General features: G+C 34.0%; 1 protein-coding gene and 1 long non-coding RNA gene across 4 annotated transcripts in view; both read right to left on the bottom strand.

The window, feature by feature from the left end:
- The window catches only part of LOC136272655 (uncharacterized), a 9,746-nt gene extending 4,388 nt beyond the window's left edge, over positions 1-5,358 (bottom strand). For 2 of the 3 annotated variants that reach the window (XR_010710641.1, XR_010710642.1), the window contains exons 1-4: positions 4,926-5,358; positions 720-1,925; positions 455-635; positions 64-152 (exon numbers count right to left, since the gene is read on the bottom strand). This is a non-coding gene — a long non-coding RNA (uncharacterized lncRNA). The remainder of the gene's footprint in view (positions 1-63; positions 153-454; positions 636-719; positions 1,926-4,925) is intronic. The other variant, XR_010710643.1, reaches the window with a different exon arrangement.
- A 13,441-nt stretch (positions 5,359-18,799) lies between these two features.
- On the bottom strand, positions 18,800-71,657 carry LOC105334630 (uncharacterized). Its single transcript, XM_066074363.1, has 19 exons — positions 71,642-71,657; positions 69,974-70,136; positions 64,290-64,488; positions 58,542-58,598; positions 58,224-58,290; positions 47,440-48,108; positions 47,245-47,351; positions 37,892-37,982; positions 33,656-35,308; positions 33,438-33,494; positions 31,000-31,218; positions 30,757-30,795; positions 27,093-27,136; positions 26,803-26,926; positions 26,361-26,489; positions 24,551-24,766; positions 24,069-24,181; positions 23,389-23,527; positions 18,800-19,849 (listed from the first exon to the last, which is right to left on the bottom strand). The coding sequence occupies exons 1-16, from the start codon at positions 71,655-71,657 to the stop codon at positions 24,609-24,611; spliced, it is 3,792 nt and encodes a 1,263-aa protein (XP_065930435.1). The 3' UTR covers positions 18,800-19,849; positions 23,389-23,527; positions 24,069-24,181; positions 24,551-24,608.
- Between the last annotated feature and the right edge of the window lie 432 nt (positions 71,658-72,089).

Raw genomic sequence — 72,089 nt, 5'->3', positions numbered from 1 at the left:
ATGTAGTTCCAGATATTCAAAGTTTTATCATGATAAGAATACTACAAGTACTTCAACACTTACCACTCAAACTATTATAAGCTTTTTCACTTTCTCTTCTTTGTCAGCCAGCATCAACAGAAGCAGAAATTTCCCTCTCTTCATTCACCGTCCTTAAAAAAGATTTACATATATATACATGTATGCATACTGATTTTTTAATAGATTCATGAGGAAAAACATCCTTTTTTCCTTACTGAATCAAAAATTTAATTAGCAAAACCTACATGAAGATGAAAGATTTTTACGAATAAATAAAAAGTAAAATATATAGGCATCAGGGTACACAATGCATGATCTGTAGTGTAAATGTGTAGGCAATTTCTATCGGTGAAAATGAATTTTATATTTTAAAGCAAAATATCAGAAAAATCTCTTCTTTTTTTTGGGGGGGGGGGGGGTTAAAAATGCATACCCTCCAGTGAGTAGGTTCTCTTCTTCTAAACTCTGTTCTGTTGAGTCCTTGGCAACTGTCTCTATATGTGGACCAATCTCTGCCTGTCTATTGACAACCATTTTGTGGTGAATAGGTGGGATATTTAGGGCACCCAAGATGCTATTAAACTGGGTAACCCCTCTACCCGCTTGTATAATTGCTGTAAATAATCAGTATATTTTCAATACTAGAATATACATTTTAGCCATATATAATCAAGGATGAGGAATGTGTATGGATTCACCTTCATTTGTATACACACTGTCACAATCAGAAGGGTGTGTAAAATGACCAAGATTAAATCCTCTTTCACATTTAATTTGTCCTAGACAAAAAAATATATTTCCATTTTGATGACATGTTAATCAATATTTAGTGATTGAGCTAGGAGTTGATGTATGGGTTCATCTCAATAAGCTAATGTTAAATCAGTACATGTATACAGGAAATGAATATAGGATCTCTTAGGATCCTGATTTGTGTTGGATTTTTATCCAATTCGGTGTGAAAACACACAACGAGTTGGATAAAAATCATATACCATCGCAAATTATAAGAGATTCTTTTTATCACATGTTTTACCACAAGTTAAACCTCAATCTTTTGTTAAACCTCAATCTTTCTGTAAAAATTAAAATTGTGAGCCGCACAACACATGAACTACAAGACGTCAACAACTTTACGCATGAAAAAGAAGTTCCTTGAAATTTAACAAACAAACATTTCATTTTCTAACAAATGTTTATGAATTCAAGACAAATAAATGAAACAACATCAAATGTTTCACATTTACATGTACATCTCAACACCCCTCTACTGAAATAATCACCCCTCTACTGAAATAATTATTTACTTTTTCATTCTAGTACATCAATCAACTGCCTAAACCTACGTAATGTTTAATTATGATGTCACGTGGCGTAAGAACACACAGTGGAATATCAAAAATTTATCCCATGAGTGATATCCACCGTATATTGAGATAAACATGTGATAAATTATGGTATTACATGTATAATTGCATTTAAGATACTTACATATCACCAGTACCAGAAAATATAATTTCAATTACAAATAATATGGTGCTTATATTATGTATTTTTCATCATTTACATCAATCAGTTGGCATTTACATATCAATGATTTAATGTCACTTTACTTTTGAACCAAATTTATGATTTGAATTTCATAAATTTTGTGAGAAAAACATATTTACAATCTTGTCATGTTATCATGTAATGAGATCTAGAGAGACCTTTTAATTACATCATTACATTTGAATATCCTTGCAACGGATTAAAATATAGCATCTATTGCGTAAGTTTATTGTAAACTTATAAATATTATTTCACTGGTTCCCAGCTTTGAATTTATATCCCAGGTTCTCGAGGGATGGACTCCCTGTTGGAATATTATTGACGTGGTTGCAATTTGAATTACTACAAGGAATCTACAAAGTAATTTTGAAAACAATAACATAATTATTTATATATGCATTTATGAATTTAAGCAATTTAACTGTAAATTGGACCGCCTCCTCCTGAATCAGTCCAATGAAAAATTAGAATAGATTCAAGATTTATAGATTTAATATAGATTCATAATATATATAGGATACACCATACTGAAAACATTAATTACCGGTACTTGTAATTCTGCAGCAAAAAAAGCATAAAAGTGAAGAAAAAAATTAACATAAAATGTTTGAGAGTTGGCCACCCTTCACTTTATTGGAAATATATATGCAATTGCTTAAGCTAGCTCTTATCAGGGGTGTTGTACGAAAGATCTCGAATATGTCTATCATAGTTTGCATGGATCACCTCCACATTTCACCTTACAAAAAAGTTCCACCACTAAAATTCGCTCATGAGTCAGACACATTTGATACATACAATAACAGTAGGGTTCAAGTTATATAATGCACACACACGCATGTTCCATCTAAATAATAAAAAAGGTGGTTGATTTATAATTTGATTATATGTGTTCCATCCTTTTCTTTTTCAATCAAGGCAATCAAAGAGTTATTAAACAAATCAGAAAAAGAGGGAAGGGGGATAACAACTTGTAAACATCATCAGCTGATCATTGCTTGACTGATGAAATGGGGGAAAAGACATACAGTCATTGGACAAAAGTACTCATCACTGGCGTCAAAATGCCTCCGATGTTGTTAATTAGTCGTGGCTATTTTTGTATCGTGCTATTTATAGAAAGCACGTTGGGTTTGAAATTTCTTCCCATAAATACGATATAGTTTTTAGATTACGTCAGAGTTTACAATTTTTGTCAGCTGTCAAAATATTCTATAAACAAAACTCTGGAAAATGCCCCCTCGTAAGTTAGAGGAAATTCCGGTGGCAGTAAGAATGAAAGTTATAGAAGCTTACAAGACAGAGAAGAATAAGGCAAAAATTGGGAGGTTGTTGAGAATACCTAGGACTACTATTGTTAGCATTATTAAAAAATTTGAAGTTCATGGAAGTGTGGAAAACAGGCATCGATCTGGGCGGAAGCCGAAGTTCTCTGTGTGCGATGAAGTCCAACTTTCAAGAATCATGAAAAGTAACAGGGAGGGACACTGGATGACATAACGAGTGAAATAAATAATGCAAAGGATTCTACTTTTTGTTCAAAGACTGTCAGGAGAAAATTAGTCCAAAACTAGCGCAATTTTTTGTGCGCCGTATATTGCAGTTTTTTACTATGGGGGGCACTGTAGCTCCCAGGTCGTCCATCTGAATTTTTTCAGACCGGGAGATACAGACCAAGGTGGACGAGGTGGCCAAGTCACTGGCCCATGGAGAGCAAGTAGACATAGTGTTGTTGGACTTCTCCAAGGCCTTTGACAAAGTGCCACACCAGCGCCTCCTACACAAATTGCACTTCTATGGTATCAGAGGTAACACATGGAACTGGATCAAGGATTTCCTTGCCAAAAGGACACAGCAAGTCAACTTAGAGGGTCAATCCTCTACCAGAGCTGATGTCATCTCAGGGGTTCCCCAGGGTACTGTGATGGGACCATTACTATTTCTCACCTATATCAATGACTTGCCGGAGCATACATCATCAGACGCAAGATTATTTGCTGACGATTGTCTGCTTTATCGGAAAATAAACTCCAGAGCCGATGCTGAGCAGCTCCAAAAAGATCTGAAGTCACTAGAGAAATGGGAACGAGAATGGCAAATGGAATTCCACCCCCAGAAATGCACAGTCATCCATGTATCCAGGAAACAACGTCCCATAACCAACAACTACCTCCTCCATGGCCACACCCTCGAATCAGTCAACAGTGGAAAGTACCTAGGTGTAACCATAAACAACAGGCTGAACTGGACGGAACACATCAACAATGTCCGAGCCAAATCAAGCAAGACCCTAGGTTTTCTCCGTCGCAACATACAGGGATGTAGAGCCGACATTAAATCAGCTGCTTACAGTACAATCGTCAGGCCCACCCTGGAGTATGCAGCGACTGTCTGGGACCCATATCAGCAAGCCCAAATACATCTGTTGGAGGGTGTCCAGAGGAGAGCTGCAAGGTTTGTCAAGGGCAACTATTATGTAAGAACACCAGGCTGTGTAACATCTATGATGGAGGACCTACAATGGGAGCCCCTCGAAACACGCCGACTAAGATCACGGCTCATCATGATGTATAAGATCAGGAACGACCTCATCGACATCCCAGCAACATCATATCTAACACCAGGGGATACTCGCACAAGGGGCAGCAAATACCGTCAGCCACCAACATACAAAGACGTGTATAAGTTCTCCTTCTTCCCAAGAACCATCAGGGACTGGAACAGCCTGTCAGATGACGTTAAAGAAGCCAGTACCATCGATGGCTTCAAGAAGCAGCTAAACAACACCTTAGCTGTGTCCTATGACCCTTAAGTGACATGCAGACCATTGTTTTTACCCGATTTTAACTGTAAATAGAAGGCTTTTAGCTGTGTTCGATGCGTGCTATAACACTCGGAAACCGAGGCCAGCACATCATAGGAAGAAGAAGAAGAAGAAGAAGAGACCTGCAGCTAAAAGATCAGCTGATCGCGGAAGTGACACGATTCTGGCAAAACCTATCGGTAGATTATGTTCGTCAGCTCTATGCCACAATTCCAACCTGTCTTCTAGAAGTTATTAAAATGAAGGGCAATCTCACAAATTATTTAGGTAAGACAACGAATATTAAAATCGGGCGAGTAGTTTTTATTGAGTAGTTAATGTAAACAAATCGCCGCCATTTTGACGTCATCGACGAATACCTTTGTCCAATGACTGTATCATTTCGACAGATTATCCTATAAGTACTGGGGTTTTAGTAAAATGATGTTATAAAATACAACTTGCTGTGCATTTTGAAGCCTCTGTACTGTTGTATTCTTTTCAAGCATGACTGATTAGTTAAAACCAAAACAAAAAATCACAAAATTACCTCTAGGATTGCAGCCAGCCCGTAAGTGTTTATATATACCATTGATGTGATGGAGTTGCAGTGGGATGCCACACTTGTTACACGATTTGAGGGCCTCAGCCAGTACCCCAAGTTCCACAATTCGGCGACCAGTGGACTAAGTGCTATCCAGCCCGGCTCAGATGATATATCTCCATCAATAATTATGTCGTCGTTGACATGTCCATAGATATCAGGTACATGAGGAGCAGGCGTTGTACTCTTCGGTTGATTATCACTATATAGCTATACCTCCCGGCTTTGAGTATGAATGGTCTTTACTGATCGCCAAACGAATCCGGAGACGCCTAGACACTGTCTGTCTTCTTTCTCTTTCTTTTTCGGTAAACCACGTTCTCTTGTTAACCCTACCCATTCCATTTCCACACGTTCCCGTCGTCGTTGTTTAGGCTTACAAACAGACGACATGTCGTAAAATTGCGCCAAAGATATTCGAAAAAACAAATGCGACTAAAAAGATATCGAAGACCATTTGTAACCTATTTTAAACAATGTATTTTATTTCAGACATAAAAATATAAATCTGAGAATTGTATTCATCGAAAAATGTTAGCTCTGAAATTTTACGACGTCCATCAGAATTATGGCACTTCGAGTTGCGCGGTGGATTCAAAATTGTCCGGAGCGAACACCTTTAATTATAAGTTTAATAAATATCTGTATTTTGTCTATAGATACATTTGCTTGAAAATTGATCTCCGGGTCTGTTTACTTTTCCCTCATAAATAACATGCATTGAAAATACAAAAAGTCCTCGTACTTTTTTAAAAGTGGGATGATCATGCAGACACATTATACTGTTAGTTGCTGCTATATATATAATAGCTTCAGCCAAATGTAGAACTATCAAAATTATTCTTAAAAAATTATTATTTTTTTTTGCTTACAGATGACAGCTAAAAAAACTTACAGACGCAAAATCCATAAAGTGTGAGTATCAATGAATAGTCAATGCCAAAATATCTTATTTAAAATATACCGAGTTTTTATCATTGTAAGCTGAGGTTTATGTGTTTATTCTACTTCTACAATATCAATAATCATTGATACTCAATGAATTCTATACAAAATCAAAGACCACAAAACGCTAAGTAGGTTAATATAATATTCGGTTAATCTGATAATTTTTCTCTGACAAATTGACTATCAGATTAAGAGGAACCAGTAGGCTAATAAAACATTGAATCTTTCCTTGAGGCTTCGTCATTGGTCCAGTGGTCTCATTTTAAACAATTCAAGGCTATATTATTTATGGAATAAGGATTCTTTGATTTTTATGTGGTGAAAAAATTTGGGTCGGGGCATGGTCAAATCCAATAAAGCACGAAGGGCTTTTTGATAGATTTCAATTGATTATGCTCCGACCAAAATTATCACCTAATTCAAAGAATGATTCCTTATTACTTATATTAAGGTGGCTCTATACACCCACAGTTTATTCCAATTTTCAATAGAAGACCACAAAACATATAATTATCAAATATTAAAATGATGATAGGAATACTATAGGTATTTTTAGAGAATTTTTAAATGTTTTTTCGCGTTTTTGTAAAATAATTTTTAAAAAGTAAACTATTAACAAATTAAGAGAAATTTTTTTGTCATATGATGGATATTTCCTTCGGACACCTAAAAAAATTATAACACTTCTTAACATTCAAAAATGTTATTATTACAATTTTTTTAGTATTTCCCCAAAACATAATTTTTCATATTTTCTTACTCTGTTGACAAATCATCTGATAAGGCTGCTTGATGTTATAAGAAAATGTAAATTAATAAATGTGACATAAAAAATTGAATGAAAATCAATGCAATTAAACACAAAAAATATTTTAAATTTATTTGGTATGAAATTTCCTCAGGTAAGAGTTATCGTTCCTAAGTCCCAAGGCCCAAACACCTTGGAGACTTTTCATTTCTAAGATGAAGAAAATTTCCTAAACATCATGTTGGAATGATAAATACATACATATTTCATTATAGGCCTATATAAGTAGGTATATTTGTTGTAAATGCAAAACTAAGTCAAATAAATAAAGGGGAAAATTAACTAATAGGATTTATGTATCCCAACCTGAGAGAAATTCAAAGCCACCCTCCTGGCTGGCCACCCCCCTTAAGGTGGTAAGGAACACCTGTCGATAATAATGCGGATATTATAGTATATAATGATTGGAATACTTTCACCGGTTTAGAATTTTGTTTCACAAAATTCAACCAAAAAATAGAAAATTTTGAAAAGTTAAAATTTTTATTGTCCTCAACAGGATTCGAACTCATGACCTACAGGTTAGTAGTGAACCCACTAAACCCACTGCGCCATGCTGTAAGATGAAGATGGGAAAGAAAGTATTCATGACAAAAAATTATACTTGTATATTATTGTTTATTTCGATAAATAATACGACACAGCGTGAAGGTGTCACATACCGCATTATTGTAAGTAATGAATTTTCCAATTATCAAGTTTAATCTATTCATATAACAAATTTTTCAAAAAAGCGGTCCCCACACAATTCGCCTCAGTTTAAATCAGCCAGTACCGGAAATGCATGCTTTCAGATTTACATTTTTGCGTACTGTGTCATCAAAAAGTGGTGTATAGAGCCACCTTAAGTACATAATTTTCAGCATATATATTGATGATTGTCTAATGAGTATTAGAATATATTAATTGACATAAGATTTTCATTTCTTTTAACTATGCAAACCCCGCTTGCAACCCAACAATCCATCATTTGAATTTATTGGACTGTACTATACAAAATTGGTTCAAAATCAAAGACAATTCAGACACTAAACTAGAAGCCCATGGATCACATTGCTTACCTGAGCAACAATAGCCATAAGATTATCACCTTTGTTGATTCATATACAAAATATCTTGACAATGTAGTGAAATAGATCCTGTAAACAAGAGGCCCATGGGCCACATTGCTCACCTGAGCAACAATAAACATTATAAAATCAGCTTAAAGGAATAATATACCCAAAAAAATATGGACAATGTAGTCTAACAGATCCTGTATATCAAAAATTCAATTTTTCCCCAGGATATTCTGTTTATCATTGATCCCTTTTTGTCACAGTATAGTCATTTCACATATTGAGCATTACAGTTTTCAAGAAGATCAAAATCACCTGGGATATAAACCTGCATCAAACTTGTGTCAGCCCAAGAATTGTCCAGAGGCCAGTCTAAACAATTTTAAAGAATCAAAAATATGTCAAAATGCTTGCATATAGGTTAAACCATATATTATAACATTTGAACTTTGGTGAATTTAAACTGTTTTCTTTTGTAAAATTGGACCCTCCACCCCATGTGGCTCCATCCTACTCCTAAATAAAATATGATTTTGCTACCTGATGATACTTCACACAAGTACAGCTTTTCTGGCCAGTCTTGATCTGTGTAGAAGATTTAAAAATAAAATTTCTCTTTATATTCCTATGTAAAAATTTGACCCCCATTAAGGCCCCACCTTACCCCCAGGGACCATGATTTGAACAAACTTAAATCCACCTGAGGATGCTTCCACACACAAGTTTCAGCTTTCCTGGCCTAATGGTTTATGAGAAGAAGATTTTTAAAAATTAACTATAATTATACACTACTATGTAAAGTTTAACTCTAAATACTCCAATGTAAAACTTTGACCCCCTATTGTGCCCTCACCTTACCCCAAGGGACCATGATTTGAACAAACTTGAATCTACACTATCTGAGGATGCTTCCACACAAGTTTCAATTTTCTGGTCAAATGGTTTTTGAGAAGAAGATTTTTTAAAGATTTACTCTATATCCTCCTATGTAAAAAACCGACCCTCCCATAAAGGCCCCACCTTACCCCCAGGGACCATGATTTGAACAAACTTGAATCTACACTATCTGAGGATGCTTCCACACAAGTATCAGCTTTTCTGGCCAAATGGTTTTTGAGATATATGTTTTGAAAGTATAACTCTATACACTCCTATGTAAATTTTAACCTCCCTATTGTGGCCCCACCTTACCCCCAGGACCATGATTTGAACAAACTTGAATCTACACTATCTGTGGATGCTTCCAGCTTTCATGCTTTCAGCTCAGGTGAGCTAAAAAATTGTGCAAAGTTTTGTTGATATAAAATGGCCCAGTGGTTCTGGAGAAGAAGTTGAAAATGTAAAAAGTCTACAGACAGATGGACAGACATGAACAGACGGACGCTGGACAAAAAGTGATCAAAATAGCTCACTTGAACTTTCAGCTCAGGTGAGATGAAAATGTAAATACATCAGGATGCTTACAAAGTTAATTATCACAAATTGCAGCATTGCATATAGTTCTCGAGAAGATTTTAAACAATTGTTCATGTTCCTATATCAAACTTTGAAACTCTATTTGTCAAGGGTCTCAATTTGAACAATTAAGAATCAACAAATTAACCTTACATAAAAGATCCCTCATTTTAATCTTGCCTAAACTGAGTACCAGTATATATAGAGATAAAATGAAGCAACTTGCAGTTTTAGATTGATAAGCCAGGGTTGTTTCATTTAAATCACTGATGTCAGTGAGGGCAAATAGGACAAAATCAGAACAGAACAAAAATTTAGATATTTGACAAAAACCGAAACCAGTTCATCTTTATTAAAAATAGTTATCACAAATAATTGGTTTGTCAAACCTGTAAATCAGGACTAAGGAATTATTTTTTAAGTTAGTTTAAATTTGAATTATCTTATTTCTGAAAGTGCCTATTCTTATGCAAATAGGAATGTACGTCTGCAATGTTTTTGATTTTGCAGAGGCAGTTATTTGCGAAATACACTAAAAAGAATACAGAGCCAAAATGTAATATGTTTACAGTATTTAATATTATGTTATTACAGACGCTTTTTAATCTTGTTTTCAGCACCTTCAAGAACTTGAAGATTTTTGTCAGAGTACGTCCCACATGGAACAACGATCTTGTGATAACTATAACTCCAAGTGGAAGGACAGTCAAAATAAATAAGAAAAAATAAATATCTTTTTCTTCTATATATTGATTCAGTGCTTTGTTTTATTATGATAATCAATAAACATATTAGAAACAAAGCACCTTGCAACCAACAAGAGAATCAGGGTCATTTTAAGGACCTCTTTTTTTTAAACAGCGAAATTTATCACATTAAGGTGAATGGTTTTGGTGTTCAGAGCTAGGTCCTTATTGATAGCTGGGTATATTTATGTCATACTTGCACATCGAGCAATCCTTGAGATAGAAGCGCCAAAGGTTGCGATCTGGCTGTAAACAATGCAGCAAGTTTCCTATGATGATTGAGACTATAGACTCCTTCGCCTCTGTAAACAAGAGGGCCAGAGGCCACACTGCTCATATGACAAAATATCAAATAAAGCAAATTTATCTCTATGCAACAAACCGGAGATTGGAGCTGTGTAAAATTTACTTCCACAAGTTTATAGACAATTTGTCTCATTGACAAACAGAACAAGCTGCTTTGACCAGTCTTCAAATTGAAATAGGTGGACATATCTACCACTGTTGGGGATCAGAACTGCGCCAATCATGTAGCCTGGGAGGCGAAGGACTCAGCCAATTATCCACAAGGACAATACACAAGATATACATAGCTAAATGGTCAACAAAGTTGTAAGTGAAATTCATATAAATTCTAACATTAATAGAATCACTCACAAATACCTCCCACAGCCACTTAAATTCTGCCCAGGCAGTTTGTATCTACTGCCTAAAATACATAAAACTGACATCCTGGACATTGAAAAATTCAAAGGACTAGAGGCATGGTAGTGTGAAATGCTTGTACCTGGGCGGCCAATCATATCTCAATGGGCCTCTCCTCTGCTGATCGGCCACTTTGTAGATCATTTTTTTTGTATCACAAGTACAAACACAGCACACTTTTTTTAGAGACACTGTAGACTTTATCAACAAAGTAGAATCAATGCATCAAATGGAACCTAACACATGGCTTATTATTTATAAAAGTAACTTCCATGTTGACCAATATGACAAACATGGAACTGGTCTAATCTGCCACAAAAGCACTTAAAAAATTGAAATAAATGAGGTTACAACAAGTGAAAAGCTGTCAATGTGACAGCAAACCGGGTTTTCTTTTATGTGAACTGTATCCATAATCCATGTCAACCCATATCCAGTGAAATGGAGTACCCTATATGCAACATTTTGCCAAAAAATGACTAAGTTCAAAAGCTAGTATTTTTTTCATAAATAATCAGAAATCAAAATCCTAGCAATATGCACACCTCTGATATATGTACAATTGATCTGCAAAAGAACAACTTCCTATCTTGAAAACTGTAGGAGGAGTTATCCGTACAATGAGGGTACCCTATATTCAATATTTTGCCAAAAAATGACTAAGTTCAAAAGCTGGTATTTTTCGATAAATCATCAGAATTCAAAATCCTAGCAATATGCACACTTCTAATATAAGTACAATTGATCTGCAAAAGAACAACTTCCTATCTTGAAAACTGTAGGAGGAGTTATCCGTACAATGAGGGTACCCTATAGGCAATATTTTGCCAAAAAATGACTAAGTTCAAAAGCTGGCATTTTTTCGATAAATTATCAGAATTCAAAATCCTAGCAATTTGCACACCTCTGATATATGTACAATTGATCTGCAAAAGAACAACTTCCTATCTTGAAAACTGTAGGAGGAGTTATCCGTACAATGAGGGTACCCTTTTGGCAGCAGCCCGCCCACCCGCCCGCCATTTTCACCATTTTAATAACTGGATTTTTCCGTTGGAAAACCCGGTTAATAAAAATTCCAAATGTCAAATTCTTAGTTGAATTATAAAAAATTCTGCTCCAGAATGATATATTTAATGGCCACTCTATGAACAAATAGTCAGGTGCCAGCATAGGGGCTGTTTCCTCCCCTGCGGTACAGTCCTTGAAACATTCTACTTTCTCATTTTTCCATGCGTTCACCCTGCACTCACAGTGCTCTCAGAGTGAATTCACTTGCGCTCCACTTTGTTCACACTCACCATTTACTAAGCATTCACCTACTGCTTAATGTATGTTCAGAGTCACTTATCGTCTGATGACTGACGAAGCACAAAGCTCTCGTAATAAATTGATTTTCTTGCGTTCACATAACATTTAGATATCTTTTACAATGCATTCACTATTTGCTCTCGCATTTGCTCAGAATGCACTTGCGTTTGCTCTCTACTTTTGCTCACCATTCACAAGTGCTCACCAAACTTCATTCAGCGTACACTCACTGTTCGCTCAGAATGCGCTCACTGTTAGCTCAGCATGCGCACACTGTTCACTCACTGTTCAAGTGGGAAAATAAAGCATTTCAGGGACTGTGTGTGACTTAAGCCTCTAAAATTCTTGAAAATATTATAAAACAAGTGAAAAGCTGTCAAAGTGACAGCAAACGGGGTTTTCTTTTATGTTACCTGTATCCATAATCCATTTGTCAACCCTGAATTGATAAACAATACCTATCCAGAGAAATGGGTTCCCTGTAAGGCTATATGCAATATTCTGCAAGAAAATGACCAAGTGGTAATATGCACATCTCTGATATATGTCCATTGATCTGCTAAACATCAACTTCCTACCTTGAAAAACTGTAGGAGGATTTATCCATACAATTGGGGTACCCTATATGCAACATTCTGCGACAAAATGACGAAGTTGAACAAAAATTCAAAAATTATCAAAAATCAAAATTCAAGTACTTTGCATTGTATGTGTCCAATTTACATTGTCTTGTCTTTAAGAGATTTCAATGTTGTGACAATTTTGATAAGGAATTGAAGATAATAAAGAAAAATACCCAAATTTCAAAGTAAAAATCAGTGGGTTTTTTCTTTAGTTAAAAATAGTTTATAGGTAAACAAATCCTATCTTAAAATTTTAGATAGATCTGATGGTTAAATTGTTGACCATCCAGCCTCCTTTAAAACACTTAAAATATATAAGAAAACAGCCAAAAAAACCGACCTCACCAAATTTACTGGCAGGTATTAATTTGCAAACAAAACAAGAGGCCCACAGCTACGGTCTTGGCGGCCACCTGAGTACTATACCCCTTAGATTGACATATCAGAGAGTTTCATGTTTGCATTTTGAAGTCTAAACCCTAATCTGACTGTCATTCATGAAAATGGAGGGGGGGGGGGGGGGTCAAGAGTCGGAGGATAGAGGTATGTCAACAGATTATCTTTACCTTAGCACCTCCCCTGGTGAGGGCCAAATATTGAAAATATTTGGTCATAAGAGACCTGCAGCCTTTATTAATCACTCTTGTATAATATTCTTTGTTTCATTTATAATGCACACACAATGCATACATCTTGTTTCTACTATATATGACTCAAAAACCAATACCTTTGACAAAACATGTCTCTTTGTGAAACTATTTGGTATAGCAGAAGCTTTAACTTTGACTCTGTTTGGTTTTTTGTTTACTTTTGAAGTTGTGCTATTTATAGTAACATTGGTGGTTTGCCTGCTTACAGCCAGGACTTTACTTTCACCAGAGCCCAGATAAATCAAAGTACTGAAAGTACTGAGAGACGGAGGCATCATTGCGGAGGAGATTACTTTAATAATTCCAAGTATTGAAGTACCAACGGGAGTTGATTTCATCGATTGATATTTATCTTAAAATCAATGATATGTAATTTCGCATGCCAAGTAGTTTCTTATCCATATAACGCATATTTTCATAATATGAATTTTCTGGCTTTTCCGAAAATTTTAAGAATTCTAGGAAAACATCATATGAATCATGTTGTGTCATATTTTAAGATAGAATAAATTCCATCAAACTATGTATTAGTAATGTAAAAATTTCTGGAAAATTACATGGATCCAAGCATTATTTAACTATAATAATATCTAATGCTTCAAAATGTATTACATCGAATTTATCGATTATTTTCGAGAACAAGGTCTTGTCAGCGGCGATGATCTGAGGTTAGGTCCAAACACAGTTTCACTTCCAGTTTGCCAGAGTAACTGCATAGGAGAGTTGATAAAAATCAACTCCCCAAAATAATAATGGTTTTTTCTTCTTCAAATTTTAAGGTTTAGAGGGTTTAGAGTATCAATAGAGTTTGCAAAACTAAATACTACAGGACAGAAACTACTTTGCTAACATATTCATGCTCTTTTATGAAATTTTGCTCAAAATTACCGTTGATTTAATCATTTCATGCGGTCCAAAAAGTAAATATTGCTAGCTCAACCTTTTGATCAACAGCTTAGCGCATCAACTGTAAACATTTCATTGTGACTTTCTGTAAGGGATGAAAATATTACGAATTTATACAGATTTTACTTGTGCTGTAAACAAAATTTTAGAGATATAAATTTAGAATTTCGGGGAAATATTTAACACGCAATTGCAAGCTTTTTTTGGCTGTAAAAAGATTCAATCTTTCAGTATATGCATGACTTCTATTCTTTTATCTAACTATGTTTAAAAAGGGAAATATCCAAGATGAAGAGAATTCGCTGTAATATCTCTTTAAAGCTAAATTTAAAATAACATACCGCGGTAGATCTTGTAATACCCCTTACTTCACTTTAAAAAGAAAATATGTACATTCTGTCAAATGCTTTTACACTTTTTTCACACGAAATTCTCTTATCAGCTTGCAAAAACACACTGACTTCCCAACTAACTTTAAAATCGATAGCGCTGGCCAGATAATGCAGGATTAATCAAGCTTCACACAGCACATGGCCTGTGCTCACACTGAATGTGTGTGTGTGTGTGTGTGTGTGTGTGTGTGGGGGGGGGGGGGGTTGCGTTAAAGGGTGTAATCTGGATGTTTAATTTATATGTTTCACTATCCTTATAGTAGGTTTAGTATGCATGCCAAGTAAAACTAAACTAAAATGCGCCATGCTACGATCACGGTCGTCTGTACTTAATTGGGGGAATACTCAAGTTCACATAGCAGTGGTTCAACTTGTTGAATAATCATTTTATTCGATCGATGCTGGGGGCGGGAGTGTAGCTATTCTTAGAAAGATATATCTCCGCACGAGGTTAATTGATAATGCCCAAGTAATATACGATACAGACTAAGAACAACACCGTAATTATCCATTGAATCACATAATTATTCATTATTTCGGTCAACACAAGATGGTTTTTGAGGAATCCTCATTATTTGATGTCACGGACAGGAAGCTGCATAAAAAGTATAAATAGCCACTAAACGATCACACACCATATCTATTCTTAAACTGATGCATTATATTCATACTTACTTGGAATTTGACATATGAACTAAAATTTTCGAGAGAAATTATGTTTGTTGATCGCAATATGTATAGTTCTATTTATTGTAATTGCAAATAAGATATTTATTTCAATAATAATATTGAAATATGAATCCCAAACAAATATTGCAATTTTTGCCGCTAGGTGGTGTCCGTCGAATCCACTATCGACGTCGCATGTGAGCTGACTGGTAGCAATAGAGGAGGCTCATAGAGCCTCTGTCTAAAAAGAAAAGTATTGCTCCTAATATTCCTTACACCCCCTATTATTGGATAGAAGCAACACAGAAATATAAACAGGCTCTTAAACATGACTTAGAGCCAAATAAATAAGCACAATAGAAATTTTAAATGAGGAAGCTTCATTCCCTGCAGATATAACAAAAAATATTCTCTTACGCAAAGAGCACTTACTCCTCTACGAGCGCGCTGATGTGACGTATCGCCCCGCCTGCATATTGCAGTTCTATAAAAAGCCGACTTAAATCAACACATGATGTAAAACAAGCAAGCAAATACTCTATTAGCTCACACATTAAAGAATACTATTTCTCTAAGACAAAATAGTTGTCTTACTCATTGTTTTGAATATGTAAAAAAATGTTGAACATGAACATGTTGTATTACGTAACCATAAATAAACAGAGCTGTCATTTAACATGAAGTTGGCGTCATATTGGTACTAAAATAAATCCCATCATAAGGCATTACCCAAAGAAAGAGTGTGTTAAAATTTCAAGTATCTGTAATTAACAGTTGTTGAGAAAATTGTGTCACACATTTATTACGGATACACACACATACCAGAAGATGGATACTGAAAGGTGAAAAGTATAGAGTTCCTTCAGAGCTGGGGTATAAAAACATGATAAAATTGCAACATGCATGTATTTAATTTCTAATTAAGTATGGTAATTATAACTCTTGGCCATGAGTCCCCCAGTGGAGGAGAACATGAATATAACACCATTTGGGCTTTTAATCTGTGGATGTCAGGGAACAAATAAATTGCTTGTATACTTCATTTAAGCTATTCAAATTGCTCATACATGTACTGGATCTTGACCTCCCAAACTGATTACAGCAGAAAAATGACCTAACTATAATGAGTGAAATATTTCCAACATTGGCAAATTAAGATATAAAAAAAAATCTTTTAAATTCAGTGTCATTTTAACAAAAACATAATACATCCTAACATGATGTGAGCTTATTTTATTGTTTAAAACTTGATAGTTGATTCTTGTTTAATTTGAAATACTCTGTATGTGTAAAGTATTGTAAAACTTTACAGTTTAAAATCATAATATAGCTCATGGCACAGCAAAACACGCCTCTAGCTTAAATGTAATTATCTACAATGCCTTAAGAATGCATTTCTAATGACCAAATTAAATTTGAGAGTCAGTCGTAGAGTTACAAAGCTCACCGAGACGAGGCATCACCTTTATGATGATCAAGCACGTTTGAGCGAGGTAGAAGATTTTTAAAGCATCCTTGATAATAGAGATTAGGCTCCGCATCTAAAGATCCCTCTGCGTTTCATTTATAATACAGTTAAATCAACTATGCAAGCTATTATCAATAAAACATGTTGCCTGATCCAAACAAGAGGCCCATGGGCCACATTGCTCACCTGAGCAATAATAGACATTATCAAATCAGCTTTAATGGAGTAACATACCAAAAAAAATATGGACAATGTAGTCTAATAGATCCTGTATATATTATCAAAAATTCATTTTTTCCCAGGATATTCTGTTTATCATTGATCCCTTATTGTCGCAATATAGTCATTTCACATATTGAGCATTACAGTTCTCAAGAACATCTAAATCAAATGGAATATAAACCTACATCAGACTTGTGTCAGCCCAAGAATTGTCCAGAAGCCAAAGTCTAAACAATTTTAAAGAATGAAAAATATGTCAAAATGCTTGCATATAAGTCAAACCATTGTTATAACATTTGAATTTTGGTGAATTTAAACTGTTTTCTTTTGTAAAATTGGACCCCCACCCCATGTGGCTCCATTCTACTCCTGAAAAATATGATTTTGACAAATTTGAATCTACACTATCTAAGGTTGCTTTCACTAATGTTGCACCTTTTCTAAGAAAATGTTTGGGTTTTTTTCAGAAAAAGATTTTTCTCAATATATTCCTTTGTAAAGATTTAACCGGTCCCCATTGAGCACCTACCCTACCCCCAGGGATCATAATTTGACCAAACTTGAATCTACCCTACCTGATGATACTTCACACAAGTACAGCTTTTCTGGCCAGTCGTGTTCTGAGTAGAAGATTTCAAAATAAAATTCCTCTTTATATTCCCATGTAAAAGTTTGACCCCCCCATTGTGGCCCCACCTTACCCCCAGGGACCATGATTTACACAAACTTAAATCTACACTATCTGAGGATGCTTCCACACAGGTATCAGCTTTTCTGGCCAAATGGTTTTTGAGATATATGTTTTGAAAGTATAACTCTATACACTCCTATGTTAAACTTTGACCCCCCCCCTATTGTGGCCCCACCTTACCCCCGGGGACCATGATTTGAACAAACTTGAATCTACACTATCTGAGGATGCTTCCACACACAAGTTTCAGCTTTCCTGGCCTAATGGTTTATGAGAAGAAGATTTTTAAAGATTAACTATAATTATACACTACTATGTAAACTTCGACCCCCCATTTAGGCTCCACCTTACCCCCGGGGACCATGATTTGAACAAACTTGAATCTACACTATCTGAGGATGCACAAGTTTAAGCTTTTCTGGCCAAATGGTTTTTGAGAAGAAGATTTTTGAAAAATATCACCAAATTTTCAATAATCTTAAAATAGGGCATGTCCCTTTATTTTAACAAACTTGAATCCCCTTTACCTAATGATGCTTTGTGCCAAGTTTGGTTGAAATTGACCAAGTGGTTCAGGAGAAGAAGTTGAAAATGTAAAAAGTTTACAGACAGACAGATGGACAGACGGACGCCGGACAAAAAGTGATCAGAAAAGGTCACTTGTCAATGAGCTTTCAGCTCAGGTGAGCTAAAAACTCTACCTCATCCAGCATCCCAAACCTATGGCTCAGATTCAGCATTCAAGCCTGTCAGGTGCATCAGTATCATAAGACGCATCATCCATACATGTTTGGTGAATTTGGACCAGTAAAAACTAAGATATCATCATCAGAGGGCGCTTGTTTCGAAAACTTTAACAAGCTCTATAAAACTCTAACCTCCTCCAGCATCCAAAACCTATAGCTCAGATTCAGCATTCAAGCCTGTCTGGTGCATCAGTATCATAAGACACACTATCCATGCAAGTTTGGTGAAGTTAGGACCAGTTATAACTAAGATATATTTTTTAGCATCCTTGAAAATGGAGATCAAGGTCTGCATCTGAAGATACCTCTGCAATTCAATCATATTATAGTTTAATCAACTATGCAAGATTGACAATATCTATTAAACATGTGACCTGTTCTAAAATACTTAACCTTATCCAGCATCCAAACCTATAGCTCAGATTCAGCATTCAAGCCTGTCAGGTGCATCAGTATCACAAGACACACCATACATGCAAGTTTGGTGAAGTTAGGACCAGCAGTTACATAGATATTGCTATCAAAGGGCACCTGCAACTAAAAATTTAACCTGCTCCAAAAACCTTAACTCCCTCCAGCATCTGAAATTTAGGACCAAGATTCAGCATCCAAGTCTTTCAAGTCCATAAGTAGGTTCAGATGCATAATCCATGCAAGTTTGGTGAAGATAGGACAAGTAATAACTTAGATACAGGACCTGCAACAAAAACTTTAACCAGGTCTGGACGCCGACACCAATGCCGACACCGACGCCGGGGGTATAGCATAAGCTTCCCTTGACTTCCGTCTCCGTGAGCTAAAAAGGTAGTAGACCGGCATTACAGTATGTAATGGCTGGCATACTCATACTTTACAGTAAAAAACTGGACATATTTTATGGAGTTTTGTTTATATGTAAATCAAATTATACTATGGTGCATTAAGTTTTTACCTATACTACATGTAGCTATCACTCAAAATAAAAAAAAAAACATAACTTGACACATCAATTTAAGGCAATAGTTCATGTTCCCATCAACTGTATTATCTGCTCAAAGGCAGGGGTATCATCCAGCGCCACTGGACTCATTGTAGCTCATTTCAGAGTGCCCATGTAGACCCAAGATATACCAACTACATGAAACAACAATAAACTTGAGCATGTATTCATGTACTGTACATCAGTGTCAAGTGTAAATTTATCAATTAAGACTTATTCCATTTTACAATTGAATCAAGAAAAGTTTTCTTGTTTTGTAAACTTCAACAATAAAATGAGCTTGAAATGCAATTATGGACATAGTATTCTCACTAATTAACTCTGTGTACAGTACAAATATACAAATACATGTACAATAATCTGAAAGCAGTATCATGCAAAATTTATTAAAACAATACTTATGCAGTACTTCTCCAAACCATCACATATCAGTTGGAATTTCCATAGACAAAGGCCTGCATGGGTTCATCGAGACATCTGTCCTCAAGGTGTGCTGGAAATAACAACAATACATTAGATTGAAAATTGAAATTAAGACCTGAATGCAGAAACAATTCTGTACTTGAAGTTTATTAAGTAAAGTGTAAATAAAGTATAAGTTGTATAAGTCAACTAAAAAATAAGGTGTAGGTCATGTTTAAATTATATATTAGAATGCCTTGCTCATTATAACCATGCAATTAGCTGGAATACCTATATTTGATAACCATTAGTACATACTACATACATTTAAAACTAATCCACACTTGCTATTTCTGGTTTTAACATTTTAAACAAGCATTCTGAGAGTATTGCATAAGCAATACACGTCCCCTACCGGTTTGTAGAAATTTGTGAAAACAATGCCATGTTATGCAGAATATCATTTCTTACCGTCTCAACAGACCAACCTGATAATGAACCCGATTGTAATAATACAATCAAAGGCCTGAAGGGCCATAATGGCTTACGGGTTTGATATGACTATATTTACATGGATCGAGTATGATTCCCTCTATTTCTAACGGAAACTTTAGTTTATTTATAGCTCCATAGAAAGTAACTAGCTACATGTAATTCATAGATCTATAAAAACTAACAGGACCAATATCAACATGCCCCATTTGTTGATTGGTCGAACCTTAGTGACCGAAACAGACAGGATTGAAATCTAGACGCCTCTTTTATCAATTGATTGAAACCACCATTGCTTTTAGGAAAATCATAGACTGCATAAAATAATAATGATGATGTCAGACTCAAAGTCCAATATGAGACAATTTGTTTCTTTCTTTTATCCAACGACTGAAGTATATTAACTGTAAGTTCATTCAACTATATAGGACACAAAAACACTTAAAACCAACATGCTGTCAAATATCAGTATACCTACGCACTATGAACTTGCGCGAGAGTTGATGCACGGTGCGACATAACAGCGCCACAGCCAGCGCGAAGTCACTGCGCGTAAAAATAATATAACCAAATGATGAAATGTACTGCATGTTATGTACTATAATTAATGAATTCTCATGAAATCTACACCAACAAGTATTATTCCATTTTATTTGTATTTCATAAATGTATATTTATTCATATTTTTCTGGGTTTTTTTTCTACTTTTTTAAGACGCTGACCTTCACAAGCTTTTATAAGAAATATAGATTCACAAGGCAGTTCTAACACCTTCTGTTTTATTTTTTTCCCTTTGTACAGAGATAAACTGTTTGGAGGGGGGGAGGGCAAGAAACAGGCAGAACTATGCAATTACAGCAAACTTGTTTTGACACCAAATTTAATTGAAATTAATTACTGCACTATAACTTTGCAGTCAGTCTCTCTTCACATGACATGTGTACACAGTCATTTTCAGAGGCATACTACTAGTGCTGAAATGAATGTTCGAATATTCGCGAATGAAGAGTAAATTTCTAATATTCGAATGTATATTAAGCATTCGAATATTCGATCACATGTTAAACACCCATATCAAGCACTGTAAACTATGCAGCATCGTGTTATTTCATTTTACTCGGAACGAAAGTAAATATAAAGCCATCTGCCATGCTTGGTAGAGTCTATTACTTAACCCAGTAATAGACTCTTCCGCCATGCGTGTTTACCTTGAAAGTAAAAGCAGGGTTTACATCGTACGGAAACAAACATTCTGGATTTTTCAATTCGTGTCAGACGCTGAAGAAAAAAATTGCTTAACTGTTTGAACAAGTGTGAGCTACGGAGAGTTAATATCGAAAGGTACATAAAAAGCTTTTTTTAAAAGATACCTCGATATAATTTTTTTTTTAATAAACAGAACATTTCCGGAGTTATGAGAGTTATCAGTTTTCTGTTTAATACTATATCAAATATGGCGGAAATATTTGGACTGACTTACGAAGTTACGTATCGGTCTCATCCAGGAGTCAGGACTGCAGTATATTATTAAAGAAGTAATAAATCTTTTGATTGTAGTTGATGGAAATTTTTTAAAAATCAGTATATTATTATTTGCTTAAAAATTAAATGCGCACCCAATTCAATGGATACTCATGCATTAAGTGTCAACTTCGAACTGACATGTTTAAGCAGTCTACACATACACCAACTTAGTAATACAAACTATCATATATGCTTAATACATTGTCTATGACGTCTACGAATATTCGAATACGAATCGAATAGCACTCACAAATATTCGAATACTGATTTATGGTATTCGTTTCAGCACTACATACTACCGGGTATATACGATGTAAGACTCTATGTTATAGTAATGTGACATCGCTTTCGTATATGACTTGCAATCAAGCTTAACTGCATATTGTTTTCTTATTTGAGTCTCAAGTTTCCAATATTTTTACGACAAATAAACAGTTCAATCATAGCACAACCAACGTAAGTCCATCGAGGGAACATTGCGCTATTTTTAGATCTTGGAAAATCCCCAACATTCGATAATGGCGGAGGTGTCAAAAAAGGCACATTATATTAAAACAAGTAGTAATTGCCCCTCCATTTATGCATTTATTACCGATTTATAATCCCAGTTTCAATATATCTGAATCATAAGTTCAGTTCTTTAACCGTTAAACACTTTCCCCCTTGCTGAGATTGAAGATTGAACGAAATAACGACAACTTTATACATTTACTTATCACTGTTAGGATCTGAAATAATTGGGGAAAGATTTTTTGCTTATAATACATGTAAGTATGCATAGCGGAAAGCATGGCGGCACTGTGTGATGGCTGGGGCCTATACCTCTATGCAAAAACGGCCTAGGGAAAACACTGCAGTTAATATTCATTCGCGTTAGATTTCGAGTTTGTTTAAATAAAGTCAATTCATATTGGTTACAATAGCATAAGTGATAATAACATATGGAAAATATAATCTTGCTTAAAGATATTTATTATAAACAAAAAGTAGTTAACTTTGCAACAATCGAATAGAACTATTTTTTGTCGCGCATGTTCAGATAACTGAACTCTTTGCCGTAAAGATTATCCGGCAACTAGATGGCCGTAAGCCACAAAAACCCCTGTCGATTAAATTTACAACACAATGATTGACACTATTTTACAGAACTTATTTGTTTAATATGTTTGTTAGAAACAATAAAAGGAATGGTCCAAGTAATGCACGATATATTTTCTGACAACTACTTCCCTCGTTTATTTGATACACACCGAGTCCGATAACGAACCCGAACATTAAAAAATTGGAATATAAAAAAATAATTTTCTTGAAAATATGTCAACCAGACACTACAAAAGTGTAAACTTGATCTGTACTTTGACATTTTGAAGCTGTTCAGCAAATTTCATATTATTTCTCAAACGCATAAAGAAAAAAAGTGTGGAAAACTGAAGTGGGACAGACAGACAGACAGACAGACGGACAGACAGGGTGACAGAAGCAGAGGAAAGCTATATTCCCCTCCGGTGAAAACCGGTAGGGGACTAATAAGAAAAGTTGCTAAAAATACAACTATAATTAATGTAATTTTAATTAATCCTCATGTTTACTACAAGCACACTGAGTAAAACTTACTTTATAAAATCATCCACTTTCAAAATCAAGTCAATGTCAGAAGGAGTACAAAGTACCAGTCTTCTGAATGAGACAGATATATGATCTTCTAGGTAACCATGCTACGCCAAAGCCAAGAGCAATGTTTCACTTTAAGTGTCTGAAATTAAAAACAATTTCAATTTTAACAATTAAAATTGTTATCACTTTATCACTTTATTTCAGCTAGCAATTCTAAAACACAAAAAAAAATTATAATTGTTTATCATCTCATTGGATTAAAGAACCCATGAATACATTTAATACTTATTAATTAAGGTGGTATGGGATTCCTCCATGTTGTGACATACTATTTATTGAAGTAAACAATAAAATCAATTTAAATTTAATAACTTATTTCGTTCCCACAATTGTCACCTAACAGCGTAGTGCAGTGGGTTAAAGGGTTTACTACAAATCTGTAAGTCATTATTTCGAATCCTGCTGGTGTTTTTGCAATTTTTACCTTTCCAAAAACTTTTAAAACATGTTTTTTGGTTAAAAATATTAAAATTTACAAATTCTAAACTTGTAGAAGTATTTTAATTATAATGTACTTTTATCCACATTAATATTGACAGATGTCCCATAGCTTCGGAAGTGATTTTACTGCATTATCAGTTATTTACAAAGTCAAGTTTATACAATCATTTCACACTCACAGAGAAAAATCGTGTGACCTTCAGTGACCTCAAAGCCTCCAGATTGTGGGTCCGCAAAAGATTCACACTATGCTGCAAAGGAGTTTCCATTCAAATGCAGTCAAACAAAGTTCCTTAAATTTACAAAAAAATGATATCAATAATGATATATTGTATTACTGTGTAACTTAAGTGTAAATCCCTCCCCCTTAGGCATTAATAACCACTTTTTTAGTGGTGACGGTCAGACAAGCATGGTTTTACAGATACTCAATAACAAATATAACAGCATAATTCTTTTTTCATGCATTCACATTCTTCACATTCATTTCTATACTATCATTAAGGTATATTCATCAAATTGGTCTCGATGCATTGATTTTTTGGTACTTGAACATTTATTCAATACAGCAAATCTTCATATTAAACTTAAATTTTCAGATAATAAATATGTCAAGATCCTGTAATCAAGTGGAAATCTATAAGGTAAATTAAATTCCTACCACTCAAAAATAATTTCATTGCTGGAACTATGTGCTCAGCTTACTGACACTGCTAGAATTATGTCCTGTATTTCTCTATTCTTTCATAGGCATTTTCTCTCTTTTTTCTTCTTAGATTCAATATTTTTGTTCGGATCAAATGGATTTTTTTCTGCTTTGGAAAATCTTTCAGTATTTCTGGATATCTCAGTATGAAGTTACGAATATCACTGGCAACTGTAAATAATCATAAAACCAAAGATTAACATTTTATAACGGCATAACATGAAGATTACATATAACAAGACCGAGTTTGTTTAAAGGAGGAAAACTTTCTACAGCCGTCATTTCCATTAATTCTGTTTTAGGAGGAGGGTTATAACTTAGTAAAGTAGCACGTGTTATTAATATACCAGTAACAATATATCATTAAATTTGTTATAATTGCATTTTTTATAACTATAAAAGTTTGAAAGGATTTGCAGAATTGACCATATAAAAGGGAAGGGGGGTGGTATTGTACATGTACATGTATCTTCGAATTTAATCAGAATTTATTTATAATTACTGTATTTATTACACCTAAAATTGGAAGTGAACAAATAAACACGGTATTCCATCTAACCGTGAAATAGTTTCCGTGTTATCTTTACATAGTATTAAGTCATCGAAACTATTCACCGGCGGCATACGATTTCCCTCCTTTTTAAACTCAGAATGTTTCTGGCGTAATCCGATCGCTACATTAAATTCAAAATCTGATAACTCTAATTTGCTTATCATCCAAGAAATTCTGCATTGCCAGCAAATAAAGTTTTCTTCAGTATAATAAAATACCTATTTGCTTACTATTTGGTTGATAGAGAGTTTAGTGTCTTCCTTGACAGCAACTTTTTCCCTTGTTTGCCCTATGAAATAGTTGCAGCTGTCTTGGGGGACACTAAACTTGCTATCAACCAAATAGTAAGCTAATAGGTATTTTATTATACTGAAGAAAACTTGCTATCGTTCTCATTGCCAGTTAATACGGATATAATATCTTTCCTTACATTGTTTTTGTCCTCAAGAAAAGATAGGGACAGTTCATCAGAAATTTATATTTCAGTTTTGATTTTTAGAAAAAGCAGATTTTCAACTCCAGCCCTCTTTAATATTTATAACATCTTTCATTTCTGCTTCACAGATTTTTAACATTTAACAGCATTTTATCATTTTATCAACCACCATGCATCCATCTGTTAGCTCTGAAATTGACAAAAGGAGGAGTTGTCCCAAAATCTTTCATTTTCAATGTTTAATTGATCAACATTCAACAATAAGCAAATGTGATAGTTAAGTCGAAGACCACAAAACTGTACAAAAATCAGGAAACAAAAATACACTTTTATTAAATGGAATTAAACTTCATATATCAATCAAATAAGTAGTGTTAGTGCATAATTTAATCTGTTAGCCATGACTGTTTTGAAAAATATATGATAGACAGCCACATTGTCTTCATATTTTTTGATTGACACTTGCATACTGTGATTCCTCTAACACTACATATTTTCCTGAACTTGCATTTATAGCAAATATCATTATTTGTGAATACTGATGCTGTGTTATTAAAACAAATTGGAATAGATGGAGCGATGTCATATATCAATAGCAACTCTCGATCATAACGGTGATGAGTTTAAACTAAGCAGTCGATATTTCTTGATTTAGTCATTGTTCCGGGGTTTTAAGGAAAATGTATCAAATTTACAATTATGGTATTAGATAATTAATTTGTACAACATATACTTAGTTTCCTTCTGCTTTTTTTAAAACTGCATGCATAATTTACCATGCAGTTTTCCTTTGTTTCCAGTTTTAGATGTATCATTAATGTGACTGTTGAAGAAACGCTCAATCGCAGCATTCTCCTCTGTTGACCAGGTGTGTCTCTGGCCTTTGACTACTGAACTCCTGTCTTCTATTAAATAAAATAAAATACATTTCATTCATGTCTTTTTTTCCTCACTTTTTTCCCTGAATGGTGATCGATTTATGTGTAACATTCTTGTCTGGTGAAATGCTTTTCAGTAATTGAAATTATGTACTATATGTACATACTTTTTAATGATGATAGATCAATTATAGAATGCTTTCAGTGTAAAATAGTGCTCATATGCATGTCTACAGTAAAACACTATTGTAGCAAATATGCTCAGAATGAATTAAGTCCCAACATTTATACGGAATAAATCGTTTGTTCCTGCATGGATTATTAAATTTCTTACTAATACCTTCTTGGGATATGTTATCATCCTTGTAAGATGATTCTCCTGATGATACACTATCCTCACAAATATAAGAAACACTTTCAAATTTATCTTTCTTTGATCTTTTCATCAGACTAGGGCCAGGAATCTAAGAGAACATATAAAAAATACCTTGTATTTTTAATAAGTTTTTCTAACAAATAGGACCTAGTTAGTTTAGAAATTTCATAATAAAAATAAGGATACTTGTAACGGTAATTGTATTACATATTTGAATCACTAATTAAAATTATTTTGGATTAATTGATAGTTACCTCGCTTTCTGAAAGGTCATCTTCAATTATGGTTCTCTTTAACCCTATAACAACAAATCATTTTTATGTTAAACTTTATCAACCATCTGCCTTAAATTCGATATAATCATACACATAGAATTATTTCAATTGCATTATTTACGATTAAATCTTTTAACTAAAAAGATCATATAACAGAATACAATAAGTATATAATAAGAGTTATTGTGTGGGGATGCATTATTTAGGAATATATAGTAAATGTAAATGAGAAGACCACATTCTACTAACCCTCCATTACTATATATACAAAACCTACGTTTTCTTTACCTGTACGAGATCTAAATCCAAAAAATATCAAGTTGTTGATTTGAACTGCTTACTTTCACTTTGGTTTCAAAGAAGTGAAGCGGAAGTAGTTATTGTCAAATTTACATAAGATTTCTGTTTAAAATTGTGTTATTTTAACGATATATCAGAAAGTACTCAATTAATTGACTTGAAAACTACCAGGCTTTGTCCTTTTACATGTACCATGCCAAATAGGTATACAAAGTTTGATAAATTTTCGTGCAAGGGTTTTCTTTAACTTGCTTCCAAGCTGAACACACATTCACACGCACAGCAGCGATGCTATATCCCTTCGCAACAAGTTTCGCGAGGGGATAATAACAAACATTCAAACACACATTAAGCTATTAACTCTAATAACTCACCGTAACGTTGTTCTGTCACGCTACTTTCGTTCTGGGTGATTGATAACTCTTACTCAGAAATTTCGATTGATAACTCGTATACAAAGTTGATGATGACATTGATTTAATGAAATAATAATTTGTAATAGTATTAATGGTTTGGAAAGGCACATGCATTTTTTATTTGTTATTTTACAGAAGTGTGCAATCTATGATTTTTAGTTTTAAACGAATTTTATCATAATGTATGCCCCCCTCCTTTATAATGGTGTAATTTTATTTAAGTTTTTGCATAAAGATTTGACCAAATAATATGACATTGCATTTGTTTTAATCTTTTACAATGAGGCATATTTGTGCAAAGGTTGAGGAAATTCTATTGGGAGTTTTTTTTTAAATTTACTAGAATATTGAAATGGAGTGCACATACACACACATACGAACACACACACGCATGGTAGCGATGCTATATCCCCTTTGCAACAAGTTGCGCGAGGGGATAACAGGGGGCCCATGGGCCACATCACTCACCTGAGCAACAATAGCCATAAAAAAAATCAGCATTATGTAGTCATATGTATAAGGAACTTAAATTCTAGCATATCTCTCCACAAACACAAAATCAAAAGTAACAAAATTATCGTAAGTGATTTAATTTTCAGGTGACCCCTATCGATCTGCATGTGCAGATAATGTATTCCTGTATTCCAAGGGCTTGTATGAATAGTAAAATCACTTTACTTGAAAATTTATCATACACTTGACTTCATAAAAGCATTTCAAGTCACATGCTAATCTTACCCCTGACAAGACTGTTTGAAGAAAAGCGGTAGGTGAGAAACCGTGAGCTAAAAAGCTGTATACTTTTGCGTGAAGCGGTAGAGTTAACATGAATGCATATACATTAATTTAAAAACTTTTCCTACAATAAATTGTAACCTTCAATGTAACCCACTCTTATCAGGGCTCTACATTAACTTTTTTTCCTTCTTGTCCATTTGGACAAGTGACCGAGACATTTACTTGTCCGAACTTCAATTTCACCTGCCTGAAAATTTTTCAATATTCACAATGAAATATTGTCAACTTGAAAACTACAGTTCTGTTTTACTAAAATAAAGTCATTAATTGATTATCCTAGCTATAATTAATAACCTGACTTTTTAAAGGGAAACCCAAAGTGTCATTCCTAAATGTAACATTAAACATGATTTGTCAGCTGTAGCTTTGTTATGGCAAATTACAAGACAATTTAAATTTATCATCAGGTTTAAAAATACATGTAACTGTTATATTGATTTCTCAGCTAAACATGGAAAGTCATCATAGTCTATTAATGATGAATGAAACCTAGAATAAATTACATTTCTTTCCATAATCCTTTGTCTTTGCCACCTTTTCTTCCTTAAGGTACCTCACTACACCCAGACTTATACTTTTTAAGACACTATGTCACAAGATGGCAATCTAAGTATTTTGTTAAACAGTTTTTATCGTTCGATTCGGTTGTATATCGTCGTAGCTCAGTGGCTAAAGTAATGGACTTCTGAACTACAGATCATGAGTTCGAATCCACCTGGAGCTTTTGTTCATGTTTACTGAATTAAATTTTTGAAAATGCAATTTTTCATCCAAAATTGCACATTTTTTGCCTGTTTGACTTAAATACTAATTCATATCCATTATGATATATATCATAATCAAGTAATTTTCTGCTGGTTTGAGAAAATATTCAAGGTGTAGTGAGCCACACCTCAACATGTGTGTTTGATACTTTGTGAGATCAATATTGATCAAAGTTGTTTGAAATTAGTGAATTTCAATCCCGATCAAGAGTTACTCAATTGCATTGCAATTTGATGTCGGGATCAAAATTCAAAGTAACTAACCGATAAACTTATAACGAGACTATGGATAAACTTAATTATCACAAAACTTTCTTTTCTTTTTTAAATGTTGCAGACTTTTTAAAATCAAAAATGCACTTGTCCATTCGGACAAGTGGCCAGCAATATTCACTTGTCCGTATATTTTTTTAACTGGTACCGGACAAGCGGACAAGCGTTAATGTCGAGCCCTGTACACCCAAAATATTAGGATTTTGATAAAAATTGAATCTACCTAACCTGAGGATGCTTCTTAACAACTTATATACTTTTCTGGCCAATTAGTTTTTGAGCAGAAGTTTTTCAAAGAATTTTTCTCTTTTCTTTCTTTTGTTAATGTGTGACCTTTTTGTAGCCCTACCCATCCCCACCCAAATGGTTCATGATGTGAATAAACTTGGCTCTACCCTACCTGAGGATACTTTCATAAAGTAACAGCCTTTCTGGCCAAATATGTTTGGAGGAGAAGGTTTTTTAAAATTATAATCAATTTTCCAATAATTTTTTATTATCTCCCCTTGAAAGAGGACATGGCCCTTCATTCAACAAATTTGAATCCCCTTTACCAAATCATGCTTTGTGTCAAGCTTATATTAGTTGAAGTTGGCCAAGTGATTCTGGAGAGGAAGTAAAAAATGTTAAATTTTAACTGAGCTAAATATCTATGTATTTAAGGTTCTCTGATTCTCAGCTTCAAAGTATTTTTTTTCATCATAATTTTTTTTTTTCTTTCAAACTTTATAAATGAAATAAAATGAAATTTTTAGATGGTATCCATGCATTTTACAAAGTTATTGCAAATTTGCTTACGATGGATATAATGGAATTAATAAACATATATAATGAAAAAAAGTACCATTGCATCAGTGGCTTGAACTCTTTGCTGTCTTGAATTTGATTAGTAGATCTCTGTGGATCCACTACGCCAAGCATGCAGTTGCGTGACTGATAGTAATACTAACACTAGAATACTAATCAAAACTGTCTGTATAAAAGTCAGATTTATGGCACGAAACACTGCTGAGGATCGGAGATCATTAACATTAAGTTTTCAAAACACTTCAACAAAAATCAAATTATACAATAGAAAACCTTTTAAATTACCTGATGAGGGGGTTTTGCTTTGCTTTTGTATTTTGTTGTCTGAAAAAAAAAAAGCCATGGAAAGAAAAAATATATCAAACCACATCTTGAGCGATTTACAAATTATCCATTTTTCAGACACAATACATGCATGTATACCTTAATCATTTATAAATGACAATTTTTTGTCAGTTAAATATAAATTTATAAATATCTGTAAATTAACATCTAGAACTTTACTTAAATTACACCAAAAAGGCTTACCAGTATCTGCAGCTAGCATTTTTAGTGTATTCATTATGCCTAGCCAAGCATCCTCTGTAAAAAATTGTTTTGCTTGGCATTGAACATCCTCATCTAAAACTAGATGTCTTCTCTGCTCCAACTCCTCTGGGTCAACAGTCACATGCTCCTCATCAATTTTGGTGTAGAAGTTTAGAACGTCCGGCAATGAAGTATCTGGTGCCATTAATTCAATAAATTCTGTAAAATACAATTAAAACATTTAAAAGATGTATGTCATTTGTGTAATTTCATATTATTACCCATACTTTCATTTTAAATACTGAAATCTGATTTATACACAGTTGATAATCCGTTCTATTACCCTCAGCGTTAGCAACACACTTGGCAACAGGTAACACAACAAATTGTTACATGCGCGTAAATTATGCGCGCACTGTTCGCTGTAGAATTCACGTCATTTCTGTGTAAAAAAGTAATAATTTTTCTAAAATTTAGACATTCAGTATAATAATTAAAATAAATAGTGCCTGTTTGGGAGTATAACAGTTGAAATTGACAGCCCCTCGAAAACCATTGGTTGATACAACAACAGTATCTCGACAAATGGAGAAAAATTAGCACTAATCTTTTAAAATCTCACATCAAACACACGCTACTTACATGCAAAAACTCCAATAAAATTCCTTAATTACTCTCCATACTAAACTTTTTTCTCTGCAACCACGTTGACTTCTGACAGGGCCAGCCATTTTGATGATTTCAAAAAAGACTGATTCTGATTGGACCGTAAGGAATATTAACCATAGAAATTGAGTTTAACATTAGCTATCACAATGGCCGGCCTTGTCAGAAGTTGATGTGGCTGCAAAATAAAAGTTCAGTTTGGAGAGTATTTAAGGAAATTTATCGGAATTGGAGGATGTAAGTAGAGTGCGTTTGATTTTTGAAATTTTAAAAGATTAGTGCAAATGTTTCTCCATTTGTCGAGATACTGTTGTTGTCATAGGCAAAAACCCATCCTGAGCCCTAGCTGGACCGGTAAATGTCCGAGTAAAAATAAACTGGCGACTTCGAGAGAATAATGACGTATATCTCCGCTATTTTAAGACCCATCAACATGAAATTCCGCATGATTGTATCTCAGACATCGCTTTTCTTAAAACTACATGCATATTGCAAATGTTATAAAAATTATTTGATTTTTTAGACTTTTGAAGCGAGCTGGTAGTTTTTTATCTGGGTCAGAGTTCGTCCCCTTTATTTATGGTGATACATTGAAATTAATGTTAAAACGTGCTTGGTCCCTGTGTATACAGGTAAACGTTGGGATCTTAAACTTGGGGGGGGGGGGGGGGACTTCCACAAAACTTTGGGATATCCGGGAATCAAGATATCCAAAGTGGTTTTTAAAAAAAATTCATTCCAAAGCTTCTGTATTTACATGTTTTTCAGTAACTCATGAATCTGAAATGTGTTACTACACCAGTTGCATGGTTTGGTATGCCTATTGATTCCTTTTTTGCACAGATTCATAAGTTTGATCATCTAGTGAACAATATGGTTCATTTCTTAACTGTGTTAAATTGCTCATTTAATTTTAAAAGGATTTTTAATAATCTTCAACTTTCATTAAATGAGTATTTAACACTTTTTATAACTTATATTTATAAGGCCTGTTTACAAATTGAATCAAATTTTGGATCTAATCATCATCTTGATAAAAATAGATGTCAATATATATTTACAATTTTGAATCATTTTAAAAATTAAGTGTCTTGAAAAACTTTGATGAAATTCTTCTGTGTCCAAGTCCTGGCTGCTATATTTTATCTAGTAGTGAACAAGAGCACAAAACTCACTAATGATACCCCTTAACTGAATATACAAAACATCATATTTTTCGAAAAATAGAATGATCCATTTTATAGGGTGATGGAGTCTACTTAAATTTAGCAAAATTTTTTTTTAAAAAGTGTAAATAGGTCCACTTTGAAGAATTGGTAGAAAAATGACCGCTAGTTTGAATCAATAAATGGTTAAAACCAAAATTCTGAAAAATACAGTAAGCAACATTTAATTTCAAGGATCAATTTAATAACGAAATACTTAGGAATCATTAGATTTCGCGGTGGCTCAATTTTCGTGGAATTCGTGGGCACTGCTAATCCACGAATTAACATCCTCAACGAATAAATAAATTAGGACTGTAAAGTCATATTTACTTTTGTAAGTATCCGAGATTACACGAAATTACATCCCTACTAACCTGTAAAATTGGCCCCCCCCGAATTTTAATGATTTGACAGTACACAAAAATTGGTATTCAACGAATATTGATGAAACCACAGTGTAGTGGAAATCTTTACATTGCGGAGATAGAAAAAATAGAAATAATGAAAGATAGGTCGCATCTGACCTTAGTTTTTAAAACTATTTCATCAATAAATGAAACATACCAGAAAGAACTTCGACTCCGACCTCTCTGGCACCTGACTTCTTTGAGCCTGAAATGGCTGAAAAATAAATACTTGAAATTTAATCCATATCATTAAAATCAAAACATCACTAATGTTCATGATATGATTTAATTCTATGCTCTATCAAAATAAATTATTGCCGGTTATCTGTAAATAGTGATAGTAGACTTCGTTTAATAGATGAATAACAAACTTACATGTACAATAGTTGCCTTCCAACTGATTAAGAAATTTCCCAACTTGTGTGATTGTTTTCATTGCCGGAGGGCACTGATAAACATTTTCGTTCATTTGTTTTGAATGTCCAAGATGTTTATAAAACATTTCTCTCTCATTTGGGGACACATCTAACAGAGCATATGAGGTTGCAACATAATGCCTCATATCAGTTGCACTTATGTTGCGCTCCAGTCCTGCTTTCCTGCATAAATTATTAACAGCAATCCACCCTGAGGCATGATTTTTTGAATGCTTTATGTTTGGAAATGCATATGTATTGTCCTCATTAATTTCTGCTCCTCTGCGTACTTCATAATCCGTTAATATTTTCATTGCTTGCCAACAGTCTTTTGGTATGAGAAGTGGCACTAGCTTGGTTACCTTTGAAGCATGTATGTAGGCAATTTTGTTTTCACATAGAAGCTTTTTCTCTATGTCATCTTCAACATGCTCCACCTTTGCTTGGTCTATCCAAACACCTTGAAGGGCATCTTCCCAATCTTTGACTGTCATTCTGCTTGGCTCGCCCCCTCTTCTGGCATTAAACAGGGTTAATCTGCAAACAACAGCATCTCGTAGCTGACTGTATTTTGAATAGTCAAAAGTCTCATACATATCTACGGAGAGACTGTCAATAATTTCCTTTGTGCAGTCTCTTAATTTCTCTATTTCCTTTTCACTTGGCAGTCTAACTGGTCTTCTTAAATCAGACTGTCTCTTTTTTACTACTGATTCTTCTGCACTAGCAAAAAAGGAAGGCCAAATCAGTTGTAAAACAGAGATGAATTTTGCCATTTCTTCTGCTTTTTCATCCTGTTTCATTAACAGGTAATTTGCTCTCATAACCTTGCAGACATCACTTATGAGATAACGCAGAGAAACTTTCAGGCCATTTTTCACTGCATTTGTATCTTTGTCTGTGGTAATAGAGCAAATGGCCTCTTGAATATAGAGAATGAAATCTCTATCAAACATTTGGCTGCAAGAATTCAATTCTATAGATGGGTTTTCCTTTGCAATAATTTGTTTAAACTCCAAAAATAGGCGAGCTAGGCGTCTTAGATTAGACATAAGAGATGACCTTTTTTCTGTTCTCTTCTCAGTGCCCTCAAAGTTTTGGAAGCATAGATATCCATATCTTTGGATCCAATCATCAGATCGAATGACAGCTGAAATTTCAGTTTCTTGGAAACGATTTAAAATCTCTTCTACATAAGAGTTTGAGAAGTTTGGCTGACTTAACAGTGTGATGTTAAATGTTGCAGGGTAGTCAGTAGTACCTTCTGCAGAAGAACATCGTTTCTTATGTCTGTTAATTATGTTCCTATGATAGAATCCTTTACAAAGGGAACACATTGCCAATGCACCCCTCCCTTGATTTCGCTCAACCAAAATCTTGCTGTAGTCTGGATTTTGTTCCTTAAGAAGATTTTTATTTGCTTTAAAAATTCCTTCTTTTTTCAACTTCTGAAATTCCCTGTTTCTTAGCTCCTTTGGTAACGCCAATGCTGCTTTAACACTTTCTTCCATCTTGTGTTTTCTTGTTATGTGGTCTGTGAGTCGAGAGGCCAGCATACCACAAAACGGACATGGTCTTTTTGGTTTGGATTTTTTCAATTTGGTTTGATCACCTTTAAATTTAAATAGCATAAAACAATTTAATTCTGGTTGCAATGCACTTTTTGATTGGCTAGAATATCTCTTATATCGAATAAAGAATGTTGATTATGATAATCTAAGGAGGTATATATTAACTTATACTTGGTATATATGTCCATTCATAAATTATGGAAAAAAATGAGCATGGTTTCATAAATATATGCAAAAACTTGAATAAATTGAATACAAAAAATCATACAATTTACTTTTAATTTTAAAAATCATTATTCATAAATTTTTAGTTCTAGTATATAAGCAGCCTTGGTTACTTGTCTGATGCATCTCAGATACAGTGTCAATTAGATGATAAAGATTTAAACATAGTGTTTCAGGTACAGAATTCCCCCTCCTTTTTTACTAAGAGAGTGTTAACATCAGTGCTTACTTTCGCATTTTAGACCTACAAACTCTTCTGAGAACATTGACTTTTAAAAACTTCTCTGAGAATGATGTGTAGTGAATGAAACATTATGGGGTACATTATAAGAAGTAACATAAATGAACAGTCCTATGGGCCACATTGCTCACCTGAGCAACAATAACCATAATGAAATCAGATTAAGTAGTCATATACAAAATATTTAGACAGTGTAATAGAATAGTTCCGGTATACAAAGATTTTTAAATTTTTCTCCAGATATTCTTATGTTAAACATTAAGCCCCATTTGTAACAGGGTGTTTTTATAGTCATATCACATATATAGTATTGCAGTTCTCAAGAAGATCTTAAACATTTGTTCATATATTTATAAACCTTCATCAAAAATTGTATAAAGGCCACAGTATAAGCAACTGAGAATCAACAAAATATCAAGATGCTCGCATATAGGAAGAAATCACTTGTCTTATAGCATTTGAGTTTTATGGAATAATTTCAACTTTTTCCCTTTGTAAGAATTGGAAGTCCTTCCTTACCTCAGAAAATCACGATTTTGTTAAATTTGATTCTTCACAATCAGTGGATACTTTCATAAAAATTACAGTGATTCATTTGTTAGAAGAGGATTTTAAAAGATTTTTCTCTATAGAAATTCCAATGTACATGTAAGAATTCAATCTAACCCCCCCCCCCCCAACATTGTGTACACTACTAGAGGATGCTTCCACACAAGTTACAGCTTTATTGGCTAGTTGGATTTTTATATATATTCTAAGTAAAAATTTGAGCCCCCCCCCCCCTTTGTGGCCCCACCCTACCCACAGAAATCATGATTTCTACACTACCCAAGGATGCTTCCACACAAGTTACAGCTTTATCAGTCTAATGGTACTTGAGTAATTGAGAAAAGATTTTAAAATATTTCCCCCTATATATTCAAATGAAAAAAAATTGACCTCCCTTCACTCTCACTGTGACCCCACCTCACCACTAGGGGTCTTGATTTTAACTTACTTGAATCTACACAACCTGAGGATGCTTCCATACAAGTGACAGCTTTTCTGGCCAACTGGTTATTGAAAAGAAGATTTTTCTCTATACATTTCTATGTAAAAATTTGACCTTCCATTGTGGCCCCACCCTACCCCAAATGATCATGATTTGAACAAACTTAACACTTCACTCCTAAGGTTAGTTCCATTAAAGTGTCAGCTTTTCTGTCCAAACAGGTTTTGAGAAGAAGATTTTAGAAAGATACCAACAGTTTTTCAATTAATTCTTTATTATCTCCCTTTTAAAAAAGGTGTGGGCCTTCATTTTAACAAACTTCACTTCAACCAATATTATTAATGTTTTGTGCTTGGTTGAAATTGACCCAGTGGTTCTGAATAAGAAAATTGAAAATGGAAAAAGTTTATGGATTGATGAACAGACAGACAGACAGATGAATGGACAGACAGACGACAGACAAATGTGATCAGAAAAGCTCACTTGAGCTTTCAGCTCTGGTGAGCTAAAAAAAGCTTAGTAGCATTTTTACAATTATTTTGTCGATGTTCGGAATATGACAGTTTCCTATATACAGTCGCACCTGTTGTTACGGCCACCTTAAATCAGCGGCAACTTGCCATTAATGGCAAGTTTCAATCCCGCCCATTTAGTATTTCACGATATTTTAACTAATTTAAGCGGCCACCTGACTAACGCGGCCAGCAGCCAGTGTTTTTAGGTCCCATAGTTTCAACATGCCTGTTTTCAACGGCCATTTTGTCTGTTTTGTCACATGACTTCTGACTCCGACATGTGACCCCTTAACAAAAGAAGCCAAACTTCGACACCTGATAATGAATTTATGACAAATAATTGAGTGTGTAATTTGATCATGAAGTCTGCGGGGATTTAATGAGATAATTGATTACAACACCTGTTTATATATCTACATTTATTTATATACTTCATTACAAAGGTATTGATTGGCCAGTCTTGCGCTTAACAGCTTAACATGTACAACAATTTGATGACAATATGCATATTTTTTTCTAAAAAATGTCTTTGAGAGAATTAAAAGGGTGCTTATTATACATCCCAGTGGAATTTTGACACTTTGTTTTAAGAGGTAAAACATTGCATGGCTATCGTAGCTAACTACATAGCCTTTGTACGGAAACTACATACCTGCTGGATTTTGATGATCTGCCGTTGGTTCATCCTCAGCTGCAAGATTCTTATCACTGCTTAAGGAAGACAAATTCCTGCCAAGATCTGCCTGCAATTGTAATTTTTTAATCAAGTGAAAAAGTTTGAGATCATTTGAGCTTTTAAAATTTGGTATGTCATATTCACAAAATATTCTAGTTTAATAAGCTAACACAAGTGTCATATAGTCTGTTTCTTATAAAATTTACAACATTTTATGTAATGAAACAAATTAACATGATGATTAAGAATGAATGGCCAAAAGACCAAGCCACTGACCCCAAGGCACCAATTTACAACTCCCCTAAAATGACCCCCCCCCCCCAAAAAAAAAACCAAAAAAAAACCACACACATTTTGCTGTATTCTTTATTTGTATTTGATTAACGATCTCTGATGCTCGGCCATTATTAACTCTAAATTATCTACATTTATGGCTGAGCATCAGAGATCATATCTTTTTTAATTCATACCGTAAATCTGCCTTTTATATAGACAAATAAAATTATTCTTTTGATGTTAATATTACGATCAATTATTCAACACAAGAGGCCGATGGGCCACATCGCTCACCTGAAGAACAATACGTATTTTAAAAAAATCAGTTCAATGGAGTCATAATACAAACTATCAGGACAATGTAGGATAATACATGTAGATCCTGTATAAATAAAAATCAATTTTCCCCCTGGATATTCTTAAAATTATCAAAAAGATTTTTAACAATTGTTTATGTATGTGATATAAACCTACATCAAACTCTGAACCCCTTGTAAGGCCCAAGGATCATTCAGAGGCCAAAGTCTAAACAATTTTAAAGAATCACCTGGCAGATTAGTTTCTGAGAAAAAAATTTATAGGTTTACTCTATATATTTCTATGTAAAACTTCGATCCCCCCCCCCCCCAAATTTCACAACTCAACTTTTTTGGCTGAGTAGTTTCTGAGCTTTTGAAAGATTTACTCTATATTTTCCTTAGTTTCTGAGCTTTTGAAAGATTTACTCTATATTTTCCTTAGTTTCTGAGCTTTTGAAAGATTTACTCTATATTTTCCTATGTAAAAATCTTATCCCCCATTGTGGCCCCAACCTGACCCCAGGGTCATGAATTTCATTACTTTGAACCTACACTACCTGTTGAACCGATATCGAATTTACATTGTTAACATTGCCGATATTTTATTTGCCATTTACATAGTCGACATGATGTTGACTTGATGTCGATCAACATTGCAATGTCCAATCGGTGTTGTTCAACATTGCAATATCAACAATGTCAACGATGTAAACAGAAAAAAAGGCACACGATGTAGACACGATGTCGACGATGTAAACAGGATATTAGAGGGACCATGTAGTCACGATGTTGACTCAATGTCGATCAACATTGGAATGTCGAATCGATGTTGATCAACATTGCGATATCAACAATGTCGACGATGTAAACAGGATATATAAGAAGTACCATGTAGACACGATGTTGACTCGATGTCGATCAACATTGCGATGTCGACTCGATGTTGGTCAACGTTGCGATATTGACAATGTCGACGATGTAAATATGATATTAGAGATACGATGTAGACAGAGTGTTGATTCGATGTTGATCAACATTGCGATGTCGATATGTAAACAGGAAAGAAGGAACATGATGTAGACACGATGTCGACTCAATGTTGGTCAACATTCGATATCGACAATGTCGACGATGTAAACAGGATACGATGTAGACAATGTCTACACGATGTTGATCAACATTGCGTTGTCGACTGTGTAAACAGGAGGTAAGATGTAGACACGAAGTCTACAGGATGTTGATCATCACTGCAATGTCGAAGGTGTAAACAGAAGAGAAGGCATACGATGTAAACACGATATCGACTCGATGTCGATCAACATTGCGATATCGATGATGTAAACAGGATATAAGAGGTACGATGTAGACACGATGTTGACCCGATATCGATCAACATTGCAATGTCGACGATGTAATCAGGAAACAAGACACACGATGTGGACACAATGTCGACTCGATGTTGGTCAACATTGCGATATCGAAAATGTACACAGGATATATATGGTACGCTGCAAATGCAAATTTAAAAATTATGCTAATATGATATTAACACAATGTCTACTCGGTATTGGCCAACATTGCGATGTCGACAATATTGATAAAACATCGTGCATTGGACACACCTTGGGTGCCTAAGGGAAGATGTCGAAAATGTGAAAAGTTTACGGACAAAAGAACAGATGGACAACAGATAAAATGTGATCAGAAAAGCTCACTTAAGCTTTCAGCTCAGGTGTGCTAAAAATTATTGGCTTAGTGTATCCATGGACATCTACTACATCAAGGGGTTTGAGCAACCAATGCATTACGGTACAACCATTTTTCTTTACTAAAAAAACTATTTCTTTTTTAGCAAGAGATCGAAATTTTACGAACATTGAAACATGTCATGCATATTTACGCCTTGACAATTTCAGTTCTTAATTGATTCTTATCTAATGATATACAGCATTACATATATTTCTCATTATTAAGGTGTTGTAAGAGTGCATTAGAATAAGGACTGATGTATTTGCTTCGACATCAACTGTGCAAATAAACGCTACAGAATTATTGCTGTAACTATACATATACATATCATTAGGGATGTCAACGAGTACCCGGTTAATCGGGTACTCGATCGACCGTCCGAGTATCGAATACTAAAATTGTTACTCGGTTACTCGGATGTATATTTTTTAATATTTCTAAGTTTATTTAATAATGCATTAAAACATCGGTTTTAAAACTTAAAATGTCCATTGCACTTGTACATACAGTAATTAGGATTTCTTACGCCTCTAAATATGCTAAATGACCGTTATCGCCTGTGACAGTGTTTATATAGTAATTATCGTGACCAAGCACCTGTTACCTAGCTTTTCTCACCTTTGGCTGTCTTCTACCCTTATTTTTGGCTTATTTTAATGATTTGTTTTCACTGAACATCGTTGATATAGTCTATTATAAAATTAGATAGCACACAGTAGAGAAATTGAACAGACCTAAAATGCCGCCACCGACTTCAAAGGTCTGGAAATACGAAGTGCTCATAATTCTTACAACAGAAACACACTTACGGGGAAACCTCCCATTAGATCATGTGGTTTTATTTCTACAAAAGTGACCAAGGTTTTACAGTTATCAATGTACTTGTTCATATTTATTTACACTTTTACCGAGTACCTAGGTACTCGATCGGAAAAACGTCCGAGTACTAAAAATTGACCGAATTGACATCCCTACATATTATTATACAAATATTGACTGGGGTTGAGGACAACATTGATTATATTAGCCCCTGAGGGATAAATATTGCCCGACGCGAAGTGAAGGGCAATATTTTTGTCCCAAGGGGGCTAATATAATCAATGTTACCCGAAAAACAGTCAACATCTGTTTTGTTATATGAAGAAACAAACCAAAATTGAAGAAAGTAAAAGATCACCGTAATTTTCTCAGTTCAACAAAGAATTCACGAATTCAATTTTGTGCAAAGTTCATTTCCAAAATATCCTCAGCATCAAACGGTCACTTGTGATATTCCGCCGTCCGTAAGAATTAACATACAAATGTTCTACCTGATTTTACTTCACAGTAATTCGCAAATTCTTATATCCGATCAGGTATAACTCAGGTAAAACCGTGCATCCTCGCAATACAGATCTCACCTTGTCCACACCGTCGCAGTACTGTGAAACCAGTCCCAGGTGAACTCTTCTTGTTTTTAACGCGAGTTACCTCCCCCAATTTCTTCTCTTATGGGAAATATGATTGAGAGAATTAATGAATATTCCTTTATTTTATAAAAGGAGTTGATTGTTACAATTAATTATTATTACCGTATTTTCCAGACGACTTGTCGATGCGGATGACTCGTCGAATTGCTCATTTCTAACCAAAATTTTAACAAAATCCTACGATACGTCGATTCAGACGACACGTCGAACTTATCGCTTCAAAATGGTGTATAAAACTGCAGTAACATTATCAGTGTATGATGCCACGATGTCCCCGATATTGCTACCAATTATTATTAATGATTAACATTTAAGCAATTACTCTTTATACTTATGCATCATATTTTCAAATACTGACAACATCTACAAAGTCGCTTGCATTGTAAACAATTCCCGATATCGCGTGTTATGCAAAATTAAACTTACTTTGACAAAAATATTTTATTCCCATGCATTAAAATAATCATCCACTCTGACCATCGCCAGTGTATTCACCATTACGTAACCAGCCACCTGTTGACTTGGTGCGTGGTCAATGTTTGTTTAACAATTTCCGGTGTCAGAGGCATGCACCTGTCTCGTGTCGGACTTCAAAGGGGGATCTCAAGTGCAGAAAGCTTAGCAATTACTATGATTTGATGAAACTTGTTTACTTTGTATCCAGTAATACAGTTAAACGCTATTATTTTAAAGAGACACTGTTAGAATAGATCGATCATTTGTACGACTTGATAATGACGATATACGACATACATACGTTTCCTAAATTTTTTAATTTAACAATAATCAAAGAATTGGACAATAATTAATTAATGAACTATAATCACTCTTATAACGGTACTCTTTATGTACACAGTGAGTGAAATTGCCGTATATATGTCAGCCTTAGCAAGATTATTAACACAACCGGGATCAGTCTACCGTATAAACAATAGAGTTGATAATTGCCGATCAAGTATTTTAAGATTGATTTGGAACATAAAATATTTCTTACTTATACTTTCCACTAACAACTCTTTACTAATAAAATAATAAAACTTTAAAACATTCCCCGGACCTACTGCAATATATTTTTCCATCAAAGTTTGGTTTCAATTTTACTGCGCAATATTATCTTCCCACTATAGTGATATATGGAATCATGTGACAATGTGTTTATAAAAACCGAACGGTAAAACTTTTAATTGATTAAAAAAATACACCAATAACTAGTGTTATTAATATGTATTTTAGTGTTAACAGATGAGTGAAAATGATAATAATTAAAGATGAACATTGATTTCAACAACGTAATTTTCAATAACACAGCCAGCTCAAGATGATTAAAACCAAGATTTTCAATATTTTTTTTTTTCACAATTTTCTGACCTCAAGCCTTAGACAAGTCGATCAAGACGATAAGTCGAGTGCTCTGCTTCAGAGAAAAAAAATACCGACTTATCGTCGGGAAAATACGGTACTTTAAAAAGTGGGAGAAATAAAAGGAACCTGTAATTATGCTAATACAGAATTTTTTATACTCGATAGCGTTACATATAAATTAATTTTGGCACATTCATCGCTGACAATTCTTGGTTATCAGTTAATTTGATTAATTATATAATAAACATTTCATCAAAATATCTTTTTTGGCCTCCAGAATGGGGATACTAATTAGCATTTCATTTACAATCTTTCATAATTAATTCTTACTTATAAAACATACCTTACACCTGGCCATTTCGAAATACGTTTAAAGAATTGATTTAATGAATAACAAAGTACATGTAGATATAAAATGTTTTAAAGTGCACTCGCTTATCACCGCTGCAACCCGAGTTCAATCCCCATGATCGACATTAGTTGCATGGATTTGCTGCAGGTTGCCCGCTTGTACACGTGGGTTTTCTCCAGGCACTCTGGCTTTCTCCCACATCATTGACCCCCTTGCGCTGACATCAGTGCCAACGAAAAATATTAATATAAGTTGTATAACTTGTTTATCAATCGTTTTTAAATAAAATAGGTTCAATCAGTTTAAGAAAATGCTAATGATAAAATCGTTTGTATATGTGGTATACTAGTATTATTAATTCCTTTAGCCATGTTAAAATTAAGAAAGTTTTATTTTTCAAAATTCTTAGAATTTTATATATTTTGATTTTGGAGAGAGAGAGAGACAGAGAGACAGAGAGAGGTGTGTCTCAACATTCGCTAAGATTTCTCACGGCAAGTGTTATGTAATAGTTATACACAGGGATAGCTTTTCAATAAATTGTGCTGTACTTCTGATTTTCTATATATCTGTCTAAATCATGCATTATTTTATCTTCATGTGGTAAAGATAAAAATCGTGTATGATCATGGACTTTTATATATACGTCCCTGGTATGATATATATTTCTGAAAACGCCTGTTACGTATGTGCATTTCATTTAGAATGCCGTTAATGTCTACATGTTCTACTTTAGCAGTTCACATAAAATATAATTTATTTGAAATAAGAGAGAGAGAGAGAGAGAGAGAGAGAGAGAGAGAGAATGTCTCAACATTCGATAAGATTTCTCACGGCACGTGGTCAGAGCACGGTTGCTGTCACAGACAGGAAGTGTTATGTAATAGTTACACACCCCTAAACATACGGATGACTGATTTTCAATGTGCCTGTTTGAAGTATGCATTATTTTGTGTTCGAATATAGGCAGTCTACCTAAAGCGCATACGATATATATTGTCGCCTTCATATATATATATAATAGGTGACACTTGTCCTGCAAGGTGATAATTGTTCCATAATTGACGATACCGTTGCCTAAACTATAATTAACACCGACCCTCTTAAGATAATTTACATAAAATCTTATTTTTTATAATGAGAGAGAGAGAGAGAGAGGGGGGCCCGAAAGTATTTAATGAGTTAAATAAGAGTCAGATTGTGGGGAAAACATAAAAGTTGAGTCGATGCCTATGATCGCGACCTTATAATAGTACATCGCGGAATATTTGTCTTCTATAAATCTGTGGCATATTTTCAACTCATCATATGCAAAAAAATAAAACTTTTAAACTAATTTTCAAGTACACGTATATCACGGTATATGCATGATTTGCGTAATAAATTGGTATGTTTGGGACTCTTACACAATATTAACAAATGCAGCAATAGTTTTTTAGAAGTTTTTGTTAAAAACAATTCAAAAAAAATAATGAATTTTTCTTCTAATAATATTTATATCTAAATTCTAACAATAATTAAAACAGCGGTTTTTTTCTTCTTTTCGGTTTAATCAATGATACAGAAACACACACCTGTTACAGTGTCTTACACCATCGCGGTAAAATCGTGGCCCCGCGGAAAGGATTAAAACACCATCACGATGTCGCGGGAAAATACGGGATCCGCGCTGGCTGTAGTGTATCATTTTTGGTTTTCATATATACACAGATCCAAAAGCCATGAGACTAACAAACAAAGTAGAAGATATATTCACAAATCAAAAACAGGTTGTATAATGATTGGTTCCTGTAACAGCTAAGTGTCCGCCAAAAGGTATGAAATTCAGCCTTTCAGGTACATCTGTTAAAGGGACTTGGACACGATTTGACTTAAAATTTTCAAATTTTATTTTTCCATTTTCAATGTTTATATATATACTGAAAAATATAAAAGTTTATAATGCCATGATAAAAATTTGAAACTCAAATATCAATTTATAAACAAGATACAGAGTTTATAATTCTTTGTTTGTAAACAAAGCTCGAATATTGTCATTTTTTAGATATTCGTTGTATTGGTGTAAATTTCAATCAAATGTAACTTTCTTTTGTTGATAATATTATTTAAGAAGATATTTAATAAATTAGTTTAAATTGTTTTTTTACATGCCATTTTGTTTAAGAAATGGTAATTCTTTACATTACATTTTTTGTAAACAACTATAAGACTCGAGCTTTGTTTACATAACAATCAATTCTTACCTCTTTATCTCGCTTGTAACTTGATTTTAACATTTAATATATTGGTCAATCATTTAAAATGCACCAATAAACCATATTATACATAAAAAATAAAAATTTTGATCTCAAATCGTGTCCAAGTCCCTTTAAAGCGTCCAAACATACTTATCTCTGAGTTAAATATTCAAATACAATTAATACTAATTAAAAGGAAAAAGAAGACAATAACAACTGCTGTGTATAGAAACCACAATGAAAGGTTCTGCTGTATTTCTGATTAGCATTCATAAATGTTTATCTTATGATAGTTGCAGAATTGTAGCTTCTCGGATAATTGGTCAACCCAGTTTTTCCATGAAGCTAAAGTTCTGTAGCTTATCTCATGAGTGATTTTTTGTCAGATGATTTTTTTGGTTTTTTTATTGCTACAGTTATAGTTGAAGTATACAAATCATTCATGTCACTGTTGATATCGGGTTATCGTTTACTACTGACAACACATAAATACATGTTTTTGGGCACCTATGACATTTAGATTAGATCGTCACTCAGTTAAGCATCACGTTTGTTTAAAAAAAATATTTTGAGTTATGCTAATTTATCAATTACTTAATAAAGATCTTTAGTATTTAAGTAAATTGATGAATATTACATTAAAAAAAGTTACTGAAATTAACTTTGAAGCCCCAAAATTTTACTTGTTCCACACAACTTAGGTCCACATTCTTTGAAAAGTGCATGCATGTATATTTCAACCTTCAGTCATAATTCACTTATAAATTTTTAAACATCCCACTTTTATCTTAAAAAAATTATTGATTATGCAAAACTTTATTTAGGCTAAGCAGAAATTCCCTCACTACGTTGTAACTGATGTTTGGACATGGAACTGAAACACAAGACATAAGAGAATACACCGGTTACGTCGTGATATTTAGACGCGTGGATTGACGTTGTTTTTAATGAGATAATGGAGGTTTTTGCCTAGAGCATCACACTTTATCTAAATCTTGCTAGCATGGCTAGCAGAGCGATAATTGAACTTTATTACTGCAAAGCCTTGTGTATGGTACACACTCCTAATTTCTCTCTCTCTCTCTCTCTCTCTCTCTCTCTCTCTCTCTCTCTCTCTCTCTCTCTCTCTCTCTCTCAAAATTGGACATACCCTTCCTGCCCCCTCCTTCTCTACTCTTTGACCAACAGTGTTAATAACATTGCCTTAACTTACCAATGCTTCTAAATTATCTTCAAAAATTGAAGCCCTTGCATTTTCAAAAAATTACTGTTAACCAACTTTTATTCGTGTGCGAGAAATTTTAGCTAGGTTCATGAGGGCCTCGTCCTTGTGAATATTTTCGCTGTGAACCAGTTGTTATCGTTTTGTAGTTATAACAAGACAGGCCTTGTTAAGGCTTGGTCATAAACATTAGTCATCACAAACCAGTTTATTGGAAGTAAATCACGAAATAAAGTCGTCGCAAATAAAAGTGGGTTTACATTTTTTTATTCATTTCTATAACAAACTGTTATTCAGACTTTCGTCATTTAGCCTGTAGTTTTGAGAGAACTATGAATGTATGTAAATCACAATTTAACTTACCTTGGTGCTCTCTTTCTTTGCATGACAAGTTGTTCTGTGCTTAAAAAACAAGGCTACATCACTATAAATGCCTTTGCATCTTCCACATCTCAAAAGATCATGTCCTCCTTGAAATAAAATTCAAAGGTTTCAAAAAACTCATATCATCCATAAAATGTAAAGAAAAAACTTATTGCAGCATTCATAAGTTATTACCTTGTATAATCTCCTGTTCTTGTGACTCTTCTTCTACATCTTCTTCCGGCAATCCTTGTATAACCTCCTGTTCTTGTGACTCTTCCTCAACGTCTTCTTCTGGCAATCCTTGTATAACCTCCTGTTCTTGTGACTCTTCTTCTACATCTACTTCCGGCAATCCTTGTATAACCTCCTGTTCTTGTGACTCTTCTTCTACATCTTCTTCCGGCAATCCTTGTATAACCTCCTGTTCTTGTGACTCTTCCTCAACGTCTTCTTCTGGCAATCCTTGTATAACCTCCTGTTCTTGTGACTCTTCCTCAACGTCTTCTTCTGGCAATCCTTGTATAACCTCCTGTTCTTGTGACTCTTCCTCAACGTCTTCTTCTGGCAATCCTTGTATAACCTCCTGTTCTTGTGACTCTTCCTCAACGTCTTCTTCTGGCAATCTTTGTATAACCTCCTGTTCTTGTGACTCTTCCTCAACGTCTTCTTCTCGCAATCCTTGTATAACCTCCTGTTCTTGTGACTCTTCCTCAATGTCTTCTTCCGGCAATCCTTGTATAACCTCCTGTTCTTGTGACTCTTTCTCTACATCTTCTTCTGCCAATTCTTGTATAATCTCTACTTCTTGTGATTCGTCTTTAATATCTTCTTCCAGCAAGCCACCTTGCTGCTTGACTAAATCTTAAAGGATGAAAAAAGAAGTCATTGAGTTTTTATATTTGAACTCATGAAGTGGTTTAAATAAATGACTAAAGTTTACACTTGGTTATACTGTAAGATAAATTACAGACCCTAAAACGTACTCGTACACTACACATTTGCTGCAAGCTTTTGAAAGATTTACATATTTAATTAAATGGCCAAATGACAGTTTACCCTGATCACTCTGTTTTCAAATTAAATAAGAGGCTCTTAGGCTTTGATGGTCACCTGAGTACCATCTCCCTTAAATGGACCTGTCTCATGTTTCAGTTTTGAGTCTTAAACCCGAGTCTCCTCAAACAAGTATCTCCTGCTTTTATTATTGGAAATCTGCAAACACCAATTCATAAATTAGCGGGAGAGGCTTTTGCTAGGGGGCCGAAAATTTTAAACTTTTTTATTTTTAATCTGCAGGCCTTTAATGGTCAATACTTAATGATATTCACAGTTTCGTTTAAAATGCACACAAACTTAATGCACAGGAAATTAGATTTCCTCAACAAAAACACATACAGAGGGTTCCACCTAATCTGATAGTCAGGCCAGCATTTTTTTATTTTTAGATTTACGAAATATTTTTCAAATTTGGGTAGGAGGAGGGAAAAAAATAAAAATAAAATTGAAAAATTTGTCCGTCGAGAAAAAATAAATAAAAATAAAACAATTTTTCAACAATATTTTTTTAATTTTTAAAATAAGAACACATGTCCAGGAGCTGCCATTTTTTAAATATATAAGTAATTTTGGTTGTTGATGATGTTCTTATCATAACATATTTTATCCATGGGCACTGAAAATTTGTGTTAATATATTGTATATGCATGTATAAAAACGAAGGTTTTTTTTTTTTATATATATATACAAGTACATACTGTACATATACATTAAAACCACAAAAATTAAGGGAGTTTTCACTTCTTCCTTGCAGAAAAATAGGAAGAAGTTTGAGAAATCATTTATTTGATTAAGTTAACAATGCTATTCACAAATTCAAAATTTAAAATATTGTTACTGAAAATAAATTGGATTAGAAGCATGTCCATAAATGTCAGTAAAAAATCGAACAATTTTTTTTATTTAAAAAAGACGAACTAATTTTTAAAATTTTATTTATTTATGTAATTATACCTTTAATAAAGGAAATGTTTCGTTATTTTGTTAGCTTAATGACAAATAAAATCATTCTCTTTCCTTTAGTCATAAGACTCCTGTGTTCAGTGTGTTTAGGGTTATTAGTCCAACCCTATGACCCACTTACAACCATTATGTAGAGGATCGATTTCCAAACGGTTAAATTATGATTATTTTAGAATTTATTTTGCAAAAATGTTTTTTAAATAAGTAACTTATCATTTTCTTGCCAATGAGTTTTTTTTTTAAATTTACGGAATTGTGATAGAAAAAGACTTCAACTTCTCTTTCTTGAGGAAATTCTGGCTAAGTTGCCGATCACAAAACTTAAAAGGGTCGTAAATTGTAGGGTTGGACGAAAGCAAACAGAAGTAGACCCAATGGTGTTTTTTTTGGTGACTTCTAGTGCCTGTGACTTGATCGGAAAGAACTTGGTCTTTTTAATTATTAAATCAATGCATGAACAACAATAATTCAGACTACACATACGTGATTGCATCAACATTATTTTTATTTTTACCAGAAAGGAAATTTCGGGTCGGAGGAAAAAATAAAATTAATAGCTAGTTTAGGTCCTTTTATTTTTATTTGAATTTTTAAAAAATAGGGTCGGCGGGTTTGTAAATCGAAATTTCAAAAAATGCTGGCCTCATTTGTCAGAGAAAAATTATCAGATTAACCGATTATTAGATTGACCGATTTAGCATTTTTGTGGTCTTTGATTTTGGTATAGAATAAGATATAACTTGTTTCAAGACATAATTTATCAATGAAAAGATATAATCTGTATGTCAATACAGGTAACTCTCGATGGCTTGAACTTCGATCTCTCGAAGTTCTTGATCTCTCGAAGTCAGTTGCCAGTCCCGATTTTTTCCGCTATATAACCAAGCAAATTTACCCTTGATTTCTCGAACTCTCAATCTCTCGAAACCCTTGAAACCTCGAAGTCAAAATACGGTCCCATTATACATAATCCTTTGTAATTTACCCTTGATACCTCGAAGTGGCTGTGTGAACTCAAGCAATGCCTAATTAACACCTTCTGTGGTCATTTTTAAATGACCTCAGGCGTTAGACGCGCGACCCGTGTAACGGGAGTTTAAGCACGTGGCACAGGTAACTGGAGGGTGATAATTGATTGATATTGAGTCATTTCAGATATTCATTATGAACACATGTCTTTGATATTTGTTTATAAATCATTCTAAATATTAATGTTGTAAATTGATGCATTGTCGTTTTTATGTCATCGTAAATGCAAACGATATTTATATTGAATAAATACATGTATTATGACAATATACAATATTTTTACTTTTATTCAATTTGAAACTGTGTTACATTATAAAATATATAGCATATAATTTTCTTAATTATATTCCTTTCTTAACATCTTGATCTAATATATTCACCTGGAAATCACAAAGAAACATCGTAATTGTTACAAGTTCAAGTGCAACTTAGGCATTAAAATGAAGAGTTAAATCATAACATCTGGTTAGCCTAAATTTAAAACCCGAAAGCCAACCCGGAAATTTCCGGACTCTTGAAACCTCGAACTCTCGATTTCTCAAAGTTTTATCGCAGTCCCGTGGACTTCGAGTTATCAAGAGTTACCTGTAGTTTGAAATGAAATAATTTACCTTGCATTTAAGCAATGAAATAGCATTTTAGTCTTTATTTTGTTTGTAAATGTTCAAAAGAAATTGTTTCTCTTTGATATTACGATGGTTTCAAAAAAGGCCGCCATTTCGACAGGAAGTATTAAGAGAAAATGGCTATTTGTCTGAACAGTCACTCTTCACCTGGACAATTTATCAAAATTCTTTTTCTTTTATATAAAATGCTGTTTTATAATTAATTATGCATGATAAAAAATCATTTGAATTTTTCATCTAAAATTGCATATTTTTGGGCCTAGCTATTAGACCTAAATTCTTCTTATCCATTGTGATATCTATCATAATCAAGTAATTTTCTGCTGATTTGAGAAAATATTTCACAATGTAGTGAGCCACCTTAAGCCCCTTTCACAATTGGCGCATGAGCACTTTACAACACTTTGTGATCGGAATTTTTTAGATTGCACGAGCTCTCTCGAACATTGCACGAGGTCTCACATTCGTTGCATGCATTTTAGTGATCGCATCAAGTCTCCTCAAAATAGTGGACACTATTCAGACGCGACCAAATGCGATCAAAATCATTGCAGTGCATCGCACGAACAATAGTACAAACGTTTTACAATGTTTTGTATACTCACAAGAGTGATGCATGATTTTTAAAGGTTGTAAGATGAATCGCTGCTGTATATGCGTGTGTTTTGCGACTATGAGACTGTTGCTCAACATGTCTCATGTAATCTTGCAATGTTTTACTATCATTGCACAGCTTATCAGCCTCAATATGCCACTAGTATATATACCCGGTATAAGCATCTCTGTTACAGACCACAATTGATAATATGCATTAATTACATGATGGTGACTCATTGGTGAGAGAAATATGAAGATTTATTACTCCAAGAAAAATCATATTTACCGAGAACTTCGCCATAAGAACATTAATGCAATGTTTTATTATATCGAACAACATATGATTAAACAAAATATGTTGGTTTCTAAAAATTGTCTGGCTTTTCAATAGCAATAACGTCGTGATTGTTTGTTTCCTATGTTTCTATCTCACTTTTCTTTCATAATTTCAAATCATATATACTGTAAATTCCTAATTAAATGCGAGGAATTAATATCCGCGTAAAATCGCGAGAAGCCCGTCTCGCGAATTCTAAAATCTCACTGTTAATTTTGGGTCACATGTAAACTACATGAAACTTTGATAATAAATTTCGGCAATCGCGATTTTATGTACTCGCGATTTGATGGTAAATCGTTGAATCACGGAATTAAGTACTCGCGTAAAAAAACAATAAAATGTGTACACAGGTAAGGTCAGTCCTTTGTGTGGTAACCCAGAATAATTAACGCTGTAGCTTTCATCTTATGAAGAAGGGAGACACCTGTGTGCGTTGAAGTGTAACTAATGCCCTGTAAAGAGTTACTGTGTACACAAGAGGGGTGTCAACCGATTAAACAAAAGAATATTGTCATTTGTAAGACGGTGGGAAATCATTACATCATGGTCACAATCCTATCAGAATAACCAAATTTTTTCCTTTCAGATTATCAGGACAAAATATAAAGGGATATATAAGAAATGGTTTGGTGTTTTTATATTATTTTAGATTAACCGAACTAATCGATTAACCACTATCAGATTAAGTGGAACCCTCTGTACAAAATTTAATTTGGCCATATGACAGTTACAGTTCACTTAAAATTTTCAAGTTAAAAATGTTCAATTATTTACAGGCAACATATGACCAACAGCAGTAGGTTACTTGAGTGTCTTAAGTTAATGAAAAAACATAGGTTATCACAGATTACAAAGATCACCTTTATGAGGCATCACCTTTATGAGGCATCACCTTTATGAGGCATCACCATTATGAAACCAATTTTATCATATTATATGAAAATCATACTTTATGATCTTAGATATTCATGGATTATACTGTTTTGACACAATATCATGTGATATAATACCATATTATAAAAATCAATATCATATTATACAATAAAGTATGATACTATATTTAAGAAATAAAGGATGAGTTATCGTGAATGTTGAAGAATAACCTCCAAGGTTGAGAAATGTTGTTTTGAAATATAAAAGCCGAGGTGTTAGCCGAGGCTTTTATATTTTAAACAACATTTCGAGACCCAGGAGGTTATCCTACAACATTAAAAAAAACAAGAACTTAATTTCTATTCTACTAACAGCCCAGTATTTCTACAGATCGTTTCTCCTATAGAGAGATGATCTATGTCATTTTGACGGCTGTTCCGTGTAACTTCAGCGGTTATGTAAGTCATATTTACATGTGTATCGATCAGAGGAATCACATGCAGACGACAGAAATTTTTCTTGGGATTTTTGATACTCTTCACTTATTTATAAAATATCTTTGAGTTATATTCCTAATATTTTAAGGGCAATTTAATGCGATTATTACTACTACACGTTATATATTTTATGTAAAAACATGCAGTGAAAATGTGCTCGGGAGGTCCTAGAAACAGCCGCATTAATCTCTTAAAAATAAACGTTTGAGGCAATACACATCGTTTTGACCGGAACTAACATCAGAAATTGACATGGTTTTAAAACTTTTTACGGTTTGAAGTTGTACTTTCATGATCAGTGCGAGACAAATAGGTATTTCTGATCTGATAATTTACTGATGACGTTCGTGGTATATTGGAGAATAATGTCCGCGGCATCTCTTTGATCTCTGCAATAACTGTAGTAGAATATATAATATACAACATCGTATCATACAATACAATATTATATATATTTTTTAGCATCCTTGATAATTGAAATCAAGTTCTGCATCTGAAGCTACCTCTTCAATTCATTCATATTATAGATTAATCAACTATGCAAGTTTGAAATAGTGTTATTATCTATTAAACACATGATCTGTTCCAAAAAAAGTTAACCTTATCCAGCATCCGAAACATATGGCTCAGATTCAGCATTTAAACTTGTCCGGTTCACCAGTATCATAAGACGCACCATCTTTGCAAGTTTGGTTAAGTTAGGACAAGTAATAAGTAAGATATCATCATCAGAGGGCACCTGTTTCAAAAACTTTAACCAGCTCTTAAAACCTTAACCTCATCCAGCATCCAAAACCTATGGCTCAGATTCAGCATTCAAGCCTGTCTGGAGCATCAGTATCATTAGACGCACCATCCATGCAAGTTTCGTGAAGTTTGGACCAGCAGTAACTTAGATATTGCTATCAAAAGGCACCTGCAACAAAAACTTTTACCTGCTCCAAAAACCTCCTCTAGCATCTGAAATTTAGGACCCAGATTCAGCATCCACGTCTTTCAAGTACATAAGTAGGTCCAGATGCATCATCCATGCAAGTTTGGTGAAGATAGGACAAGTAATAACTTAGATACAGGACCTGCAGCAAAAATTTTAACCAGGTCCAGAAGCTGACGCCGATGCTGGGGGTATAGCATAAGCTCCCCCTGACTTCGTCTCGGTGAGCTAAAAATACACATTCACTATCAGTCATATTTGTGCCCCGTGGGCAGGGAATTTCACCATTTAAAAAAAGGACATCGTGGACATAATAATAATAATATGGTACATTTAATTAATCTCCAATGAGAGTTTACTGTGGAATCATTAAATTTCGTGGGGGCCAATTTTCGTGGATTGCTTAAATTTTACAAGTTCGTGTGGACGTAATTTCGTGTATTCTGTTAAACCTACAAAGGAAATATGACTTTATTACCATAATTTATTAATTCGTGGAGGATGTTAATTCGTTGATGAGAGGTACCCACGAATTCCACGAAAATTGAGCCACCACGAAATCTAATGATTCCACAGTAAGTACAGAAGAAAATATTTAAAAATTTAAATCATTTTCATTATCAGTCTGGGTGGACTCCGAAAACGGAGTAACGGAAGTGATTTCTCAAAAGTAAAAATACTCCGAAAAAGGAGTTCGGCGCATGCGCAGTTAATCAAAATATCACATTTTTACGTGAAAACAGGGCATTCAGGAAAATTGATCGTGCAAAGCGGATTATTCATATGCAGGTCTGAAAATACGTTTAAATGCTTTATAAGACATGTTTCAAAAGAATGTATTTGGCAAAAATATAGGTTCGTTGGGCAAATCAAATTTTATTGGCTGTCAAAGTTGGTCAATTCTGTTTCCGATGACGATGTCAATAAAAGTGAATAAATTAATGTTTTTCCATGATTTCACTATTAATAAGAATTATTTATGTGCTAGGGTGTGAATTGAACTATTCATATGAGTTTTATATCCCGTTTGTAGTCAATACACCGTTCTTTTGATCACGCGATGACTCGCCCAGTCGGCACTTCTTAAAACCTTGTATACATCGTAATTAGTCGTATTAAAAAAAAACATCACCTTTATTAAAGGCTTAAATACTTACATGAGTGCAACATTTAAATGTCCATCTCTAGTTTTAATTTGAAGTCTGATTTTCTTATCCTATCTTGTCCTGGTCGACCACGTGCGAGTTTAAATTTTTGTATGTATTTTTCCTGTTGTTTACCGAAACATATTTTCACATTTCTTTTGAGGTATGAATTTAAAATAACCATCTCTGAGTCGTTTCCATTTTTTTTTCACGCTCTTGAATGATTTCAATCTATTTTTCAATCACGTTTTTTACGGGAAAGGGGGGCAACTCCCCATTATTTACATTAGCTACAAAGCGGAAGTTGAGAAAATCGCAATGCATGACGGTGCCAAATACTCCGTTTTCGGAGTTTACGCCGTTTTCGGAGTCCGCCTAGACTGATTATGTTACCATTTAGCCCTACCCAAAGGGCCTAAACCCTTGATCCAGAGGTCATGAATTTTACAACTTTATATTGAAAGCTTTATGGATATAATGACCATAGATTTAGTTTTTCTCAAAAATATAAAGGAGTACAAAAGATGATTTTTTAAGATTTACTACATTTTCACTACATGGAAATCTTGGCTCAATCTTAGGGTCTGTCACCCCTGACCCAGGGGCCATGTCATTCCATTTGTTTGGTAAAGGACTGCTGGACATCATAATCATGCATTCATTTTTTTCCTTCGCATGTGTTGGATAAGGGAAGATTTTAAAAACTTTGGCCCCACCCTTGAGGCCCCGGCGGTTAATAAAGTGACTCAAGTGAACTAAAAAATACATGTTAACTAAATGGCATATTGATTGGCTGTTATATCATTATAGTATTACTATTGAGGTGGTTGAATCCATCATAAGCATATGACTTGAACACATAAAAAGTGGAATTTGGGGTTTTTAAATTATTTGTAGTTCGATGCCACATTGCAACAGACTATCTAAGCCTATGTCCTCAAAGCAGACTACAGTTTTCCTGGCTAATATTAGAGACCAGTCTATGGATGACTTTATACTCATAAGGACCCAACAATTCTAAATACATATAGACCAGAGGCTATGTCAGATGTTGCTGACAGATTCAACCTCTTTAAATCCTATTTAGATTCAATATACTAGATAACTTGAATGACCAGCTTTCAAATGTTAATGACTCTGACTTCTTAGCTAAGCAAACTAGACTACATTGAGATGGTGACCATCTCAAAGGCTCCGCTTAAATAATGGACAATAGGATGAAAAGAATTTTAAACAATTTTGCTTTGGCCTTGACCTATAACTTAGAAATTTTCCACCTGGCATAGAACTTCTTATTCCATCTCATTATCCCTTACCTACATGCATTTTTGTTCATTTGAGCAAGATTAAGCAAATGAAAAATAATCTTTGGTGACCATCTAAAACTGATTATAAAGAGATCCACTTTAACCTTAACATTGACTTGGTCCAAAATCACTGCATGTCATTAACCACGCGGGGGTGTTAAGGAAGCATATGGATTCTGAAATACATGTAATTTCGTGAAATCACAAATCTTAGTTATTATGTACATATTCAATTATCTAAGCAACAAAACGTAGACCAAAAGCAAATAAAAAAACTGAAGTCAATTTTTTTTCAGAAATTAGTTTGTATTACGTAGATTTACACATTGATGATGTCATGACTAAAAATTGAATGTCGTGTGAATTTGATCGGAAAGCATTGTAAACATATTCAAAATATAACTAATCTAAGAACTCTAATAAAATATTGTGGTGTGATTTATTGAGAATGGAACATAAGAATACTGGGGGAGATAATAGTTTTATCAATCATTCGCTAGAAGGTATGTAAATTTGCTTTTATTTCTCGGCCAGGCTTTCCTCTGTCGTTGTTTACGATATAAAAATCCGACTAGAACAACACTACCCGACATATATTGAACTTGGAATTTTATATGTATCGTTAGTTTGATCAATGCTTAAATTGAAAAGTGCTGCTAGAATCCCATGTTGTGTGTTGTTTTGATGCAACTTGCCGTTTTCCGTACAAACTTTATTAAAGTTGGGAAGGTTTTACGAGAACCGGATGAATAACTATTGAATTAAGAAAAACATCGGATTCTAGCAGCAGTTTTGATTAAACTGAGATGTTTTGCCTTCACTTGGTATGTTTATTCTATTTTGGAAACTGCGGGGTAGTGTTGTTCTATCTCATTTTATGTTAAGGAATATACGTAAGCTATTTATAGTTGTCACGTGATAATGCACCAATGTGGCAGTGATGTACTACCCGATTTTATTGCACTGACATCTATTTCAAAGGATAATACTAAGTTTTTGATCGTATTTAAAATAGTTATTTAATTTCACGATTTTGAATATAACATTCAAAATAAGACGCTAAATTGCCCATATGCTTCCTTAACACCCCGCGCAAACAGCTCTGCTTAAGTATTAGCCAAATAGGGCTTAGTGAAGAGTATTTATATATGATCCGATATTACCTTGAAACATGACCTACAAATATCATTTAAGGTCACTGTATACTCTTTGATCAAAGACAGAGAGTATGAGCCAGATTGCAGCAAATCAAAAGGCACAACAATTTGTAGTGCACCATATTTTCTTGTTTTACAGTATCTAGGAGAAACAAACTCATTCTCATTGCAGATGAGTCTCCGGTCGATTGGACCACAGTGCGGGAATCTGAAATTGATGACATCACCTCTGACACAGACAAGAAACCCATGTGTCAAGCTGACATCTGTGGATATCCTTTTGAGTCAGCTGTGGCCATAAGACATTCACAAATGTTTTCATTTGTTCATGATTTCACTTACGTCTATAAGCTTTGAAATCTTCAACTACAGCAACCACACTTATGAGCACCCACTTGTTGCTTTGTAAGAAGCTAAAATTATTTTATCAATTGTTTTCATTTTTTACTCACCAGACAGAAACACCACTTTCCCAATATTCACTGGTAGTCTCTTGACAAGTACTCTGCACTCTTTTAACTAAAACATTGAGTGATGTAACAGATTACACACTAGCAGGTGTATCAATACCAAAATAAAATTTTTAAAAATCTTGTAATATTACACAAAATTAAATTTAAGGTTGCTTAACATCAATATTTTCAAAACCATTGACACATTTATCATTGAATATTGATTTAACTTAAATAAATATCAATATTCTTCAGTATATTACAAAATAATAGTTGTGATTGAAAAAAAAATTCAAGATAATATATATGTATACTTACTGGCAAATCTTTTTTCGCACAAAAAGTTTCTTTTTTTCCTTTTTTACATTCTTTACCCTAAGAAAAAAAGGAAACCAAATAAAAAAGAAAGAACTTCTAATTGTATTCAAATATTTTAAGAGCAAATGTATCAAGTAAAAGTTAAAAAATTATTTTAGAGGTGTTGGCGCATTTGATAGCATTGACCGATTTAGACACGGTAGCCCCAGGTTTTAGTCTGGTCTGTTGCTATTGCAGTAACATTGTAACCTTGGGCAAGTTACTTTACTCAACTAGTGCACTCTCTCCACCCACAGCTTAAATTGGGTACCTGGCACATGAGACGAGCTGGCTATATGAATGTAAAGCATTTGCACCAAAATTTGGCAGCTCTGCTTGTATGCTTCCCAGGGGGTTGAGGATCCTATGGATTGTACAGGTAATATGTAGAAGTTGTGCGAGGCAATGTTCTTTGTAAGCAAGACTATAAAGCCCTACCTCTACATTATACCTTTTTATTGTGTAATGGGGTGGGAGAAATAATGATGGACCAGACCGGGATTCGAACCCAGGCCCCCTGAATCTCTAGGCAGGTGCTCTACCAACTGAGCTATCTAGCGTCGGTATTCGAACTGGTCTGACAGTCACATTCCTACCCCCTTAAATGATCTTTGCCCTCGAAGATCACCCCAGGCTCTTCCCCTGGCAGGAGTTAACCTGTCAGTTGCAGGGGTTGGTCACTGCACCAAATGTAACGGGATGGTAAAAATAATGACGGACCAGACCGGGATTCAAACCCAGGCCTCCTTAATATCTAGTCAAGTGCTCTACCAACTGAGCTATCTGGCGCCGGTATTTGAACCAACCGGTCTGACCATCACAATTGCTTTAAATATCATCTAGATTTTATGTATCTCAGCAAAAATTATACAGAATTATTTTCTTCCAAATTTTTATAGCGATATAAGTTTTAATATAATATTTTCTGTCATGTAGATATAATGATGCTAGATTATATAATGGCGTTTAAAAAGCTTAATTAGTGGTTTAGATAGACTGCATGATTAAAACACAGCTGTTAGTAAACATTCTTGTTCTTGGACAACTGTCAATATGAATGTGGAAAAAAGCCCATTATAATCAAAATTCTGTTACTGTTTTAGAAATTTTACTTTTACAATATTTAAAATTTTTTGGGAAATAAATGAGGTCGAAAACGGGTTAAAATTTTTAAATGGCATGTCTACTATAGAGGGAAGCAATCAAGATTTTGCACTTTTTAAATAAACAAAAGATGTTTGTGAAACACTTATGCCCCCTTCCCTTTGAAACATCCACAAAGAAAATGAACTATTAATTGGAATTTTTCTTAAGTCCAAAGGGCATAACTCTGTTGAAATTGCCCAATGGTACCCAATATCGAACTTGACCTATATATTATCATAATTAATCTGTATACCAAATTTCATTTCAAATTGTGCAACTTCTGCGAAGAAAATGAACGAAAACTGCAAATTAGTAGATTTCTTCTACGTCCAAGTTGAAAATTGCTCTATCATACCCAAAATCATTCTTGACCTAGATATGATTTGAATAAACCTGTGTATCAAATTTCATATCAATATGTGCATCCTCTGCAAAGAAAGTAAACAAAACTACAAAAAAAATCAAAGGCCGGAACGGCCACCAAGGCGTTGAGCTGACATTTTCTTTTATACAGAATGATATCAATAATTTTAATTTCTCCAGTTCTCTACTAATAAGAATAAAAAAGGAAATGAATTATGTTTTGTGCTGCTTTAAAAACAAATTGGTATATTTCCTTAAAAAATTTGGTTAGTGATGCATCTATAATACAATAACCAATCATGGTTACAAAAATCGAAAAAATTTCAAAGTTAAAAAAAAATATTTTCTTTCTGCTTTAAACAGTCTTTGAACAATTTTCACAGGTTTATAATTTGAATATATTAACAGTGTGTCCCTAAATATTTTAATAAAACATACTTGTATTTATATCAATTCCTGATTGAAACAATTAAGATTACCTATGGTATGATTGTTTACAAACAAATCCACAAGACCACAACATGTAACACGTGCTATCTAAAATGCTCGACCAAACCAACTGCATTATCGTGTTTTCTTATTGCAACAACATCACTAGATACGTTTATCGCTTACATTTATTTCGGAGACCGTGTCCGATAAAAAATAAATTTACATATTAAATTTTATTTCTATCGGGCATGGTCTCCATTTAAAATATAAGCGATAAACTCAATTAATATTTAGTAAATGTTTACACCTTATTGTATTTTTCCGCCATTTTCTTGATTAAGCAAATTTATACTTATGCAATGAACTGTCAATAACAAGGGAGGCAAAGTTGGGTTTTTGTACACAATTTAGTTAAATAAATGGAATAAAAATCTTGTAATACGTTTAATAATTAAAGGAACTTATTTCTTATGTGCATTTAAAAGGCGGTGAAGAGCATGAATTTTGGGACAATTGCCAATCCAGACGATCACTAGAAGGCTGCCGAGCATTAGCTCGACGCCTTAAAAAATTACGTCCACGGAACTAAACTTTGTCGAAAATTGCTCAGTCATAACCAATATCAAACTTGACCTAGATATTATCATGATAAACATGTATATCAAATTCCATTTCAATATGTTCATCCTCTGCGAAGAAAAGCGGAAACTGCAAATAACTGGATTTTTTCTAAGTCCAAGAGCCGAGATCGTACCTAATATCGAACTTGATCTAGATATTATCATGATAAACCTGTTTACAAAATTTCATTTCAACATGTTCATCCTCTGCGAAGAAAATGAACGGAAATTGTAAGTGGACCGACGGACATACTAACAGGCAGAAGGACAGCAGCAAAGTAATATGCTCTCCGTTCCTCGAAGTAATAATATATGAGCAGACTGATGTTCCAGTTTCTTTCATAGATGTGAATCACATATTAAAATGACTGTTTCAATTACAAGTTGTAACATTAATGTGCTTAGGTAGAAAACAGACTTTCAAAATGTGGGTATGGCCTAAAATCTACCAGTCGATGAGAAACCAATGTAAACAACATCTCCCTGCTATATTAATTGAAGTAATGTGTAATTACAGTGTATGAGGGTAAATAAAACAAGAGGCCCATGGGCCACATCGCTCACCTGAGGAACAATAGGTATGATAAAGTCAGCTTAATGGAGTCATAATACAAACAATCTGGACAATGTACAATAATACATGTAGATCCTGTATAAATAAAATCCATTTTCCCCCCTTGGAACTCGGATAGCCCTGATTGCTGCCAATATTTACAAGAGCAGACTTTAATCACCGCCCCTGCACATATATAGGGACTCAAAGTTACGCAGGCAGGGATGACCGCACACCTACGCAACTCAACATGTACCAACGTTTACGCAAGCAGGGATGACCGCACACTTGTGCCAACAGCTCAACCTAACACAAGCAGGGAGTGCCGCACACTTGCGCTAGAAAGGCCAGAACACCAGCAGGGATGACCATACATTAGTGCTCCGCCGCTACTACCACCAATACAAGCAGATATGACTGCCCACTTGTATTAATGCGATACAGGGCAGGAATGACCGCACACTTTGTATCGAGGGTTAGAAAACACGTAGATTACATAGTGCAAGGATGTTCATACACTCAATCTATCCATACCTGTTCAAGTTTAACCCCAAACAGTCGCTCATCCAAGTGCAATAGACACTGTCCCTATATATGTGCCAACCTAAAATAATTCATAGTATCTAAAAATTGGAAATCAAAAATAAACAAACTAATCCGGCCTTACCCAAAACTTCTTATGCAGAACAACTTATATACATTGAATATCTATTATTGTATAAAAATAATCATCACAATAATTGGTTAACAGTGGATGCATTAATTAAAATAATTAAGAATCAATAAATCAAGGGCAATAACTCAATACAGTAATACAAAAAGATTCTAATGAAAAAATAGCTGCCTGCTTCAATTTCATAGTCAAATCACATGTTGAGTATTGCAGTTCTCAAAAAGATCCTTTACAATTGTTTATATATGGGATATTTAGCTACATCAAACTCTGAACCTTCTTGTGAGGCCGAAGAATTGTCCTGGAGCCAAAGTTTTAACAATTATAAAGAATCATCTTCCTGATTAGTTTCTGAGAAGAAGATTTTTAAAGATTTACTTTATATATTCCTATGTAAAACTTGAACACACCCCCATGTGGCCTCACACTACCCCCAGGGATCATGATTTTCACAACTTTGAATCTACACTACCTGAGGATACTTCCACACAAGTTTCAACTTTCCTGGCTGATTAGTTTCTGAGAAGATTTTTAAAGATTTACTCTATATATTCCTATGTAAAACTTCGACCCCCCATTGTGCCCCACCCTACCCCCAGGGATCATGATTTTCACAACTTTGAATCTACACTACCTGAGGATGCTTCCACAACAGTTTCACCTTTCCTGGCTGATTAGTTTCTGAGAAGAAGATTTTCAAAGATTTCCTCTATATATTTCTATGTAACATTTTAACACCCCCCCCCCCCCCAATGTGGCCTCACCCTACCCCCAGGGATCATGATTTTCACAACTTTAAATCTACACTACCTGAGGATGCTTCCACACAAGTTTCAGCTTTCCTGGCTGTTTAGTTTCTGAGCAGATGATTTTTAAAGACTTACTCTATATATTCCTATGTAAAACTTCGACCCCCCATTGTGGCCCCACCCTACCCCGGGGGTCATGAATTTCACAACTTTGAATCTAAACTACCTGAGGATGCTTCCACACAAGTTTCAGCTTTCCTGGCTGTTTAGTTTCTGAGAAGAAGATTTTTAAAGATTTACTTTATATATTCCTATGTAAAACTTCGACCCCCCATTGTGGCCCCACCCTACCCCCGGGGGTCATGAATTTCACAACTTTGAATCTACACTACCTGAGGATGCTTCCACACAAGTTTCAGCTTTCCTGGCTGTTTAGTTTCTGAGAAGAAGATTTTTAAAGATTTACTCTATATATTCCTATGTAAAACTTCGACCCCACATTGTGGCCCCACCTACCCCCAGGGGTCATGAATTTCACAACTTTGAATCTACACTACCTGAGGATGCTTCCACACAAGTTTCAGCTTTCCTGGCTTTCTGGTTCTTGAGAAGAAGATTTTTGAAAATTTCTCGAAATTTTTCATTAATTTCTAATTATCTCCCCTTGAAAACGGGTGTGGCCCTTAATTTTCACAACTTTGAATCCCCTTTGCCTAAGGATGATTTGTGCCAAGTTTGGTTGAAATTGGCCTAGTAGTTCTTGAGAAGATGTTGAAAATGTGAAAAGTTTACGGACAGACGGACAGACAGACAGACGACAGACAAAATGTGATCAGAATAGCTCACTTGAGCTTTCAGCTCAGGTGAGCTAAAAATAAATGATTTAAAAAAAACTTCAGTGTTTGAAGAATATAAGGATAGTGCAATAAAATGTTGAAAACTTTCAATTTGATTTTTACTACCTTGTAATAATTGGGGGGGGGGGGGGGGGGGGGGGAGGGGGTAGATTTTGGATGTTTAGAGGATTTATTTTTTATAAGATTATACTTGATTTTAATTTATTTATTATGATATAAAGTATTTAGTGACCCAAGATGTGGGAAGGTGTTCAATATACCACCTTAATTAGGTTAAATTTACACAGAAAATGTTCAGCCCTTGTGTTCAAAGTACCTGCTTTCTCCATGGAAGATCTGGAACCCCGTAGTCATATCTTATTTCTTCCCCGATTTCTATTTCTCTATCGGCAAAGAGAGCCAAATATGGTTTTCCTTCGCTGGATAAACACTTAACTGAAGCATTACGATGGACATCACCAGGTGCTGCATCATTGGCAAATCTGCCTTTTCTGGATGATTCTGTTGCATCCAAACTGTAAATAAAAAATTGTAATTACTAACATGACTAAAGTAACTCTATAAAATCAATATATCTATTTTGTATTGCCCGATTATATGCATCCAGGTATACAAGCATCATGCTAATTACAAACTAAATTTTTTAATCAGTGGAAATATGATACAACTTCTATGGATCACAAAGGTTTTGTCACATTCATGCTCTAGCTATAATTTAAAACATTTGCAGATAAAACAAACTTTTATTTTCCATTTAATGAAAGTACAGTATTTAAGCTAAGTTGATCGAGCAACCATCAAAGTAAAGGATATACTGTAGATTCCCTATTTTACGCGAGTACTTAATTCCGCTATTCAACGATTATCTATCAAATCGCATGAACATAAAATTGCAAATGCCGAAACTTTATCATAGTTTCATGTAGTTTACACATGTCCGAAAATTAAAAGCGAAATTTTGAAATTCGCGAGACTGGCTTCTCGCGGTTTTACGCGGATATTAATTCCTCGCATATAATTAGGAATTTACAGTACTGTTACAGGGATATTTCCCCCCGTATTATTTTCACCCTTCTACACTTGCAAACGCTTTCACACTGTCTTAAATTCGCCCAGACACTTGTTTACTAAAGAGATAACTTAGAACATTTGAATTCGCCCAGTCTTAACCTTTTGTGTGCGGCAACCCAACATATTGGGTATGGAATAGCCGACGTTACCGTGCGGCAACCCAACATGTTGGGTTTGAGAAAGAAATCAGCGCTTAGTTACTTTAGCCTAAAATAAAATAAAAACTGTCGAGTGTTTTTGTTGTGAATCAATAAATTTAAAGACAATAAATGATTTGTTTAAAAAATGAAAAATATAAGCCTATTTTTAAAAGAATATAGCTTAAAAGATGATTTTAAATTCGTCATCTAATTTTGGAAATGGGGAAATTCCGTGCCATTACTTATCTCTAAAACAATCGCTCAATCTAAAACTCTAACAAAGAAAACAAAATCAATAACATATATAATCAAGAAAAAAACTATAATTTTGATAAAAAAGTAAAAGATTACTTAAGTTAATGTATAAAAAGAAAGAAGAAGAAGATATTTGGAGACTTTCTTAACATTGACCTTAACCGTGTTAACCTTGCGTATTTAAAACGAAAGTTGCAGGTTGTTTTTGTTCATTCGTGATATTTTCGCTAAAAAATGATTACACCAATGTGATTTATTGTTTTTCGGACTGTGTGTAATTTGATTGTTTCATCCTTGCTGTAAGTACGACATATGCCTTCATGATAATTATAAACACGTTTTAAAACGCGCGAGATATCTCCAAACAGAAAACGCGAGTTATTTACATGTTATCAGTGTTTTAAAATAAAAGTTTAACCACAATTCTTTCATCTTTTGTCTTTATTATTTATACTCTTTTAAGTGAAAAGTTATTATTCATGAAAATATTATTTAAACCTAGTATGAACACAGCAAAAATCATGGAAAATGCTATAATGAATGTTGCTATGCATACGTCAACAACAGCACTCGGGTGCCAAAAGTATGTAAGTTTTATCCCATTTCATTATATATTTCATTGAAAACCAACATTTTTTTAAAGAATCATTAAAAAGTAAACCCTTGACCGATTTTGAAAAGACCTAGATTGATAAATTCAGAATTTCTCTAGCTTTTTTGCATCATATTTAAATATTTTTTTCAATCCTTTGTTTCTGAGATTTGGAGTTACATGTAATAATCCAAAGGCTTGCATATTGCAAAAGATATATTGTATAGCTCTTAAAAAATATCTTTGTGTTGTGTTTGAAATATCAAATTTTACAAATGAGTCATAAAAAAAATATTTCAATGAATGCGAATTCAATCTACTTTAATCAATATAAATTTCTTCAAAATCTGTCAAAAAATAACAACAGAAAACTTTTCTAAAAAATAAGTCTTGCTTTCAATGAAATATATAGGGAAAAAATAAAAAAAATTGACATACTTTTGACACGCAAGTGTACATGTAAATACTTATCTTATGAGTGTACTGAGCAGAAGATAATTTAATGGCAACAACAAGGAGCATTGATTTTGAAGCATTTTTGAATGGACAGTGATTTTGAATTTGACGATTTTGATTTGTGAGTAGACCTACCGAAAACTTAGAAAATTTTATAGATTCAGACAACTGGGTGGCAAGAGACGAGGAGCCCCCATCCCTTGACTATGCAAAAACTCCTGGCTTAATACAAGCAATTAATGAACAACAAAGGCTCACCTCAAGAATATTTAAATCATTTTTCAATGACAGTTTTTTTTAATTTCTTGCACAACAGACAAATCTGTATGCACAGCAATTCTTGAGCTCTGCTCAATTGACAACATGTAGTAGGTTTCACAAATAGTATGAAACAAATTCCTCAGATATGAAGTAATTCATATCACTTCTCATGCTGGTGGGACTTCTGCATCAACTAGACATCAAGAAGTACTGGAAAACAGAACTGCTTACTGCAACACCCTTTTTGTGTTGTGTTGTGTCCATATGAGGCATCCGGCAAATGCTTCCACGTGCGCACACATTCCGCTTGCATAAGTAAGTTCTTATAAAAACTTGAAGTTTGGTTTAGTATTTATATAACATTTTACTCAGTTTTATTTCAATTCATTTACCTTAAGAAATGCAAACATACATAAAATACAGTTCGACCTGTTGATTCAAGAATGCACATTTTGTCTCACGCGTAAGAATTTCGATCGAAAGATTCATTTAGTAATGCAGTTGACCTCAATGAACTGACCTCAATCATAAGAAGATACTCCATGAACTGACCTCGATCTACGCGGGTAGGTTAAGGCAACTCCGAGTTTAATGACCGTCAAAATTATGATCAATTTAAAAACTGTTTATTTTTATGAAAACAGTGCTGAATATTAATACCAAGTGAATGTGTTAACCAAGATTTTATTTTTCTACTTCGGAATCGACTCGATCTTTGAAGCTGCCGTACCATGGTATCACTTGACAGTTAAAAATAAATCACTTTTTTACCTTAACAAAAATTCAAAAAGTGTAACACCACCCCGAAGTTCATTTGTATGTTTGCTACAATAATTCGATCGGCAATTAGTTCATGTTTATTAGTATTACTGCTAGAATCCTATTGTAAATATTTATCGGAAACCCTCTCAACTTCTATAATTTCATTGAAAATACTAGTATGTATTTTTCGTTTAAAACAACTAGCACAGGATTCTAGCAGCACTTTTCAAGTACTTTAGGTCATATACCGTTGATATTTACCAAAGTCATCTTTCATAATATCCGGGGTAGTGTTACACTTTTGCCTTTTTTGTACACACTGGCAAATGAAAGGCTGTTCAAGCCATATAAATGTCAATCTGCTTACCTTATAAAACACGCTGAATAAACAAAATATCCATGCCTGTATTATCCTGATAATATCCTAACTGATACTCATCTAAATCTTATGTATCTGTATTGAATAAGTCTTATTTCGGCATTGTTTACACTGCATTCCGATGATTTGTCTCCCGACATGATCTTCTCTCTTAAACATGCTTGTGACGTCATCAATGATAATTATACGTAATAGAGAGAAATCGAAGATATATTCAGTTAGAAGAGTTTCTTGTGATATTTAATGCCTGTAGTTTTTATAATTTAAACCAGAGATAAAGTTAAAATCGTCAAGTTTCTGAGTAAAATATGACATCATGCTGCTTATTGTGACGTCATATTGATCAGAGGAATTTGATCGCTGAAAGTTGCCTTATCATACCCGCGTATTGATGTTGCATAATAGTAGCTAGGAAGACGACTTGATTTATAAACAAGGTTACCTTATAATGCGACCTCAATAGCGCAAGTTATGATGGCATTCAATGTTTTTCAGTCACATTAAATTATTTTAATACAACTCTTTCTTTGTACACGTGTTAATGCTCTTTGAAGAGCCCTACTCAGTATTCTGTAGAAGAAGAAGAAGATACATTAACATTTAATAATTACGTTAAAAATATAAAACTAGACAAGGAGTTTAATTTCAAAATTAAATTTGTTGACGGTTTATAATGATGAAATTATGGTGTACAGATTCACAAGAATAGAATTCCTGGGTCCCCCGCCGGTCAAGCAGTATCGATAAAGGCTTATTTAGAAACTTGACCAAGGTATTAGTGGTATAAACATTTGGTATAAATTTCATGTAAATCCGTCAAAATTTGTAGGCATGAGAGCACTTACAAGGTCAATTTTTGGATAAAACGGAGTCATTATTGTGTTCAAAGTCCCATAACTCCAACAAAAAGTATCGACCAATGCTGATTTACGAACTTGACCAAAGTATAAGTGGTATAAACATTTGGTATAAATTTAATGAAAATCCGTCAAAATTTGTAGGCATGAAAGCGCTTACAAGGTCAATTTTTGGATAAAACGGAGTCATTATTGTGGTCAAAGTCCCATAACTCCAACAAAAAGTATCGACCAATGCTGATTTTCGAACTTGACCAAGGTAATAGTAGTATAAACATTTGGTATAAATTTAATGAAAATCCGTCAAAATTTGTAGGCATGAAAGCACTTACAAGGTCAATTTTTGGATAAAACGGAGTCATTATTGTGGTCAAAGTCCCATAACTCCAACAAAAAGTATCGACCAATGCTGATTTTCGAACTTGACCAAGGTAATAGTAGTATAAACATTTGGTATAAATTTAATGAAAATCCGTCATAATTTGTAGGAATGAGAGCGCTTACAAGGTCAATTTTTGGATAAAATGGAGTCATTATTGTGGTCAAAGTCCCATAACTCCAACAAAAACTATCGACCACTGCTGATTTTCGAACTTGACCAAGGTAATAGTGGTATAAACATTTGGTATAAATTTAATGAAAATCCATCAAAATTTGTAGGCATGAGAGCGCTTACAAAAAAGTGTGACGGACGGACACACGGACACATGGACGCACGGACGGACGCCCGGCATTTCTATGTCCCCGCACCGCGTTGCGGCGGGGGACAAAAATATTTTGTAAGAATACAGTACTTTTTTAATTATTTTACATCAAACTGATCATGTTGATTGCTTCTAGCTAGTATCAATATATCATTATTGCCGATCATTCCTTTAAAAGGAATACTTGTTTCCAAATGTCATGCCAAGGGACAGGTGTTTGTCTTTGATGACTGTTTGTTCATCTCAATGACAACTCCGAATATGTGCCACATGGGGAAGATGGCTATGATTCTCTCTTTAAATTAAACTGGGTCCATTGTATCAAAAGATTTTGGAGGAAATACAATATATCTAATCGTAAAATTGCAAAAATTATATAAGTAATATGGAATCATTCTTTGAGTATTATGAGATGTTAGATGATTATTTTGGTCGGGGTTTGATAAAATGTATCATAAAGCCCTTCGAGATTAATTGTATTTGATCACGCCCAGACCAAAATTATCACCTCAAGAAAACCTACCAGTACTTTTTGCTGTTCCAGACAAAAAAGAAGATATAACTTCCTCTCCTGGCAGGGTAAGACTTTTCTCGTCGGAGTCCTTCTTTGCGACTGATGAGGTCCCCAGCATATTCCACTATAAACTCTCCTCTCCGATAGGATTTTTCAGCAAACAATCCCTTTCCTTAAAAAAAAAATTTAACCCCTCTCAGTGATCTTGGCATTATAAAGTGCAAACGCTCTGTGACAAATACCATGATATGCATCAGCAAATCATGGAAAACTGACAACAGAGCAAATGCAATTTATAATGCCAAGATCACTGAGAGGTATTGATAGAATAAATCATTTATTTTGAATGTTACAGTTTTTTAAATACATTGCAAGAATTATATTACATCATTACAATCACAGTTTAGAAATAAAGCACTTAAACAGATGAAAGTTACATGTATGTTACAAAAATATCACATGATTAAAATGAAAACAAAAAACCTAAATATGCATCTGCATTACCATAATATTGTTACATTGTTCTCAATAATTGCTGACTTATCTAAAATTTCTTTGCACAATTAAAGGTTAATCGAATAGTATGTATACACATTGTTGCTCGAGATATAGTTAAAATCAATTTGCCAATTCATCATTCCATTGAAAGTATCAGATTTTATAAACAGTTTAGCATGTAGTTGTAAGGTTAAATTCAGCCAATTCTATGAAATACAATATATGTCATATATAACTGTTTTCAGGTTCAAATTATACAATTTCCAGGTATTGTATAATATGGTTTTAATGTTGTAAAAACATCCAGTGGTTTTCAGACTATCAAACTATATGGTTTCAGTAATTTAAAACCATTGAATACCATGTTGGTTTTCAGTAACACAATATGGGTTCCTGGCTGTGGTGTTTTATCGAATGGCTTCATTACTGGTGTTTAGGTTTTCATATCATATGGTTTCCAGTTTGTTATATCATTGGTTTTAAGGATGTTATGTCAAAAAGTTACTAGGTGGCTAAAATATCAATTGGTTTGTAGGTTAAGTGAATTGGTTTCCGTTGTTGATTCAAATAATTTCTGGTTGTAACAATCATATGATCTTTCTTTTGTATAACATTTTTTATAAGTAAAATTGTATGGTTTTCAGGTTGCTAACTCACATGGTTCAATGTTGTAAATTCATTGGTTTTCAAAATATCAAATATATTCCAGGCTGTAAAGTCATTCGTTTTCAGATTATTGTATATCATATGGTTTCTAGGCTGTTATATTGAATAATTTCTGAGTTGTCATATAATATATGGTTTTCAGGCTGTAACAAAATAAAGTTTCCACATTGTGAAAACTTTGGTTCCATGGTTGAAAAAGCACATGCTTTCCATTTTATGATATTACAGTAAAACACAGTTATAGCAAACTTATGATGAATTGACGTTCCCCGTGACTTATTACATATTGTCAACTTGACATTATCATGCATTATGCTTATAACGAAGCAAAATTGCCCTTGTCTGGCACTTTGTAATAAGCTTGCATATTATGAGACAACTTCCAACATCAAACAACAGGCATATATGTGGAACTTTGCTCCTGTGCTCCAGAGAGTGATACGATTGCATCCAGATCATAAATGTAAAAATATCAGCTAGTTTTCAAGTATCCTCTTCCTAATGTATGGTTACGAGTGATCATGAACATGGTAGGTATCGCTGAACGTAAAAGCAACAGATTATTCTTTAACTTTCCCTCATAATTTACACCACTACATTTCAAACTTAACTTCTTAAACTTCATGACAACAAATAAAGCTCCGAGATCTATGGTCGATAAAAACGACCTTGTCAGCAAATACAATCTTCCTCTGTGTCTCGCATGCTGACTGACCTTTTTCATACTAATTGTTAGACCATTGTTAGACCATAATTAATCGCATAATTGTCTACAGACTTTTCCGGGGTTTTTTTCCGATTACGACAAAGAGCAGACGGCGGGTGTGACCGGTCAGCAGAGGATGCTCACTCCTCCATGGCACCTGATCCAATCTCTATCTTTTTAGAGGTCCGTGTTGCTCTGCTTTGAATCTGTATTTCGTTTCATGGATGGTTGACACTTTGTTATTGTCATTTTTCA

Source organism: Magallana gigas, chromosome 2, assembly GCF_963853765.1.
Source record: "Magallana gigas chromosome 2, xbMagGiga1.1, whole genome shotgun sequence".
NCBI lineage: Eukaryota > Metazoa > Mollusca > Bivalvia > Ostreida > Ostreidae > Magallana > Magallana gigas.
This window is presented reverse-complemented; position numbering and strand designations above follow the sequence as displayed.

Excerpts from the sequence above, each read along its gene's own strand:
- LOC105334630 (XM_066074363.1), bottom strand. Across the intron at positions 58,599-64,289 it reads ATCTTCCATGGAGAAAGCAG|GGTAAAGAATGTAAAAAAGG; the intron begins GTACTTTGAACA and ends TTTTTTTCTTAG. Across the intron at positions 31,219-33,437 it reads CGGAGTCGAAGTTCTTTCTG|AATTTATTGAATTAATGGCA; the intron begins GTATGTTTCATT and ends TGTATTTTACAG.